This window comes from Magnolia sinica, chromosome 15 (assembly GCF_029962835.1).
Source record: "Magnolia sinica isolate HGM2019 chromosome 15, MsV1, whole genome shotgun sequence".
Lineage (NCBI taxonomy): Eukaryota > Viridiplantae > Streptophyta > Magnoliopsida > Magnoliales > Magnoliaceae > Magnolia > Magnolia sinica.
The window spans coordinates 38,967,841-39,039,929 of record NC_080587.1 but is presented as its reverse complement, the minus strand read 5'-3'; positions in this window follow the sequence as shown (position 1 = coordinate 39,039,929).

Genomic DNA, 72,089 nt, shown 5'->3' with positions numbered 1-72,089 from the left:
ATGTAGCTCATTTCTATTCTTGCCTTAGGTTCTCTAGTCGCTGTTGACGAAGACATATCGTCTGAATCAGTTCGGTGCGCTATTTCTGGTTTAAGGTGCGGACTTTATTCGTATAGGTTATGGTTTTCAAGGCTTTCAATGTCAGTTAATGGTTTATTCTTGTTGTGGGTACAATTTCACATGCCAAATGCTATGTTTATTTTGCGTTCCTGATATGTATGTGTATATTGAGATTTGTGTATTCTATGTATATGTAGGAAGTATCGTATACGTATAGAATATGAACATGTACTTGCCATGATTATTTGTTGTGTATTTGTGCTAGTTGTATGTGTGTCAACTCCTTAGCAAAAGGAATTGTCCAAATGCGTGTATTTCAATATGCATCATGTATGTTGAACTATGTATTCCAAGTGTTTGTAGAAATGTTGAATGGGCTAATGTGTAAATACATTATCCTATTTGCGGGCGTTGAGAAGCGATTCTCAATTCTCCTATTGGTGTGTATGATTTCTTACATTCAATTTACATTCTTTGTTCTTTAAGTTCAAGCACTACTTATGTTGAAATCCATGTTAAGTGATATTCTTCAAATGCTCACATACAACATGATTTGAATTGATGTTCCATTACTGTTCTAAATTCTATATGCATATCTGTTGTAATGGAATGCGTTTGGGACTATGAAATAGTCCAGGAAATCGGTAATCGGCCTTAAGTTCGTGGCTGAGGTTGCTTTCGCCACAAAGGACGTGATTTGACGAACCCGAGTCGTATTAGAGTTGTCGGCAGTGGTTTGGCCACACGAAGTGTTTGCGCACTCATATGTCGTTCAACCCAACGTGCACTCGTGCTAGTCGAGTTTGTCAAGTAACCCGATTGTCCGATGTATGTTCACCATGTATGGACGTTATTGTTTGAATCTAGGGTACCAAACTTACCGATGAAATCCAGTTAACCGTTGTACCTTGATCTGCTAAGACTCATGAGCCGGACATGGTGGTATGGGACACCGTGGTCGAGCTGTCGGCCTACGCTGGGGTGACGAGCCTCCCCGTAGTGACCAGTGAGCAACCAAACTCGTGAGCCGATTATGGTAGTATGGGACACTATATTCGTACTATCGGCCTACATTGATTGGTGATGAGCCCTTTGTAGTGACCTCGAGCATACCTGGATACTGCATTAGGGCGACGAGCCTTAGAGTAGTAACGAAGGTATGATAGGCGTGCATTGATTGGTGATGAGCTCTTTGCGGCAACCTAAAACCATATGATCGTATGAGATGCCTAGGATTGACGACCCTAGAATGGATCGCCGTTGGGAATTGATATGAGGAAGGTACCTTAGCTTCCCAATCTTGCTGTATGAAAAGGACTAATAACAACTCGTAATCATATTCATGCACTGCATTTGCATGTGCGTGGTAGTCGTTGGCACTGCAGGAGGATGTCATGCGTAATGTGAGATGAAGACACAGAGGGAGTAAGGCGAGGGCATGCATCATTCTACATACATCCTTGCACTAACAAGAGTAATTAGGACATGTTTGATTGTTCTGCTTTATCATACTGCTTGACTGAATTGATAACATGTTAACTTTTTCGGTATTGTTCCACTGAGTTGATCACTCACTCCCACGTTCTGGGACGGTGTTTAAACACCAACCAGACTCTGTCTTAGATGCAGATATTGATGCGATCCCTGAGGCAGAGCAGGAGTTCGAGGATGGTGAGGCCGCATTTTCTTTTATGCAGTTTTCAGGCAAGTTCATGTGAGCCATGTCCCGATGCGCGGGAATTCTGGGTTTTCTTTTGGAATAGATAATTTCATTTTGATGCTCGTATTTTGATAGCAACACTTGTAAGTATCACCTGTCATGTATATGTATTTCAGGGACTTGCACATGTACACATATGTTTCTTTAAGTCTTATGCTTGCGTCTTTCACTTATCCCTGAATTATGTTTGCAGTTTGGCTTAATCTATTCCATGTTTTATGTACTCATACAGACAACATACACCCATCATTAAATATGTTGCATAAGTGATGTTTTGAAACTCGGAAGCTGATTTATGTTCGACCCCCGAATTTCAGGGCGTTACATCCACGAATGATGTGGATAAAACACTTACATTAGGGTGGGGTCCACCCACGTGGCCCACAAGAGAATTGATTCTGCTTCATTTTGTCTCAAGCCTAAAGAAGAGCCCGCCAACGGGTGAACGACTTGGGTCAAAACACATCAAAGGTGGGTCCACCACACGAATTGTCTAGATGGACGACTAAACACATAAATCAAGGTGGGGCCCCACGTTCGTGTACATGGACAGACAACATAGATAGAATGCATACATCATGGAGTCCCACGTGGGACTCATGATCTGGATGGTCTGATGACCCATTGAACTTGCTGGCATAAATACAGCAGCTATATCGCTGTTGTACGGTACTCCAACCAATCCACTTCATTAAGGTGGGTCCCACATCAGGCCCACTATAACATTTATTCTCCATCCAATCTATTCATAGGGTCACAAAGACCTGAATTAAGAGGAAAATTTTCATAATAATCCACAACCTCTGAGAAAAACCCAAATGGGTTTCAAAGACAGACGTTCAATATCACATTGTTTCCTGTGACGTGGGCCACCTGAGCTTCGATATGGTTGATTTTTGGGGTGGCCCACTAGTCAGAGGGGACCCAACAAATGCATGGTGTTGATGATCAACACACATCATGGTGGGGCCCACGGCTGGGACCCTGGTCCCTGCCCGTTCGTCCACAGCGTAGGACGCTGCTGCTCGTCCTCAGCAGTGCCTGCTGCTGTGGCTTGTATTTTTTTTGAAAATCTTAATTTTCATGATTTTTCACAGGTGGGGCCCACATCAGAAGAATTCACTCCAGCCATTGCATTCCATGGCTCAGGACAGACCAAACAAGCCTAATATGCAGTATGTTTTGGCACAAGGTGTGTCCTAACCAATTTTTAATGGTAAAAATCAATATTTTCTATGTAATGGCCCACCAGAAAATCAGATTGGGTCCATTTTTCAGCTCAACGTCTAAAATGAGCTAGAGAATGGAATAGATGGCGTGGATTGGGTTCATACATTAAGGTGGGGCCTACATAAGTGGCCCACTCTAAGGCTTAAATCAAACTGATATTTATTTATTTTATTTAGCACATCCAGCGTCTGTTTATACTTCATAGACCACATCTAGTGTCCCTGGATGCTAGATGGTTTGAATACCACACATTTCCAAGGTGGGCCTCACCTACAGACGTGCTACAGATGGGCCACCAAATGGCTGGATGGTGTAGATAAGACACACATTGAGGTAGGGTCCATCTGATGGGCCACACAACTACATCATCACATAAAAAGATAAAGAGAGAGAGAGAAAGAGAGAGGGACACGTGTGATGGAGGGACCCCAGAACTATGGGCCCTCCCTTCCATGCATTCAATTGTACATCAAGTGAGTCCTAATACATGTGGGCCCACTAAATCAAAAATCAACGGTGGAGATTACTACTCCACCAAAATGGAAGGTCTAGATGACCCTTATCAAACTAGAAATTAAACATCATGATGGGGTCCATGGAGAATGGCCCCCTCATGGAATGATCATGTGAATCATAGTGGGCCATCGGCTACATCTAGGGTCCAAAGTGAGATCCATACTATTAATCGGTAGGCCTCATTTGGCCCATTATCAAAACATGAAAATCTAGCCTATAAAGCACCCACCGTTCGATCTTCTTGGTTCGTTGGAACGTCGATCCCCTTGTGCTTCTCTTTAATGGAAGATGATGAGAAAGGAATGGATAGGATAAAGGATTTTGAGGTGGGAAGTGGGCCACACAAAACACACTTTTCTCTCACTTGGGATGCTTGGACGTCCACCACTTTTCTTCTCCTTTGTTGCTTGGAAAATGTGAAGAGAAAGAGAGAGAGGGGGGGTGGTTGTAAGAGAGGTGATGGGTGATGGGTGATGGAGTGATGGATATGAGGTGATGGTGTACTTGACATGTATGGGTGTGTAAGAGAGAGGGTGAGAAAGAGTTGACTTTGGGGTTACTCTTGTACTTGACATTAGGTGATTAATTGATTGATTGAGTGATTGATTGATGGACATGTTGTAGAGATTCTCTTAGGATTGCAAACGCGCGGTGTTTTCCTCGAACTGAATGTGGGTCCACATCTCCCTACCAGGGTATCGGATTGGTATGCAAGACGCGGCGTTAGAACCACGGCAACGATGCGGTCGCAATAGTACAAGTTTTAGGTCGAGCGAACTCTGGAATATGGGACACGACTCAGGGTTGTGTGCAAATGCAGTCTACGTATCGTGAGTCACCGAAATTCGACGGGAAGGATCACGAGAGTCAGCGGAGTAGTACGGACTAGGATACAGGCCTTACAAGCACAGGTGCAGATGTCAACTTGTCTTTCAATTCCTGAAATGCTACTTCTACCTTCTCATTCCAGGCAAACTTAAGATCCTTTCGCGTAAGCTGAGACATCGGTCTGGCTATCTTGGAGAAATCTTTAATAAATCGGTGATAGTAGCCAGCAAGTCCTAGAAAACTCCTCACTTATGTAACCAAACCGAGCTACTCCTAGTCCTGAACTGTGGCCACCTTGGCAAGGTCCACAGCGATACCTTTCTTGGACATAACAGGTCCCAAGAGCTTGACTTCTTTCTTTTAGAAGTATTTCTTGTACTGGGCCAATAACTAGTTCTTCCTGAGAATATCGAAGACTGCTCGCAGGTGCGCTTCGTGATCCTTTCAGCTCTTGGAGTATATCAAGATGTCATCTATAAATACAATGACGAACCGGTATAGGTACGGCCAAAACACCCAGTTCATGAGGTCCATGAATACTGTTGGTGCATTTGTGAGTCCAAATGACATCATAAGGAATTCATAGTGCCCAAAACTAGTTGTGAATGCCGTCTTCTGCACGTCTTCATCCCTGACGTGCAACTGATGGTACCTGGACTGTAAGTCGATCTTCGAGAAATACTGAGCCCCTTTCAACTTGTCAAACAGATCATCTTTTCTGGGCAAAGGATACTTGTTCTTGACTGTCACTTGGTTCAACCTGTGATAATCAATACACAATCGCAGTGATCCATCCTTCTTCTTCACAAACAACATAGGTGCTCCCCAAGGAGATACACTCGGTCGTATGAAACCCGAATCCAGCAAATCATCAATTTGTCTCCTCAATTGCTCCATTTTATATGGAGGCATGCGATACGTGGGTAAGGAAATGGGTGTTGTAAAAGAACAAGGTCGATAGTAAAGTCGATCTCGCACTGAGGAGGTAATCCACGGATTGTCTTAAACACTTCCCAAAAGTCCTGGACCACAGGCGTGTTTCGAAGTGTTGGACCATTATGATTTTTCAATAGGAAAGCATAACAAAGAACTCGGAAGGGGCAACTGACCAGAACGGGGAAAGTGAAGGTCGTGTTTTCGGGCCCGTGAGCCGTCACCAGTCAGGTCTCGCAGTCAATCTCGACCTTTATTTCAGTAAGCCAATCCATGCCGAGGATGACGTCATAATGGTATATAGTGGTGACGATCAGGTCAACAGACACCACCCTACTTCCTAAATCTATCAAGTAACCCTTACAAAGCTTAGTGGCATCTATGAAGGTTCTTACTGCCGCAATGAATCTCACCCCAACCATAGGGGTAGTATTCAACCCAAAATGCTTGACCGTAGAGTAATCGAAATAGTGGACCCGATGTCCACCAACAAAAAAACTGGTATACCTTGGATGTGGGCAGTGACTTCGAAGGTTAAAGACACTGTAGCTGCTGTCTCAGATGCTTTAGTTATAAGCACATGCACATGTGCTTGTTGAGGACAATTTGGTTGCGCTGGCATAGGTCGTTAAGGCGGCCTATTGCGAGGTACATTTGGCCTGTAAGAAGGCTGTGCTGGCGGTGCTGATCGTAGAGGTGGAGCTGAAATGACTTGTGGCAACTGACGGTTGATCTTCTGACACGGCGTAAAGCTATTATCCCTCATCTTGGTAAAGCAATAAGTATCTGTATGGCCCAACCTCTTATAGTAGGTGTAATGCCCAGAAAATCGGGGGTCGAGTAAAGCTCAATTCCCGAGTTCCAACGCATCACTTATGCAACATAAATAATGATGATTAAATGTTGTCTGTATTAGTGCATTAAACATGAATAGGATTACACTAAAACAATATATCATACTCCAGAGATGATTAAATTTAACAAGTAGAAGACTGTGATAGATATGTAAGATATATGAGTGGTTACAAATCCCCAGAGTATGATCATGTCACCAGGCTGAATATATACATGTTTGTTCCAAAATATACAAAATGACAAAGTATAATGTCCCACTAATTCATATCCTTGCAATCTGATCGATCAGTATATGGTCTACATAGATCCGCAAGATAGCTGCATATAGGAGAACTCCTCATCGTTGTAGAAGTTAGGCTCCGCTTCGTAAGCCTCGCCATCATCTGCAGCTAAAATAAAGTCTTGTTGGTGTTTTAAAACACCGTCCTAGAGTGGGAGTGAGTGATCAACTCAGTGGTACTATAAGGCAAAGGTTAACATGTTATTAATTCAGTCAAGCAGTAATGATAAAGCAATACAACAATCATGTCCTAAGTACTCTTGTTAAGGCAAGAATGATATGTTATAATGATGCATGCCCTCGGCTGCACTCCCTTAGCAATATCATCTCACGATCGTGCATGACAAACTCCCTAAACGTACGCTTCCTTGCCAAAGCACATGCAATGCGGTGCATGATCATGTTAGCTAAGTAATTTATTTAGGCTTATTCATACAGCTGATTTGGGAAGCTAAGTTACCTCTCTTTATATCATTTACCCAAATGATGATCCATCTAAGGTCGTCAATCCTAGTTAATCAAATATGATAGGCAAGTTATAAGGCAACATTACCCCTGATTTAAAAGCAGTGAATAGACAAGTTCAGGTCACTAAGGGAGACTCGTCACCTTGGCGTAGGCCTAATTTATACTCGAGGTAACTAAGAAAAGGCTCGTCACCTTAGCGTAGGCCGACAGCTTGAATACAGTGTCCCATACCACCGTATTCGGCTCACTAGTTTAGGTTGCTCACTTGTCACTACGAGGAGGCTCGTCACCCCAGCGTAGGCCAACAGCTCGACCACGGTGTCCCATACCACCATGGCCGACTCATGAGTCTTAGCGGATCGTGGTACCAAGGTTAAAACGGGCTTTACATTGGTAAGTGGTACCTTAGATTCAAGTAGTAGCGTCCATACATGATAAACACACGATAGGCCAATCAGGTTATTTGTGAAGTTCAGTTTGCATGAGTGCACGTTAAATTGATTGACATGAAGTGCCTAAGCACTTCGCATAGCCTAACCACTATCGACAATCACCGTACGACTCGGATTCCTCGAACATGTCTAACGTGGCAAAACTAGTTTGGCCACTCGATTAGGAGCCATTACCAATTGCCTAGACTAAGTGGTAGTCCCAATCATACTTAAATGCAGTAGGGAATCACATATGTTACTCATATTCACATTTAATAAATAATACAAACATGAATCTCATCTGAGCATTTTATCAAACACATTTGACAAGTTAACATACACATGCATTTCATCCACAAATCATATAGTGACAATTTACAACACATGAAGAAAAACGAATTATATGACTAAGAAAACTAAGAATCCTGTCTCAATACATTTAATAAGTACAATCCTTTAACAAAATGTCATTCAGACATTTTAACAAACACTTAGACTATATAATACTACATACATGAACTAATCTAGTTATAGCATATATTATGACAAATCCTTTCATAAAGGAGTTGTCACACATACAACGAACATGTATTATAGGTTAATAGGCATGGCCAGCATAAATCATAATTTCACTTTCATTTAAACATTTCAACAAACACATAGAATGCATTTTAAACTCACATATTTCACACATGTATAGTTTATCAAACAAAACGTCATAGCTAATATCATATGACAGCAATTAAGTCAAGCATAAATCATTGCTGACATTGAAAGCCTTGAAAACCATAACCTAAATGTTTATAGTCCGAAACTTTCATCGGTGCACTCATTACGAACTCTGTTCGTACACCACGTCTTTGTCTATGGCACAACGGCTACCTAAACATTGAAATAGGTTAGCTGTTTCACTGGTTTCTCTATTTAGATTTCTAAAACAAGATTAAGGTTAGAATTTCTTACCTGAATTGAAGATAGAATTGACGGTGTAGCGACAGTGGGGCGGTGATTCAATACGAGGAGCAGTGGGAATGAATCCTAGTAACGATCTCTTGAACTCTCTCTCTTCTCCTCACTCCTTTCTCCTCTTTTCTCTCTTCTCTCTCATAGGGTTAGGAAAATTCATATGGAATGAGAGAGGGGTGGGTTAAGGTCCTTATATAGGGCCAGAACTGATGTCAATGGCCCCAGGGCCATGGTTTACTTAGGGTATAACCAAAGGATGGATGTTTCAGGCCAACGGAGCTTATTTGGAGGTCCATTGCTTGCATACGGTATGGAGAAAGTTCCATAACAATGGATCTATGCCAGGTTAAGATTTTGGTCCGATCGGATTAGTAGATCGATCGTGGAGAACCTATTTCAGTTTAATAGTCATCGTCTCTCAATCAGGGCCACAAGTATACCAATGGGTGTAGGGAAATTTCTCTGATCTAAGGGTGCAGTTGGGTCAGAATTTGACGGTCTGAAACCTTAAATTTGTCCTGTAAGTAAATAGCCCAATTCACTTAAGTTTGAGTTAATTTTCTGAAGATATTCGCATTTCTCGCACACTTTGCTCCAGGCTCAAGTTGTGCGTTTCTGGATACTATTTGGACTCAATTCCCGTGATGGTTGTCAAGCCCAGTAAGTTGGTCATAACCTTATAGTTTCGTAATCATCAGACTTTTAATGCACAGTCCAGGCCCGATATGGAGTTTCAATGTGCTTCCGAGAGCAACTGGGTTTTGAGACTGATCCTTGGGTTCTGGGTAATGTTGGGTTAGCGATTCTAATAGTTTTGGGTCTTGCAGTTCGTATAGAAAGTGGTTCGAGTTAATTCTTTGACTTATTTAGTTTAGTACTTAATAAATTTTCATCTAATTTCTAAAGGATTCGGCCCTTAGTGATTTCTGCCTGAGGTGGTACTCGGGTCATTGTACAGATTTTTTGAAGACGTTAAAATCTACCCCCTTTAAAGAAAATTTTCATCCTCGAAATTAGTACCTTTTCATACTCTATGAGAATCGAGGGTAGTTCTTACGGACATCGGCTTCTGTTTCCTAAGTAGCCTCTTCCTCAGTGTGATGCGTCCACAATACTTTCACAAGCGGGATAACTTTACTGCGCAACACATATTCCTTCCTGTCTAGGATATGTGTTGGTCCCAGTACATAAGTAGCATCTTCACTCAACTGTACCTGCTCCCATTTGATAATGTGGGAAGGGTCAGAAACGTATTTCTTCTGCATCGATACATGAAATACGTTGTGCACGCATGTGAGTGGAGTGGGCAAAGAGAGGCGGTATGCTACCATACCCACTCGGTCTAGAATCTGGAATGGACTAATAAATCGTGGCGTGAGTTTCCCCTTCTTGCCAAATCGAAGGACTCCCTTCATTGGAGAAACCGTAAGAAACACATGGTCCCTAACTTCAAACTTTAGCTGTTTCTGTCTAGTATCGACGTAGCTCTTCTGTCTGCTCTAGGTTGTAAGAAGTCGACGTCTGATAATATCAATCTTCTCTGAGGTCACCTGTACTAAATCTGGACTAATCAAACTCTTCTCGCCAACTTCTGCCCAACAATGTGGTGCTCGATATAGACGTCCATACAGTGCTTTGTAGGGAGCTATGCTAATACTCCCTTGAATGCTATCATTACAAGTGAACTCAACATAGGGAAGACAGTCATGCCAACTGTCTTTGAAGTCAAGCACACATGCCTGTAATATGTCTTCTAATACCTAATTTATCCATTCTGTCTGCCCGTCAATCTATGGGTGGAACACGGTACGGAACTTCAGTTTCACACCCATTGCTTCTTGGATACGAGTCCAGAAGATAGATGTGAATCACGTGTCTTGATCCAATAGGAACTCCATGAAGATGTACTATATCCTTGATGTATAGCCTAGCCAAACCGTCCAGTGAATTTGAGACTCTAATCGGGAGGAAATGAGCCGATTTCGTCAATCAGTCCATAATCACCCAAATGGAGTCATGTCCCTTCCTCATCTTCAGTAACCCCGAAATGAAATCCATAAAGATGAAATCCTATTTCCATTTAGCTATAGGCATGAGCTGAAGTAAACCAAGATATCGGCGATGCTCGGCCTTGACCTACTGGGACGTGAGGCAACGGGACACAAAGTCTGCTATGTGGGCCTTCATGTTGTCCCACCAACACAAACGGTTCATGTCTCGGTACATCTTCGTACTGCCAGGATGCATTGCCATTCTCGAATTATGAGTGGCTTCTAGAACTTCCTTTCTCAAGTCATGAAGATTCGGGACGCATAGGCAGCCACGATAACGTAATCCTCCATCCGAACCAACTCTCCATTCGGACTCTTCGTTGTTGGTTGCTTGCTCTCTCACCTTCATCAACCATTCATCTTCTCTCTGGGCCACAATAATTCAGTCATCAATAGGTGGCTGCAAGTGGATGTGTGCGACGCTCTCAAACTGCTCCTCTACCGTAAGTTTCTGCTCAAAGTCTCACACGAATTCTACTATATTCCATTCTTCCATCATCAGCGGAGCTGCAAATGCTATCGTCCTCTTACGGCTCAATGTCTCTGCCACAAGGTTAGCCTTGCCAGGATGGAAGGAGACCTTAAACTTGAAGTCTTTCAAGGTTTCCATCCATCGTCGTTGCCTCATATTCAGGTCTCTTTGTGTGAATATGTACCTGAGGCTCTTGTGGTCGCAAAAGAGCTCGAACTCTTCTTCGTAGAGATAATGTCTCCAGACCTTTAATGCAACGATGACGACCGCCAATTCCAGGTCATGCGTAGGGTAGTTCTCTTCATGTTTCCTCAACTGTCGCGATGCATAGGCAATCACTCTATCTTTCTACATAAGAACACAACCCAAACCAACATGAGAGGCATCGGTGTAAAGGTATATCTGACACCCTGCTTTGGCAATACTAGCATGGGTGTGGACATTAACTTGTCCTTCAGTTCCTGAAAGGCTGCTTCTGCCTTCTCATTCCAGGCAAACTTGAGATCGTTCCGAGTGAGCTACGACAACAGTCTGGCTATCTTGGAAAATTCCATAATGAATCGACAATTGTAACCTGCCAGGTTGAAGAAACTCCTCACTTCAGTAACCGAACTAGGCTGCTCCTAGTCCTGAACTGTGGTCACCTTAGCAAGGTCTACAGCTATTCCTTTCTTGGACACCGCATGTCTTAGGAACTTGACTTTTTCTTTTCAGAAGTCACATTTCTTGTACTGAGCAAACAACTAGTTCTCCCTGAGAGTATCAAAGACTGCTCGCAGGTACTCCTCATGATCTTTCTGACTCTTGGAGTATATCAAGATGTCATCTATAAATACAATGACGAATCGGTATAGATACAGCCGAAACACCCAGTCTATAAGGTCCATGAACACGGCAGGCACGTTTGTGAGTCCAAATGACATCACAAGGAACTCGTAGTGCCTAAAGTTAGTTTTGAGCACTGTTTTTTGCACGTCCTCATCCCTGACACGCAACTGGTGATACCTTGACTGTAAGTCTATCATTAAAAAATACTGTGCCCCTTTCAACTGGTCGAACAGATCATCTATCCTGGGCAAAGAATACTTATTCTTCACTGTCACTTGGTTCAACCTGTGATAATTAATACACAATCGTAGTAATTCATCTTTCTTCTTCACAAACAACACAGGTGCTCCCCAAGGGGATACACTCGGTCGTATGAAGCTCGATTCGAACAGACCATCAATCTGTTCCTCAATTCCTCCATTTCACATGGAGGCATGCGATACATCGGTAGTGAAATGGGTGTCGCCCCAGGCACAAGGTCGATAGAAAAGTCGATCTCACGCCGAGGAGGTAGTCCAGGTATCGTCCTGAACACATCTGTAAAATCTCAGACTACAGGCTTGTTCCCAAGTGTTGGACCATCAACATTCTCTAACAAGGTTGTATAACAACACTCAATTTCTCAAGCATTCTACACATTTTATAACAAAAGGAGCTTCATGCATTTCATTTAACCAAAATTGTCACAATACATGAGATGTAGATTTACATGGATCATGACAGAAGATGCATGTGAGCCAATCTAACAAAGCTTTAAACACTAAAACACACCAACAACTCTACCCTACTACTAAGCCTAACTAGGTTGTAACATGGAAAGCAAGAAAATAAGGAAAACCCAAAGGCGACTACAACATAGGACTAGTCATCCGAATCTGGTGATTGTGGAAGAGCACCCTTGTCCTGCATACAGCACAAGAGAGCCTTCAAGGTGTGAGACACCTTCTTAAACCTTTGTTTCATGTAAGCCTGACTCTCGTCAAGCTTTTGCTTTACTTCGGCCCGGGTCTCTCTGACCTCCTGTCACAGGGCGACTTGGTTCTCCTCAAGCTGAGCCAAGCGGGCTTCTAAAGTAACCCGATCATGGTGGTGCTCTTGCGTAGTAGGAGGAGAGCCCACATCAGAGTCTTGGGCCTCCTCCTTTTCTTCTTCTTCTTCTTCCTGCTCTTCCTCATCACTTCCTTCCTCACCTTCTTCATCTTCACTCCCCTCATCCTCTTCACTTTCTTCCTCTTCCTCTATCTCGTCACCATACTCATTAAGTTGGGCTTGATGCTGTTGCGGCCCAATGCCCATGTTGTTGAGTGTGGTCTCATTGATGAAATGGATCGGCGCAAGCTCATCCGCATTAAGTCTGTAGCCGAACTCATGAGCAATCTTACATATAAGTCGGCTAAATGGGAGTGAAATATCCGTCCTAATGGAGTGTGCGGTCTGGACTATCTGTAATAATATATACGTAGGCAGACACAACTTATCTCCCTACCCAGCTCTGTATAGAAAGTCCACCATCAAACGCGTGCATTTACTGCGATTGCTCAACCTAGGATACACATTATTTGTGAATATATAGTGGAGTGGGCGGAAGTCAGAAGTCATCTCGGACACTAGGAGGCAATTGCCTCGCTTCCAATAGACCAGTCAGCCACAAAGAAACCACGTGCGGTGATCTCTTTCTCGTATACTCTTGAGATTGTTCTCTCTAGCCTGTACTTCTCCACGTAGAATCCCCACGATTCGGGATATCACACCAACATTGATAATGGCTTCCCGCCTTCCCATGGGGATAGTGAACTATAGAGGCTCCAGCAGTGGATCTCGTATGTGGGTGTAGAAGCCTCGAACAGTGCTCACACACCCACGTGACTTGCCCTCAAATATGGGACCCTACCGGGCATCCAACTGGAGGTCCATCACCGGATAAAGCCCAAACAGTCTTTCGTCCACATGTGCTTCAAAGATAACTCTACGGCCTTAAAACCTACCATGTGTGATGCCCGCTGATAGAGCTCTTTCAACAGGAATTTAAGAATCGAGATCCCGCTTCATCCTTCACTCCCGCTTAATGCTAGTGCTAGCCTCAGTGTCTCTCTGCTTCCTTGGATGAGTAGGGTGGCTAGGCCCGGCTTCATCCGCAGACGTCCTTTTCTTTCCCATGGGGGAAAGAAGCGTGGAGAGGGAGAAAATCATGATAACTAGCTTGAAAAGAGCCATGGAGTTAAGAGAGCTTACAAGATAAGATGGGTTGGAGAATTTTGAGATTTTTGAGACACAAAGGTGGGTTTGTGTACTCAAATGAGAAGAAATAAAGGGGATAGTATAAGTGCTATAGTTAATAACCCCTTTTTTAATCAAATTTGTGGTGCCAAAGACACTGTTATGAAGCTTGCATATGTGAAGAACAAAGCTCTACTCAAGATCAGCTTTGATTGACAAGCACTGTTCACAAGTCAAGACTCGAGAAAGTAAGATTGTTCGGTTTAATTCAAGACAAGGATAATGTAAGATCTCAAGAAGCTTTTAAGTTTGAGCTACATTAAGACTTCAAGCTTCATTACTTTCAAAGGTCACTCGTTTCTAAGTTTCAATGTCCTTACTTCACTATTGAGGTATGACTGACCTTAGGTTGACCTTTAAAGTAGGCCATTTAGGATACATAATTCATATGTTTTATATAAGTGAGTTTAGTCTGTTCTAAGATGAGTCCTGGTGTAACGCACTGGAATTCGGGGGTCGAGCATAACTCGGCTCCCGAGTTCCAAAACATCACTTATGCAACATATTTAATGATGGATGTATGTTGTCTATATTAGTGCATAAAACATGGAATAGATTAAGCCAAATAGTAAATATAATTCAGGGATAAGTGAAGAAAGCAAGCGGAAGACTTATAGAAATATATGTGTACTAGTGCAAATCCCTGAAGTACATATACATACCAGGTCGTTCTGACAAGTGTTACTATCAAAATTACAAGTATCAAATTACATCATTTAATTCCCAAAAGAAAACCCAGCATCCAGCGCATCAAAACAAGGCTCTCTAAAACCCGTCTGAAAACTGCATAAAAGAGAAAGCAGCTACATCATCATCCATCTCCCGCTCTACCTCAGAAGTCGCATAAACATCTGCAACATCAGCAGCTAAGACAGTCTGGTGGGTGTTTAACACCGCCCCAGAACGTGGGAGTGAGTGATCAACTCAGTGGAACAATAAAGCACAGGTTAACATGTTATCAGTTCAATCAAGTAGTAATGATAAAGCAGAACAATTAAACATGTCCTAAGTACTCTTGTTAATGCAAGGATGCATGCAGAATGATGCGTGCCCTCACGCGTATACCCTCAGCGTCTTCATCTTACGTTACGCATGACATCGCCTCAAAGTGTGCCACATCTACAAAGCACATGCAAATGCAGTGCATGAACATGATTACCAAGTAGTTATTAGTCCTTTTCATACAGCAGGATTGGGAAGCTAAGGTACCTTCCTCATATCACCATCCAAACGGTGATCCATTCTAGGGTCGTCAGTCCTAGGCAATCTCATACGATCATATGTTTTCAGGTTGTTGCAAAGGGCTCGTCACCAATCAATGCACGCCTATCATACCATCATTACTACACTAAGGCTCGTCACCTTAATGCGGTATCCAGGTATGCTCAAGGTCACTACAAAGGGCTCGTCACCAATCAATGTAGGCCAACAGCACGAATATAGTGTCCCATACCACCATAATCGGCTCACAAGTTTAGTTGCTCACTAGTCACTATGGGGAGGCTCGTCACCCCAGCGTAGGCCGACAGCTCGATCACGGTGTCCCATACCACCATGTCCGGCTCATGAGTCTTAAAAGATCAAGGTACCATGGTTAATAGGATTTTAATGGTAAGTTTGGTACCCTAGATTCAAGCAGTAGCGTCCATACATGGTGAACATACATCGGACAATCGGGTTACTTGACGAACTCGACTAGCATGAGCGCACATTGGGTTGAATGACATAGAGTGCACAAACACTCCGCGTGGCCAAACCACTGCCGACAACTCTAATACGACTCGAGTTCGTATAATCACGTCCTACGTGGCGAAAGCAACCTCAGCCACGAACTTAAGGCCGATTACCGATTTTCTGGATTATTCACAGTCCCAAACACATTCCACTATAACAGATATTGATATCAACAATTTAGAATAGTAATGGAACAACAACTCAAATCATATGGTACATGAGCATTTAAAGAATATCAACTTAACATGAAATTTCACATAAGTAATACTTGAAATTAAACAACAAGGAATGTAACTTGCAAGAAGGAAATCATACACACTAGTGGGAGAGTTGAGAATCGCTTCTCAGTGCCCATACTAGGTTGATATATCATACTTTAGATCATTCAGACATTTCTACAAACACTTAGAATACATAATACAACATACATGATGTATGTTGAAATACACACATTTGGACAATTCCTTTTACCAAGGAGTTGTCACACATACATCTAGCATACATACATGACAAATAATCATGGCAAACACATGTGCATATTTAATACGTATACGGTACTTTATACATACACATAGAATACACAAATCTCGATGTAACACATGCATATCAGGAACGCAAAATAAACATAACATTTGGCATGTGAAATCTAATCCAAAATAAGAATAAAACATTCACTGGCATTGAAAGCCTTGAAAACCATAACCTATATAATTAAAGTCCGCACCTTAATCCAGAAAAGAACACCGAACTGATTTCAGACAATATGTCTTCGTCAACGGCGACAGAATAACCTAAGACAAGAATAGGAATGAGATACAACATCACAAAGACTATTCTAAGCTCTAACACGGATTAGGGTTAGGTTGACTTACCCAAAGATGAACTCAAAATCGCCGGAATAACGATTTTAAAGTGAAGGTTAAAGGATAAAGAAGAACAGGAAAGAATCTAAGACGTTTCACCAACTTCTCTCTCACTTTCTCTCTCTTTTCCCTTCTCTTTCTTAGCTAGGGTTAAGAAATTCGTATGGAAAAGAGAGCTAGGGTTTTAAGGTCTATAAATAGGCCTAACATTGATGAAAATAACCCCAAGGCCAAGGTATACTTAGGGTATAACCAAAACCACCCTCTCACGATCCAACGAAGCACTTCCGGTGGGCCTATTACCACGAAAGGTCGAACTTAAGCTCACTAACTATGGATCTAGGTCAAGCTGAGTTTTCGTACTGACCGGATCTTCAGATCAGTCGTGGCGGACCACACTCAATTCAATGGTCACCGAATCTCGATCAGGTCCACAAGCACAAGGACATGCCTGGGCCACCTTCCCTGATCAGAGGGTGAAATTGGGTCAGAATCCAATAGTCAGATTGCTTAAAATCATCGCGCAAGCGACATGACTCTGATTTCATAAAATCTAATTAAATTTCCAACCGTTCTCACACTCTTCACTCCGAACTCAATCAAATCAACCCAGAACATCATCTGTACTTGATTTTTGAGGTGATGATCAAGCCCAACATGGTGACCGCAACAACCTATGATCATCGCTATCGGACTTTCGACGCGCGGTCCAGGTCCGATCCAGAACTTCTAAAAAATCCCAAGAGCAACTGGCTTTAGCGATGAATTCCAGATTTCAGAGTAACATAGCGCTAATTAATCTACAGGTTTTGAGTCATGCAGATACAATTTAAAGTGATTAATGCAGATTTCATAAGCAATCGAGTATAGCGCTAATTACCCCAAAAGCTACTAAGGAAAGAATAGCACAAAACTTTCAGGGTCATTACACCTGGACTTTTTTCAACTAGTCCTAGCACTGCTTTGACCTATCTAAGAATTTTCTAGATTAGTCGTAAGTTTGTTACAAAATTCAAAAAATTTCTGTTAGGCTTCGACTAGTCTTAGGGACTGTTCGACTAGTCGTATGAATAGTATTGACTGTTGCTTCGACCTGTCGTAGACCTACGACTCAAAGTAGAGTGTTAAAATTTAGCTAGTTTCGACTAATCGTGAGCAACTTATGACCAGTCAAAGGAGACCTACGACCAGTCATGAAACTGCCAGATCTTATCGCGCTTAAATTTTTAAATATCTGTTGGTTCTACGACTAGTCGTAGAGATCTTTAGACCAATCAAAGACGTGATTTGATCACCTATAAATAAAGCGCGAATCTAAGAATAAAATAGAAAATTCAAGCTAATTTAATTCGGCCTTTTGAGAGATAAGTCTGTGCTCCATTTAAGCTAGGTGTGCGTATTTAATATTCTCTTTCTTTAGCTTTTCAAATTAATTTTGTTTCTTGTATTCCAATCTGATATGAAAAAGAGGAAGTTTCATTTTTCCTTTTTCTGAAATCAAAATGAATTAGAGCCAGCCCCATTTGGTTTAATTTAAAATCTATTAGAACCTAGAACCATTATAAAGTGAGTATTGGACATTGAACTTTGACATTCAAATCTCTACCCTGACTTGGTTCTTCTAGGCTGCTGTAACGAAGGAGAAATTCAGGTATTTTACGTTTATGTAACTTACTTTCATTTGGTTTTCTTTTGAGATTTGCCCAAAAAATCTCATTGTATTGGTTAACTGAGGAGAGCCAGGAAAACTCAGAAGAGGAGTTTTTTTAATTGTGTAAGCCCACAGAGAAAGACACAATTGTGAAGGTTTTGGGTGAACTTGGAAAACCTATCTTTAATAGTGAATATTGATATCCCCTATGCGAGGATATTAGGAGTGGAGTAGCTGTGTGGCTGTTTATTAACAGTTGGTGTACACACAGGCGAACCACTATAATCCCTTGTGTTTTGTGGTTGTGTGATTTATATTTCATATCTTTAATTATTCATTTGTGGAATGTATATGTGGATGTGAATGTTGTAATCATTTTATTTCAAGCTCAGTGGGGAATGTCATAATAGTTTAGATTTATATTTCTGCAATTTATTCATTGCTATCTCTTTATCAGTTTGAGCTTTAGTTTCTCTATTTTGTTCTAGTAAGGTTGCCCTGCCATTTTTATGGTGCATGGTTGTCCTTAGAACAATCAATATTTTGAGGTTGCATTCCACGTTGTGTATTGATTTATTTATTTGGCTATCTCTCTTTCTTTATTTTCGTAGTATTTATTTTAAATTCGGCATAGTCCTATTCACCCCCCCTCTAGGACATAAAGCTTGGCCATTTCAAGTGGTATTAAAGCCTTATAGCTCGCTCTTATTGCTTTTTATTTGGATTTAATTCCTGAGCTAATGATCTAAGCTTTATATAAGATGTCAAATTTTGATAGCCTTTTCAATCACTAGGCCTCCACCCTTTGATGGCTCCAACTATGCCTATTGGAAAGCCAGGAAGAGGATCTTCCTTAAATCAATGGATGAGAGTGTGTGGCAAGCTACAGTGACTAAATAGAACCCTCTTACCACTGAAGTGACTGGCATCGATAGTTCAAAATCAATGAGAGTAACTCCTTATTTCTCTTGAACCACCCTTTAGAAAAATGAGAGTAGTGCCAATGTAAAAGCACTAAATGTAATCACTTATACACTATCACCGGATGAGGTAAAAAGAATCATATCTTGTGATACTGTAAAGCAAGCTTGGGATATATTAGAAATGACACATGAGGGTACTACAATTGTTAAAAAATCTAAAGTCCAACTCCTCACAACCAAATTTGAAGAAATTCATATGGAGAAAAATGAAATGTTTATGGACTTTTACACATGATTAAATGACATTGTAAACTCAATGTGGGGTCTTGGCGATAAAATCCCAGAAAGTAAAGTGTGTGCAAAGATACTACGCTCACTTCCTGAACGGTTCAACTCTAAGGTAACCGCGATCCAGGAACTTCGTGATATGGACAATATGAGGGTAGAAGAACTATTTGGTTCTTTACAAACCTATGAGTTAAAGTTTAAAGCTCTTAAAAGTAAATCTATTACTCTTAAATCTTCTAAATGTATTTCTCAAGAAAACATTGATTCTGAAGATGATATGGCTCTTTTAGCGAAAAAGTTTTACAAGATTTTCAAGAGTAAAATGAGGGTTGATTTTGAAAAATCAAATGATAAGAAAATATCAAAACCTAAATCTAAAACTTGGAAGTCTTTGAAAAATAGTCAATGTTACAACTTCCAAGAATATGGGCATTTAGCAAATAAATGTCCTAAAAAGGATAAACCAAAAAGGAAGGGTATGTTGGCTACTTAGGATGAATCGTCTGATTCTGAAGCTTCTTCTGAATCAGAAGATTCTGAAACTGAGTCGGACAGTGAAGTTAAAGCTCTTATGACTCTAGCCAAATTCTCTTTTTCAGATCATGATGATTCAACTAGCGAAGAAAATCAGAATAGTGATTATGAAAATGAAGATGATCTTCAAGACGCTTACAATGCCTTATACTGGGAAAGTTGTAAAATTGCTGTCAAACTTAAACTTAAAAAAGAAAAGCTTTTTAAACTTAAAGAAATTTATGAATCTCTTATTTTAGAAAAATCCCAAATTTCAGATTGTTTTGAAAAATCAAAATGCGATTTAGAATTCAAAACCTCCCTGATTGAAAATCTGAAATCTAAAAATAAGAAACTTAAAAATGAAGTATCTTCTCTTCTGAGTTTAAAGGATACATGGAGGTATGCCCAAGGAGATCCAAAGTTAGAAAAACTTTTATTCAGATCTAAAAAATGTGGCGACAGATCTGGGTTGGGCTACGATAAAAATGTTCCTCCTAAACAAAAGTATACTCCTCCTAAGTTTGTGAAAGGAGAGTCCTCTAACTCAAAAGGGAAAAATACTAGTCAAGGTTTTTCTAAAAATAAAAAGCTTTTCAAAAACCTAAAAGCAGCTATGTCAACTTCAAAATTCAGAACAGAAACCCACTAGCTGAAAAGATAATTGATTTACTCAAGGAACTCTTAAAATCTAACTTAGTAGGTCATTCTTATAACAACAGACAGAAGAAGACCAACTATATTCCCAAACCTATAACAGTTCTGAAATGGGTTCCTAAGGTTGCTTACTTGGTTGCCCACACCGCTTTCAAAGCTACAAGCCATTCAAAGTGGTACCTAGATAGTGGATGCTCTAGGCATATGACAGGCGACAAGGATTTATTCACCGATCTTAAAGATATGACTGATGGGTTAGTTACTTTGGTGATGGAAGCAATTGCATGATAATTGGCCAAGGTACGGTTCAACTCTATAACCTTCCTTTGTTTAAAAATATTTTGTATGTTGAAGGACTGAAACATAATCTTCTAAGCATATCTCAAATGTGTGATAATAACCATAGTGTATGGTTTTCTAATCAAAGTTGTGAGATTCTAAACAACAAGGGTTCAGTAATATTAACTAGACGTAAAACGTCTAAAAACTGCTATATTGTTAGCAAATCCAGCTCATCTAATCAATCGTGTTACATGGTCCATACAGACGAGACTGATTTGTGGCACAAACATCTTGGACATGTACACTACCGAAATCTATATAGATTGAGCAAACGGGAACTTATAAGAGGTCTACCCAAACTATAAAAATTAGATAAAATATGTGTTGAATGCCAGATTGGAAAACAAACGAGGAACTCACACAAAAAGGTGAATTCTAATACCACACAAGACCACTCGAGCTTCTTCATATGGATCTTGTAGGACCTACTAGGACGACCTACTAGGACGGAAAGTCGAGGTGGCAAAAGATATATCTTGGTAATAGTAGATGACTTTACCAGATATATATGGGTTGTCTTCTTAAGAGACAAATCAGAAACCCTTGAAGAAGTGAAAAAAGTTCTCAAAAGGATTCAAACTGAAAATGGTTCTCAAGTCAGTAAGATTCGTAGTTATTATGGATCTGAATTTGAGAATAGTGGTTTTGAGAAGTTCTGTAGCGATCAGGGAATATTACATGAATTCTCAGCGCCCAAAACTCTACAACAAAAATTGTATAGTTGAAAGAAAAAATAGAGTGCTTCAAGAAATGGCTAATGTCATGTTGAATAGTATGAAGCTCTCTAAGAGTCTCTAGGCTGAAGTAGTCAATACAGCTTGCTATATCATTAACCGGGTTTACACTAGTAAAGGTAATAATAAAATGGCTTACGAAATGTGGTTCGATAAAAAGCCTACTGTCAAATACTTTCGAGTTTTTGGCAGCAAGTGCTATATTTTACGAGATTGTGAAAATCTTGAAAAGTTTGATACAAAGAGTGAGGAAGGGATCTTTTTAGGATACTCTTTAAATAGTCGAGCTTATAGGGTTCTGAACAAAAGGACCAGTGTGATTCAAGAGTCTATCAATGTAGTCATTGATGATCACTTAAACACACCAGTCTCAAGTTCAAATAATGATGAAGTTCTAGTAATTGATAAATCTGATACCTTATCTAATCAGACTGATTCTGAACTGAGGACTGTTAACGATCATCCAACTACGCAGATTCTTGGAAACCCTCTCACTGGTGTTCGTACTCGTAGACAACTTGAAGATATATGTAATTAAGTATGTTTTACATCCCAGAAAGAACCATCTAATGTAAAAGAAGCTCTTGCTAATGAAAACTGGATTATTGCGATGCAAGAAGAACTTAACCAGTTTGTGAGAAATGATGTTTGGTATCTCGTACCTAGACCTAAAGATAAACACATCATTGGAACCAAATGGATTTTCAAAAATAAGTCTGACGAGCTTGGCAATATAATTAGAAACAAGGTTAGGTTAGTGGTACAAGGTTACACTCAAATTGAAGTTATTGATTATGATGAAACCTTCGCACCAGTAGCACGTCTTGAATCAATTAGACTTTTTATATCCATTGCGTGTTTTAGAAAGTTTAAGATTTACCAAATGGATGTGAAAAGTGCATTTTTAAATGGCGATCTGCATGAGGAAGTCTTTGTTGAACAACCGATGGGTTTTGAAGACCCCAAAAATGTTGATCATGTGTATCGCCTTAAAAAGGCACTTTACGGTTTAAAACAAGCTCCTAAGGCATGGTACGAGAAACTAAGACTGTTTATTAAGCCATAATTTTCAAATGGGATATGTTGATAAGACTCTGTTTATTAAAAAACATAATGATCACATTTTGATAGTACAAATTTATGTTGATGATATCATTTATGGATCTACCTGTACTGACATGTCTATTGAGTTTGTAGATTTGATGAAATCTCAGTTTAAAATGAGCTTGGTTGGGGAATTGAATTATTTCATTGGGTTGCAAGTAAAACAAAAACCTGATGGAATGTTCATTTCTCAATTTAAATATGCTATGAATCTGATTAAGAGATTTGGATTTAAGAATGGTAAGAATTTTGATACTCCTATGAGTACAACCTTGAAACTCTCAAAAGATTCTACTGGTAAAAATGTGGATCCAAAATTATATCAGAGTATGATTGGTAGTTTATTGTATTTAACTATTAATAGACCCGATATCACTCTAAGTGTTGGTATTTGCACTAGATATCAGTCTGTTCCTAAAGAATCGCATTTGACTGATGTCAAGCGGATTATGCGATATGTCGCAAGTACTGTTAAATTAGCTAGGTACTCAGATGCTGACTGGGCTGGTAATCTTGATGATAGAAAATCAACCAGTGGTGGTTGCTTTTATATTGAAAACTATTTAGTTTCTTGGTTTAGCAAGAAACAAAGTTCTATATCACTTTCAACAGTTGAAGCTGAATATATCGCAGCTGGTAATGCGTGTACACAATTTGTTTGGATGAAACGTATGCTAAGTGATTATGAATTAAACAAGATTCTATGTTATTATATTGTGATAATTCCAGTGCCATAAATATTTCAAAAAATCCAATTCAGCATTCTCGTACTAAGCACATTGACATTAGATTTCATTATATTCGAGAATTAGTAGAAGAAAAGGTTATATCTTTGGAATATATCCCTACTGAGAATTAACGTGCTGACATTTTTACTAAATCACTTGACAAAAGCAGGTTTAACAAAATGAAATTTGATCTTGGCATGTGCATTTTTAAATGAGTATTTATGCCTATTTGTATCATATTGTATATAATTACTTGATTAGATTTTAATTTTTATATATAATGCTGAAAATCAGATTTTTTGGCCGGTACTCGACCAGTCGTGTTACGACCGATCGTGTACATCCACGACCAGTCGTGAATCGCGTGAATTACTTAAATTTGGAGAAAATGCTTCATCTTCTTCATTTCCTCTTCACTCTCCAATGAGCCGACGCCCGACTAGTCAAACCCTTCCTTCAAAATCTTCAAGGTTAGTGCTCTATTTGCTTTTTTCTTGTAGATTTGTGTCTAGATTACTTCTATTTTACTCTTGAAGTTATCTATTTCAAATTTCGTTAAGATTTGGGGTATTTCTTTTGTAAAATCTAATTTGAGAAAATCCTCTTCTCAATCCTTTGCAACTCTTTATTTTCTTGAGATCCTTGTTGCAAATGGCATCTAGAGGGAGAAAGACAACATCTCGTGGTCCATCTTCTTCCTTCAGATCAACCCCTATCACTAAGTGTCATCTTCGGGCTCCCGAGGACGATCCATCTTATGTTCGGGATATCAGATTGCGTGACGTTATTGTTGAACATCCTGTTGATACTAATCATGTTGCTCCTTTTGATATCCTTCCTATGCTCCAAGCTGTAGATTGGGATAACTTATTACATTGGGGTGGGCCAGCATACCAGTCCATTGCCCAATCCATGTTCACATGCATATGTGATTTTTCATTAGAAAATTTATCTTTTAAGATTGCCACAAGAGAAGAACCATTTGACGTTGATCGTCATTTGATTTCAGCTCTTATGGAAATTCCTGTGAATGATGAGGGCATTCCTATCCATACCTTATCTGAAAAACCCTCAGTATTTGAAAAACGTATGCTCACTAAAGATTTATGCAATTTGGATGTTTAATGGACACATAAAGGGAATGCGCTTCCCTCAAAGTATCTGTTACCCAAATACATAAAGAATATGAATTTTAAGATGGAAAACATGTCTGTTGTCCATGATTTACAATTCAAATATATGCGCAAATATCTTAAGCGCTTGAACAAGGGCATGTATCAACTCGATCCTTCCATCCCTGCTCCTTCATCTAGTTCAGATTAGTTCTTTTAAGTTTGCTAGTATATTATAACTTTATTACTCTTGCACTAGCTTAACTAGTTTTGAGATTGTAGCTATCTTTGACTTAGCTCAGTTTATGAATTATGTGGTTTGTTTATGCTGGTTACTCATATCTTGTCTTGTTACCTCTCATATATCTCTTTACTTATTTCTCTTCAGCCATCTGTTTTGTGCTTCCTTTCTCCTATTATGACAAAAAGGAGAAGAATGGATATAGATGTGTCTAACGATTATGTTATGAGGAGGGAGTATCATTGCGTTTTTTATGTATGTTACTCAGGGGGAGTATGTGCAGAAGTGGATTGTATATTATGTTGAATATTGATTTACAGGTTTACAGGATCATGTTAGTATGCCGGTTGATAACAACTAGTGCATGATTCTTTAATCAGATATTTTGCGTTATGTAACATATCTTGAAAGTGTGTTTTATCACTAATTTGACAAAGGGGGAGAATGTAAGTGCTATAGTTAATAGCCTCTTTTTGTTATCAAATTTGTGGTGCCAAAGACACTGTTATGAAGCATGCATATGTGAAGAATAAAGCTCTACTCAAGATCAGCTTTGATTGACAAGCACTGTTCACAAGTCAAGACTCGAGAAAGTGAGATTGTTCGGGTTAATTCAAGACAAGGATAATGCAAGATCTCAAGAAGCTTTCAAGTTTGAGCTACATTAAGACTTCAAGCTTCATTACTTTCAAAGGTCACTCGTTTCTAAGTTTCAATGTCCTTACTTCACTATTGAGGTATGACTGACCTTAGGTTGACCTTTAAAGTAGGCCATTTAGGATACATAATTCATATATTTTATATAAGTGAGTTTAGTCTATTCTAAGACTAGTCCTGGACTTTGTTCGACTAGTCCTAACACTGGTTCGACCTATCTAAGAATTTCCTAAATCAGTCGTAAGTTTGTTACAAAATTTAAAAATTTTCTGTTAGGCTTCGACTAGTCTTAGGGACTGTTCGACTAGTTGTATGAACAGTAGCGACTGTTGCTTCGACCAGTCGTAGACCTATGACTCAAAGTACAATGTTAAAATTTGGCTAGCTTCAACTAGTCGTGAGCAACCTACGATCAGTCGAAGGAGACCTACGACCAGTCATGAAACTGCCAGATCGTATCGCGCCTGAATTTTCAAATATCTGTTGGTTCTATGATCAGTTGTAGATATCTTTAGACCAGTCGAAGACGTGATTTGATCACCAATAAATAGAGCATGAATCTCAGAATAAAATAGGAAATTCAAGCTAATTTAATTCGGCCTTCTGAGAGATAAGTCTGTGCTCCATTTAAGCTAAGTGTGCGTATTTAATATTCTCTTTCTTTAGCTTTTCAAATTGATTTTGTTTCTTGTATTCCAATCTAATCTGAAAAAGAGGAAGTTTCATTTTTCCTTTTTCTGGAATCAAAATCAATTAGAGCTAGCCCCATTTGGTTTAATTTAAAATCTATTAGAACCTAGAACCATTATAAAGTGAGTATTGGACATTGAACTTTGGCATTCAAATCTCTACTCTGACTTGGTTCTTCTGGCCTGCTACAACGAAGGAGAAATTCAGGTATTTTACATTTATGTAATTTACTTTCATTTGGTTTTCTTTTGGGATTTATCAGAAAAATCTCATTGTATTAGTTATCTGAGGAGAGCCAGGAAAACTCAGAAGAGGGGTTTTTTTAATTGTGTAAGCCCACAGAGAAAGACACAATTGTGAAGGTTTTGGGTGACCCTGGAAAACCTATCTTTGATAGTGAACGCTGATATCCCCTGTATGAGGATATTAGGAGTGGAGTAGCTGTGTGGTTGTTTATTAACAGTTAGTGTACACACAGGCGAACCACTATAATCCCTTATGTTTTGTGGTTGTGTGATTTATATTTCATATCTTTAATTATTCATTTGTAGAATGTATATGTGGATGTGAATGTTGTAATCATTTTATTTCAAGCTCAGTGGGGAATGTTGTAATAGTTTATATTTTTATTTCTACAATTTATTCCTTACTATCTCTTTATCAGTTTGAGCTTTAGTTTCATTATTTTGTTCTAGTAAGGTTGCCCTGCCATTTTTATGGTGCATGGTTGTCCTTAGAACAATTAATATTTTGAGGTTGCATTCCGCGTTATGTATTGATTTATTTATTTGGCTATCTCTCTTTCTTTATTTTCGCTGTATTTATTTTAAATTTGGCATAGTCCTATTCACCCTCACCCCCCCCCCCCCCTCCCCTCTACGACATAAAGCTTGGCCATTTCAGATAGGAGATGGGTTTTGATGAAGATGGTGGAGATAGAGGGTCTCACACGATTTTCGTGGGCCCACACATGTGCAAAGGGTCAGCGCGCCACCAGACCCACGAGCCCGACTCAACCCGCTGGACCGGACCGTTAGGCCTCACAGTAGGCGCAATGGCATCGAGGTCCCCTGGACTTAGGGCTATGGCTTCCCCTCTCAGGGTGGCAAAAATGTACGGGGGACCCCCTGTGTCCCACCGTTTTGTGCCGTTTGGGCCCCCAAGTCCGTTTGAGGTGGTTTCGGGTTCCATCTCGTGCATAACACACTTTCCGGGTTATTTAAGTGTGGAATGCTCCGAATTACTATCTAAACCCGTCGATTGACGGTCTCGAAAAGAACTGAGATCATCTCACATGATCACCGTTGCATACAGGTCATATTTCAACGGTCAGTTTCGCCCGTCGGTGAAACTTGGAATCCTATGATTATTTGTACGTTTTATCGCCCCCACCTAAGTCAAAGTACGTCAGTGTGCATCGTGTTACCATAACTCAGGTCCAATTTAATCCAAATCATGCTCTAATACCAACTTGTAACGCCCTAAAAATTAGGGGTGGAGCAAAGCTCAACTCCCGAGTTCCAACACATCACTTATGCAACATAAATAATGATGATTAAATGTTGTCCGTATTAGTGCATTAAACATGAATGGGATTACACTAAAACATCATATCATACTCCAGAGATAATTAAATTTAGTAAGCGGAAGACTGTGATAGATATGTAAGATATATGAGTGGTTACTAATTCCCAGAGTATGATTATGTCACCATGCTGAATATAAACATGTTTGTTCCAAAATATATAAAATGACAAAGTGTAATATCTCACTAATTCGTATCCTTGCAATCCCGTCAATCAGTACATGCTCTACATAGACCCGCCTAATAGCTACATATAGGAGAACTCCTTCTCATCGTCGTAGAAGTCAGGCTTCGCTTTGTAAGCCTGGCCATCATCTACAGCTAAAATAGAGTCTGGTTTGTGTTTTAAAACACCATCCCATAGTGGGAGTGAGTGATTAACTCAGTGATACAATAAGGCAAGGGTTAACATGTTATCATTCAGTCAAGCAGTAATGATAAAGCAGTACAACAATCATGTCCTAAGTACTCTTGTTAATGCGGGAATGATATGCTATAATGATGCATGCCCTCACTTGCACTCCCTCAGTGACATCATCTCACGATCGCGCTTGGCAAACTCGCTAAACGTATCCTTCGTCGCCAAAGCACATGCAATGCAGTGCATGGTCGTGTTAGCGAAGTAATTTATTTAGGCTTATTCATACAGCAGATTCAGGAAGCTAAGGTACCTCCCTTCGATGATCCATCTAGGGTCGTCAATCCTACTTAATCACATACAATAGGCAAGTTATAGGGCAACATGACCCCTAATTTAAAAGCAGTTGATAGGCAATTTCAGGTCACTACGGGAGGCTCGTCACCTCGATGTAGGCCTAGTCTATATTCGAGGTCACTACGGAAAGGCTCGTCACCTTAGCGTAGGTTGACAACTCGAATATAGTGTCCCATACCACCATATTCGGCTCACGGGTTTGGGTTGCTCACTGGTCCCTATGAAGAGGCTTGCCACCCCAGCGTAGGCCGACAGCTCGACCACGGTGTCCCATACCCCAATGCCCGGCTGATGAGTCTTAGCGGATTGTGGTACCAAGGTTAAAACAGTCTTTACATTGGTAAGTGGTACCTTAGATTCAAGTAGTAGCGTCCATACATGGTAAACACACGATAGGCCAATTGGGTTATTTTTTAAGTTCGGTTTGTACGAGTGCACGTTAAATTGATCGACATGAAGTGCGTAAGCACTCCGCGTGGCCTAACCATTGTCGACAATCACCGTACGAATCAGATTCCTCGAACGTGTTTAACGAGGTGAAACTAGTTCGGCCACTCGATTAGGAGCCATTACCGATTGCCTGGACTAAGTGGTAGTCCCAAACATACTTAAATGCAGTAGGGAATCACATTTGTTACTAATATCCACATTTAACAAATAATACAAACATGAATCTCATTTGAGCATTTTATCAAACACATTTGACAAGTTAACATACACATGCATTTCATCCACAAATCATATAGTCACAATTTGCAACACATGAAAAATGAATCATATGACTAAGGAAACTAAGAATCCTGTCTCAATACATTTAATAAGTACAAACCTTCAACAAAATGTCATTCAGACATTTTAACAAACACTTAGACTACATAATACTTCATACATGAACTAATCTACTTATAGCATATATTATGACAAATCCTTTCATAAAGAAGTTGTCACACATACAACGAACATGTATTCTAGGTTAATAGGCATGGCCAGCATAAATCATAATTTCACTTTCATTCAAACATTTCAACAGACACATAGAATGCATTTTAAACTCACATATTTCATACATGTATAGTTTATCAAACAAAACGTCGTAGCTAATATCATTTGGCAACAATCAAGTCAAGCATAAATCATTGCTGACATTGAAAGCCTTGAAAACCATAACCTAAACATTTATAGTCCGTACCTTTCGTCGGTACGCTCATTACGAACTCAGTTCGTACACCACATCTTTATCTACGGCACAACAACTACCTAAACATTAAAATAGGTTAGCTATTTCACTGGTTTCTCTATTTGGATTTCTAAAATAATATTAGGGTTATAATTTCTTACCCAAATTGAAGCTAGAATCGACAGTGTAGCGACGGTGGGATGGTGATTCAATACGAGGAGTAGTAGGAATGAATCCCAGTAACGATCTCCTGAACTGTCTCTCTTCTCCTCACTCATTTCTCCTCTTTTCTCTCTTCTCTCTCCTAGGGTTAGGAAATTTCATATGGAATGAGAGGTGGGTTAAGGTCCTTATATAGACCCAGAACTGATGTCAATGGCCCCAGGGCCATGGTATACTTAGGGTATAGCTAAATGATGGTTGTTTTGGGCCAACGGAGCTCATATGGAGGTCCATTGCTCACATACGGTCTGAAAAACGTTCCCTGACAATGGATCTACGCCAGGTTAAGATTTCGGTCCGATCGGATTAGTGGTTCAATCATGGCGGATCTGTTTCAGTTTAACGATCATCGTCTCTCGATCAGGGCCACAAGTATACCAATGGGTGTAGGGAAATGTCCCTGATCCAAGGGTATAGTTAGGTCAGAATCTGATGGTCTGAAACCTTAAATTTGGCCTGCAAGCGAACGACCTAATTCACTTAAGTTTGAGTTAATTTTCTAAAGATATTCGCATTTCTCGCACACTTAGCTCCAGGCTCAAGTTGTGCATTTCTGGATACTATTTAGACTCGATTCCCGCAATGGTTGCAAGCCCAGTAGGTGGTCGTAACCTTATAGTTTCGTAGTCATTGACTTTCAACGCGCGGTCTAGGCCCGATATGGAGTTTCAATGTGCTCCCGAGAGCAACTAGGTTTTGAGACTGATCCTTGGGTTATAGGTAATGTTGGGTTAGCGATTCTAATAGTTTTGGGTCTTGCAGTTCGTATAGAGAGTGGTTCGAGTTAATTTTCTGATTTATTTAGTTTAGTACTTAATAAATTTTCGTTTAATTTCTAAAGGATTCGACCCTTAGTGATTTCTGTCTGAGGTGGTACTTAGGTCTTTGTACGAATTTTTTCGAGACGTTACAATAGGTGCACCACAAATCAGATCGCCTCTGCTGAGTCAACGGAGCCATAAGCCTGGGAGGCAAATCTATCTGTGGTCTCTTGCTGAGGAATGGTCGGTTCGACAAGTCAAGTTGGGGCCTCGGGCCCATGGGAACACGTGTAAAGGATAGTCTGTCTCCATCCTGCTCAGCTCGCAGGGACATGCTCACTAGCTCAGCATAGTTAGGAATGCTAGCACAACACATTTTCATGTGGACTTCAGGCCGCAGAGCCTCAGAAAATTACTGCATCTTCATCGGCTCGTCTGCTAGTATCAAAAGAGCACATCTGGCTAATTCCGTAAGGCAGTTCTCATACTCTGCCATGGTCATCCCTCCCAGTCAGAGGTGAAGAAACTCACCCTCCTTTTCATTACGATAAGTAAGGGGGAAATACTTCCCATGGAAGCGAGTCTCAAACGCATCCCATGTCCACACGTATCCTGGGGTAACTGTTCGCAGGACACTTTCCCAACAGAGACTAATCTCCTTCTCGAATGTATATATAACCAACTCTACCTACTCTGCCTCAGTGCAGTGCAGCGGCTTCAGCATCTTAGAGATGCAGTCGAGCCAGTATTTGGCCTCCTCGGACCTATGAGTGCCTGCAAAGGTGGGAGGTCGAAAACGCTGAAAGCGTTCGAATAAACCACAGGCATTCATATTCCCAATAGGTTGCACAGGTGGTGCAGGCAGGACCATATTCATGTTCTGAGTAAGGGCCCCCGCGATCGTGGTCCAAACTTGCTGCTGCTACAGTATTAGGAGCATCATCTGCTCCAACCTATCAGGAGAAGGAGCCGCTTAAGGCATTCGTGGCCTCGAAGTAGACGTGCGGTTCTGTTATAAAACCGGTGGTGCACTAGGTGTTGGCTTATTGGTGGGGCCCACGGGTGGCTGTGAATCCAGCATGGTGTCACTATCAGGGCCCAAATTAGGGTCCGTGTGGCTATCTCTTAGGGGAAGTGCCCCGTCAAACGATTCGCCAAGTACGAGTTGTGCAGTGCTCTGAGTGCTCTTAGGTGGCATTCCCTATATACAACATCGGGTGCAGCCCGTGTAAGATTTAGCATAATAATGCACACTTATCCAAACATCATTCACATTCCAAATCAAAAGAAGCTTCATGCATTTCATTTAACCAAAATCGTTGCAATACATGAGATGTAGTCTTACATGGATCATGACAGAAGATGCATGTGAGCTATTCTAACACAAGTTTTAAACATTAAAGACACTAACAAACAACCAAAAATATCACTAAGCCTATCAAGGCTATTACAAAACAAACAAGAAACAAGGAAAACCCAAAGACAACTAAAACACATGACTAGTCTTCCGACTCTGGTGATGGTGGAGGAGCACTCTTATCCTACATACTGCATAGGAGGGCCTTTAGGGTGCGAGACATCTTCTTGTATTTCTTCTTCAAATAGGCCTGACTCTCCCTGACCTCCTGTCTCAAGGCGGCCTGATTCTCCTCAATTCTGGCCATGCGGGCTTCTAAGGCAGCCCGATCATGGCGGTCTTCATGTGTGACAGGAGGGCCTCCATTAGAGTCTTGGGCCTCCTCTTCTTCTTCCTGATCTCCCTCTTCATTACTGCCCTTATCCCCACTACCTTCCTCTCCACTTCCTTTTTCTCCGTCACCACTTTCTTCCTCACCTTCACTTTCCTCGACATCTTCACTCTCTTCTTCTATATCATCGCTCTGCTCCTCAAGCCGGGCTTGGCGTTGCCTAAGGCCAATGCCCATGTTGTCGAGCGTGTTATCGCTGATAATGTGGATTGGGGCGACGTTATCCATATGGAGTCTGAAATTGTAGTGGTAGGCAATTTTGTAAACAAGTCGACCAAAAAGTAGCAAGGAGCTTTGCCTAGTAGACCGCGTAGTGTTGATTATCTGAGATAGGTTAAGAGTAGGCAGGCACACTTTCTCTCCTTACCCAACTCTATACAAGAAGTCCACCATGAACCTTGTGCATTTGGTGTGGTTATTCCACCTAAGATACACGTATACGTGCATATGTGGTGGAGCAGGCAGAAGTCATTCATCATCTTGGATGAAGCAAGGCTATTTCCCCGCCTCTAACGCTTAAGCTGGCCACATAGGAAATGTGTGCGGCATCTTTTCTCTCATTCACTAGCGAGGTTCTTCTCACTACCACACCTCTTTCAACTCCCATAATGTGGGCAATCTCGTCCACATCAACTATAGTCTCCTGCCTTCCCAAAGGGATAGTAAACTGGAGAGGCTTCAACAATGGTTTCCGAATGTGGGCATAGAAGGTGCGCACAGTACCTTCGCTCGCATGAGTGTTTCCCTCAAATATGGGACCCCACCCATTTTCTAGGAGAAATTTGATGAATGTATCTATCCCAAACAACTTCTCATTGACATGTTCTTCAAACACGACCTTGCGGTTGCAAAACTTACCGAGATTGACGTCCGGTGGTAGCAATCTTTCCAACGAAATTTGAGGATCGAGGTCCCACTTGGACCTTCGTTCATACTTGACACTTACACTAGCTTCAACGCCCGCCCTCTTCGTAGTACGGCATGGTCGGCTCGGCTCAGCCTCATCCGAGTCCGCTCGCTTCCTTCCCATGAGAGAAAGGAGCGTAGTGATTGAGAAGATGGTGACAACAAACTCAAAAAGAGCCATTGGAAGTGGAAATGCTTGAAGGATGAGTTGGGTTGGTGGGTTTTAGTTTTGAGGTTTTGAGACACAAAAGGAGGGCCTTTGTGCTCAATAGATGGAAATAGGGAAGTTAGAAAGATAAAAATGATAGTTTCAAGGCAATGGAGGTGGGTAGATGTAATGGGTAGAAGATTTGGAAGTTGATAATATGTATAGAAGGGAATTTGAGAGAGAAATGAGGGTTTGAGGGGTTTAGGGGGATTATAAAACATGAAATGGAGGTAAATAGGGGGTTAGGGCAGTAAAATAGAGGCCCCACATGAGGGACCAGGCCCACCTGACCGATCGGACGGCGGTGCGCCGCCGACCAGGCAGTGCTGCCACCCGGCCACTGTGAAGGCAGGCGGTACCGCCACCCCACCCCTGGACTTCCGGTGGTGGCCACCCCCTCTCGGGATGCTGAAAATGTGTGGGACCCCTTGGGTCCCACTGTATTTTACGATATGGCCCCCCACATCTGTTCGAGGTACTTTCAGATTCCAACTCGCACGTATTCACGCTTTTTGGCGTGTTTTGAGAGTGGGATTCACCAAATTATCATCCCAACCCGTCGATTGATGGTCTAAAAAGAGGTGGGGATCATTTCACATGATCTTATACACATATGAGGTGCATTTCAGCTATCAGTTTTGCCCGCCGATGAAACTGGGGATCCTATGTTCATTTCTACATTTTTTTTGCCCCCACCTAAGTCAAAATATGTCAGTGTGCGTTGTATTACCATAACCCAGGTTTAGTTTAACCCAAATCATGCTCTAATACCAACTTGTAACGTCCCAAAAATTGGAGGTCGAGCAAAGCTCAACTCCCTAGTTTCAACTCATCACTTATGCAACATAGATAATGATGATTAAATGTTGTTCATATTAGTGCATTAAACATGAGTGGGATTACACTAACATAGCATATCATACTCCAGGGTTACTTAAATTGGGCAAGCGAAAGACTGAGATGAACATATAAAGTATGTAAGTGTCTATTAATCCCCAGCGTATAAGTATGTTACCAGGCTAAATAAATACAAATGTTTGTTCCAAAATTTACAAAATATCAAAATTTAACTATCTAACTAATCCATGTAACCCTGTAATCCCGACGAATCAAAATAAGGTCTACAGAGACCCGCTTGATAGCTGAACATAGGAAAATTCCTCCTCCTCATCCATGAAGTCTAGCTCCGTCACATAAGCCGCATCCAACCTACATCTAAATCAGAGTCTGGTTGGTATTTTAAAACACCGTCCCAAAGTGGGAGTGAGTGATCAACTTAGTGGTACTATAAGGCAAATGTTAACATGTTATCAATTCAGTCAAGAAGTAATGATAAAGCAATACAACAATCATATCTTATGTACTCTTGTTAATGCAGGAATGATATGCGCAATGATGCATGCCCTCGCCTACACTCCCTCAGTGACTTTATCTCACGGTCGCGCATAGTAAACTCCCTAAACGTGCGCTTCCTCACCAAAACACATGCATTGTGGTGCATGATCATGTTAGCCAAGTAATTTATTAGGCTTATTCATACAACATATTTGGGAAGCTAAGGTACCTCCCTTTATATCATCCATCCAAACAAGGATCCATCTAAGGTCGTCAATCCTAGTTAGTCACATACGATAGACAAGTTATAGGGCATCACCCCTGATGAAAACAGTGGATACGTAAGTTCACGAGTTTATACTCGAATCACTACGGAGAGGCTCGTCACTGTCAATGTAGGCCTATTTTATAGTCGAGCTCACTACGGGAGGCTCGTCACCTGAACGTAGGCTGACAGCTCGAATACAATGTCCCATACACCAACATATTCGGCTCACGAGTTTGGGTTACTCACTGGTCACTACGGGGAGGCTCGTCACCCCAGTATAGGCCGATAGCTTGACCACGGTGTCCCATACACCACCATATCCAGCTCATGAGTCTTAACGGATCTTGGTACCATGGTTAAACGAGCTTTACATTGGTAAGTGGTACCTTAGATTCAAGCAGTAGTGTCGATACATGGTAAACACACAATAGGCCAATCGGGTTATTTAATAAGTGCAATTGGTATAAATGCACGTTGAATTGATCGACATGAAACACATGAGCACTCCACGTGGCCTAACCACTATCGACAATCAGCGTACGGCTCGGATTCATCGAACGTGCCTAATGTGGCGAAATGAAATCAACCACTCAATCGGGAATCTTTACTAATTGCCTGGACTATATAGTAGTCTCAAACATACTCAAACACAGCATGTGGATACATGTGATATTCATAACAGCATTTAACAGACAATTTCAATATAAATCTCCTTTGAGCATTTTATCAAACACATTAGACAAGTTAACATATATATGCATTTCATCCATAAGTCATATAGTGACAATTTACAATACATGAAGAAAAACTATTCATATGACTAAGGAAACTAAGAATCATGTCTCAATACACTTAATAAGTACAATCCATCAACAAAATCTCATTCAGATATTTTATCAAACACTTAGACTACATAATAGTATATACATAAACTAAATTAGTTATAACATATATTAAGGCAGATCCTTTCATAAAGGGGTTGTCATACGTACAACAAACATATATTCCAGGTTAATAGTCATGACAAGCATAAATCATAATAACAATTTCATTCAATCATTTCAACAAACACATAAAATGCATTTTATATTCACACAGTACACACACATGTATAGTTTATCAAATACATCGTAACTAAGATCATATGGCAGCAATCAAGCCAGACATAAATCATTGCTGACATTGAAAGCCTTAAAAACCATAACCTAAACATTTATAGTCCGCACCTTTCGTCGATTTGCTCGTTATAAACTCGGTTCGTACACTACGCTTCCATCTACAGCACAACGGCTACCTAAATCACGAAATAGCTTAGCTATTTCATCTTCTCCTCTATTTGAATCCCTAAAATAGGATTAGGGTTAGGATTTCTTACCCAAATCATATTTGAAATCGACAGCATTGCGAAACGGGAGACATGATTCAGCTCGTGGGGTGGTGGGAGTGAATCCCAGCAACGATCCACTGATCTCTCTCTCTTCACCTCACTCTTTTCTCCTCTTTTCTCTCTTCTCTCTCCTAGGGTTAGAGAATTCGTATGAAATGAGAGAGGGGTGGTGTAAGGGCATTATATAGGCCCAGACTGATGTCAATGTCCCCAGGGCCATGGTATACATAGGTTATAGCCAAAGGATGTCTTTTCGAACAAATGGGACTCATCTGGAGGCCCATTTCTCACCTAAGTCAGAGTAAATTTCCTGACCATGAATCTAAGCCAAGTTATGTTTTCGGTCTGATCGGATTTGTGGATCGACCGTGGAGGACATGTTTTAGTTCAATGGTCATCGTCACTCGATCAGGGCCATAAGTATACTGACTTGTGTAGAGAAATTTTCCTGATCCAAGGGTATAGTTTGGTCAAAATTTGACGGTCAGAAGTCTTCAATTTCCTCTGCAAGTGAATGATCCAATTCACTTAAGTTTGAATTCATTTCCTAAAGATATTCACATTTCTCACACACTTTACTCCGGGCTCAAGTTGTACGTGTCTGGATACTATTTGGGTTTGATTCCCCCGATGCTTGTTAAGCCCAGTATGGCGATCATAACCTTATAGTTTCGCGAAAATCGGACTTTCGATACGTGGTCCAAGTCCAATACTAAGTTTTAATGTGCTCCGGAGAGCAACTGGGTTTTGAGGTTGCTCTTACATTTTTAGGTAATGTTGAGTTAGTGATTTTAATGGTTTTGAGTCTTGCAGTTCGTACAGATAGTGGTTCAAGATAATTCATTGATTAATTTAGCTTAGTACTTAACTAATTTTCATATAATTTCTAAAGGATTCGGTCAATAAGGATTTCTGCCTGAGGTGGTACTCAGGTCTTTTTCCAAGATGTTACAGTTTACCTTGTGAGAGACACTACGTGAAAAAGGGAAAAATAAGATGAATTTTGAGACGGTTGTGGACTGTCTGCAAAATCCCTTAGTTTAAAGACGACTATTAACCATCTCTAAAATTTGAGATGGCTTTTAACCGTCCTTAATATGAATCAAAATCGTCTTATAAATGTTGAACATCCAAAAATCATTTAGGACGGTCAGAATCCATCAGTAACTTCGGAGAAAAGACAGCTATCGACCGTCTAGAATTAAAGACGGTCCTTAGTTGTCTTATATGCAGTTATCTGAGACAGTTAAAGACCGTTTGCATTAGAGACGGTTATTAGCAGTCTTAATTTGGTCATATGAGACAGTCAAGGACCGTCTACATTAGAGACGGTCATTAGTGGTCTTATAGTGATCATTTGAGATAGTCAATAGTCGTCTGCATTAGAGATGGTCATTAGCGGTCTTACAATGGTCATCTAAGACAGTCAAAGACCATCTGCATTAGAGATGGTCATTAACAGTCTTATGGTTTATAGGCATTCATTTGAGATAGTCCAAGACCGTCTACATTGGAGACTGTCCTTGGCCACCTTCCACACACAAGGTGGAGCATCTCAAGGACGCGGATTGCGTACCGACATTGTCAGTGGTGAGGTAGCTATTGACAATTATATGTGGGATCCATCGTTATGTATTTATAACATCTAAGCCTTCCATCCATTTTGTCAAACTATTTTATAGCATAGGCCTAAAAATGAGGCATAACCAAATCTTATATGGACCACACCACAGGAAAGAGTGGTGATTGAACACTCACCACTAAAAACTTCTTAAGTGACAAAAGTTTTGGATTAAGTTGATATTTATTTATTCTCTCCATACATGTGTCTATGACCTAATCAACTGGTTAGATGATAAATAAACATTATAGTGAATCCTATGAAGTTTTCAATGGTTGGCATTTAATCGCCACTATTTTATTGTGGTGTGGTCGACTCAAGATTTGGATCTTCATCATTTTTTGGGCCCTTGCTCTATAATGATTATTATTATTTTTTAAAAAAATAAAAATAGACAGCTTGGTAAAACACATATTCATGATGATGGGGACCACAGATTGCTGTCAATAGCCACCTCACTACCGATGTTGTTAGTAAGCAGTCCAGCCATAAGTGGGCTTAGTGTAGGGGCCGGCTTGATGTATGTATTAAGTATTTAGGCCATCTATTAGTTCTTTCAAATCAATATTGAGCATCATCCATGCCATCTATCTATTTTTGGGGGTCAATCTCAAGTGGACCATGTTACAAGAATTTGTGTTGATTAAACGTCGACCATTAAAATTTTTTTAAGTTCCATAAGTTTTGGATCAAGCTGATCTTAGTTTTTTCCCTTCATCTAGGTCTATATGACCTAATCAACAGATTGGATGTCAAATAAACAGTACAGTGGGCATTAGGAGGATTTTAATGGTGGATATCCAATCATCATTGTTTTCCTATTGTGTGGTCCACCTGAGATTTATATCGGTCTTACTTTCGGTATCAATCCCTAAAATGATATGTAAAAATGGATGAATGACATAGATAAAAGATATACTTCATAGTGGGGCCCACATGGCTGGTGGTAGGGGAGTAGCCAATCCATTTACTTGGGAAGCGGATTGTGTGCGGGTTGTAACTAAGCTTACTGAGTAAACTCCATGGTGTTCACCATGATTTATGTATTTAATCCACTCTGTCCATCCATTTTATCAGATAATTTTATGGCTTGAACCAAAAAATTAAGCATATCCAAAGATAAAATGGACCACACTACGTTAAAAAATTCTTAGGGGCCACAAAAGTTTTAGATCAAGCTTATATTCGTGTTTTCCCTTCATCCATGCCTGTATGATCTTATGAACAGGTTGGATGACAAATAAACATCACTGTGGGGCCTAGAAAGGTTTCAACGGTGGAAGTCATTATTTCCACTTTTTCTTGTAGTATGATCCACGTGAGCTTTGTATATGCTTCAATTTTGGGCTAAATCCCTTAAATGAGCTGGAAAAACGGATAGACGGTGTGGATAAACCACTTCCATTCACAATGGGCCCGACTGAGTTTACTCAGCATGATATCCGATTATGTAGGGCTGTAATCCGGACGCGGTTTGACTAGTTAAGAGTGGCTAGTTGTCGGTGCTATACGGACCCACCATGATATATGTGTTTTATCCATGCCATTAATCAGTTTTCCCAGCCCATTTAAGGGGTTGAGACCAAAATTAAACCATCTCAAAGCTGAAGTAGACCATACCACAGGAAACAGTGAGAATAATGATTTCCACCGTTGAAACCTTGCTGGCCCCACAGTGATGTTTATTTATCATCCAACCTGTTCATAATTTTTTATTTTTTTTTAAATAACATGGATGAAAGGGAAAACACATAATATTAATCCAAAACTTTCGTGGCCCTCAAGAGTGATTTTTAATTCATATTATTTCCTTTGGTGTGGTCCATTTAGGCTTTAGATATGCTTTATATTTGGGCTCGGGCCCTAAAGTTATCTGGTAAAATGGAAGGAAGGAGTGGATAAAATATACAAATCATGTGGACCCCACAGAGTTTACTCAGTATGGCCGTACTGAGATTCTAAACAATTACACATTCCGCTTCCAGGGTATCCTGTTTCCGGATTTCTTGCCAAAGCCTTTTGCATGATGATCCTTAGTTAGAACCTATGTGGGGTCCACCGTAATTTTTTGAGAAATCCACCCCATTCATCCATTTTTTGAGATCATGTTAGGACATGGGGCAAAAATTGAGCTACATCCACTACTCAAGTGTACCAAAAACGTGAGGACTGAATGTCCATAGTTTAAATATTCGTAGGGCCAAAAAAGTTTTGAATCAAGATAATGTTTATGTTTTTAGTTCATCTCAGCAGGAATGATGTTATATAAGGTGTGGATGGCATGTAAACATTAATGTTGACCCAGGGAGGTTTCAACGGTAGGAATTTCCCTACCTACCTTTTCCTTTAGTGTGGCCCACTTGAGTCTTGGATCCTTTTTATTTTTGGTAGAAAGTCTCAAAAGTATCTCACAAAATGGATGGAAGGGGAAGATTTCTCCCAAACATCACGATAGGCCCCACTTAGGTTTCCAGCACAGAAACTTCGTGCGGAACTTCGTGGCAAAGGCTTTCACAGGAAATCTGCTTCTAGTTAAACCACTCCCTTTTAAGGCAGTGAAATTCGAAAGGATGTGGATTGTATCCTACCCACGCGGTATCCCATTAGATATAACACCATATGTTAGAGTTGACACCATGATGTATGGGTCTTATCCACACCGTCTATCCATTTTTTTCGTATAATTTTAGGGTACAAGACCAAAAATGAGGTAGCTTTAAGGCTCAAGTGGAACACACCATAGGAAGCAGCAGCGACAATGGTTCTCACTGTTGAAACTTTTGTAGGGCCCACCGTCATGTTTATTTTCTATCCAACATATTCATCAAGTTACATAGACCAGTAAGAAAATAAAAGGCAAATATAAGCTCCATCCAAAGCTTCTGTGGGCCCCAAGAGGTTCTCAACAGTAAGAATTTAATCCCCATTGTGTGGTCCACTTGAACCTTAATCCCGATTGTGTAGTCAACTTTAGCCTTGGATCCTCGTCATTTTTAGGCTAATACCCTAAAACGATATGAAAAAATGGATTGACGATGTAGATATGATCCATACATCAGGTGGCCACTCAAAACTCATGCACGTTCGTAGCCCCACACTGGCGTGGGTGCTAAAGTCTTTCCTTGCTTAAAAATGAAAAGGCATGCACGATCCCTCTCAATTTCCTTTTTCCCTCTCCAAAGCTCTGGTTAAAATTGGTTTATGTGCGAGAGGGAGATCAATTTCCTTTTTTCCTTCTCTAGATCTAATCAAAACCAGTTTGTGTGTGTGTGTGTGAGAGAGAGAGAGAGAGAGAGAGAGAGAAATCGGTGGACCCTTCATCACAAGATTCAAGCCATCAAGAGGTAGATCCAACTGAACCAAACCCTCTCTAGGTGAGTACCTTTTCCTTATCTCTTTTGAAATTTAATTTTATCCTTTAAACATGATCATGATGATGTAAAGGAATCCACTAATGGATGGCCCAGATGATGGATGAGGTCCTTGATGATCCAACCATTCATCCATAGGGTAAATCCACCTTGATGCTTGTATTGTATATTCATGGTAGGGCCCACACAGCTAGACCAAATGGGTAGTTCCCATGAGGTTGAGCTTATAGTACAATTTCCCACACAGCCAATGATTGATCCTAAGGGTTTCTTTGATTTTCCAAGATAATACTTTGGGAATTAGAGACACGACTCAAGTGGGCCACACTTAGATTTTGATCTACAGTAAGTAAGGGGGGTCTGTTTAGAAGTATGCCCTACAATTCTAAACTAAGATAATAATAATAATAATAATAGTAATTTACAACAAATTAATAATAAAATTACTATTAAAACTATTATTTGGTTACTAACATATTGTGAAGGTCTTGAACGTACACATGACCCATTAGGACCTTTTAACAGTTGATGATCGAATTAGAATTAATCCGATTATCGGATCATCATAATGGATACTTGATGTTGAGGCATAAAAAGTGAGGAAGACAGAAGAAGAAGCGTTGTGCACAAATAATATGATAAAAAAGAGTTGTGTGCGGAAAAAAGGAGCTTTTGTGCGGAAAAAATGGTCATTGTGCGGAAATAGACATTGTGCGCAGATGCTTGGGTGCGCACAGTAGAGTCCGAACAAAGGAGGGGCACATAACAAAGTCCGTACAAAGGAGGGGCACACATCGAGGTCCGCACAAAGGGGAAGCGCGTACCAAGGTCCGCACAAAGGAGGAGTGCACAACGCTTATGTGGCGTATTCACACATGTGAGAGGGCTATAAATACCCCTTGACCCCTTTAAAAGGGTCATTAGCAACCAATCACGGAGAGAGAAGAAACCGTAGAAGAAGAAAGGTAGAGCTCACAACCATTGTGCAGAACAGGCGTTGTGCGGTGCACAACACTGCTACCACACAACAAAAGCTAGTGCACAACAGAAGCTAGCACACAACAGAAACCAGCCAACAATAAGGGTCAGCGCACAATGGTTTCTCCCAGCGCACAATGGTCTCTGTCGGCGCACAACGACCTTTGACAGCGCACAATGGCTTTTGACAGTGCACGATGACTTCTAGTGCAGTGTTCAACATTATGTTTTAATGTTTTATACATTTATGCATAATTTGGGTGCTAAATACTGATTATGCACTATAATTCATAAGTATTCTATTTGAAATCAAAGGAGAAAGGGATGTAAAGAACTTAGAATATATAAATAAAGTGATTGTCTTTCTTGTTTTCTTCTGGTAATCAATTCAATGAATGAAATTTTCCAAACAAAATGCATTTGTTTCCTGTTCGAAACAAAATAGCGACTCTGCTGGGGAATTTCATATTCACTTGAATATTAACCTAAGAATTACAAGGGATAATCACAACTGTTTGGCGTCTTCAAGGCGCCAAAATGACGACTCGCAATAGGAACATCCTACCTTTCATCTCCAAAATAAAATACAATTCAATATAAGTCCTAATTTTCCTTTATTTCGTGAATATAAACGACAAGAAGAGAAGAACATTGTAACCAACCAATCAATGGCAGCCATTCAGAGGAATACAATTTTCTACTTCACCACGACAGGATTTGTTGTGGAGTATGCTGATAAACGAACTAGATTTAGTGAAAGTAAAGCGATAACAGACAAGCAAATAGAACCATAGGTAGCTGTTACAGTCATGACTGCTTCGCCAGTAACGCAAGGAGAAAAAGATGAATGGATTGTTGTCACTCACAGAAGGACAAAGACTCAGAATGTAACTGCAATAAGAACAAACTCGCCGCTAAGAAGAGTTGGGGGGCCGATAACACGAAATGCCGCCAGTAAAAATCCTGAACTCGCCCCTCCTGCGATATACCTTGTGCAACCAATTCTGCAGCTAATGCGCGTGATTTCCCAGCTTTGACGACCCCAAGAGCCAGATGGACAAATGAACAAAAGGGCAAAGCACTGCTAGTGAGTTCACCGGTGTTTGTTTCACCCCGATCGATCAATGGTAATGGGGTTACAGAGAAGTCGAATGAAACCCCATCCTCTCCTCTTTTCGTGAGCCCTATCAGGTCGACGTATTCTTATCCCACTCCAACTACAACTTCAACGAAGAGTGGAGAAGCCGCGGTGCACATGGCCAGAACAAATCAGGAAAATACACCATGGGGGATCATGTAAATGAAATGGCGGAAGCACAAAGAGCACTAATGAAAGAATGCAATGTTGCTCGAATGGCAGCACCCCCAGTGGCTAATAATGTGAATGAAAGAGAGCAACACCCTGAAGGGTCACAACTGTCGAGGACCAAGTCGCATGGATCTGTCCCCACGACAAGAATAGTGACACAGGAAGAAGTACGACAGGTCGTTGAGGAAGCGGTTAGGTCAGAGAGAGAACGTGAGGGTACAGGAAGATTCAGATATCATACACCATATCCGAGAGAAGTGGAGGATATCCTTTTCCCAAACAATTTAAAACAACCAGACTTTCAGAAGTTCAATGGGGATGGATCACCAAAAGAACACCTGATGCACTTCATCACTAGTATAGAGAATTTCTCCACAATACCCCAATACTGTCTCCAATTATTTGGGTCTTCTCTAACGAATAAAACGTTCAGGTGGTATGCTAGCTTAATGCCTGGGTCGATAAGAACATGGGAGAAGATGCAAGATGTGTTCATGTCAAATTTCTTCTCATCAGAACGTGATGTCAATATCACAGAACTAGCTTTAGTGCGACAGAGAGAAGGAGAGCCAGTGGAAAAATTTATAGACAGATGGAAGACCTTGGGAGCTTTTGTATGCAGTTACCAGATGAGAAAGAACAGGTGAAAATGTGCTTGAACTCTATGGAAACCAGAATAGCATTTGGTCTCACCAGCTTAGACATCAGAACCTTTCGCAACTTAGATACAAAGACCCGGAAGATGCTGGCGTTCAATTATGAAATGGTTAGAAAAGGACCTCAGAAGTTGATCACAAATGTGGTTGATCACGAAAAAAGGAACCAGTAAACAAGCAAAGTGAAAGGCAAAAGGACAGAAAGGAGAGAAGAGCCAAGTCACCCCAGAGGGAGGTTTTATGACAAGAGACCCCGATCATTGAATTCTCATGAGGGTTTCGCGTTTGAAAAAGAGGACGTACTCCCCATGATGAATCAGTTGCTAAAAGCTGAAACAATTGAACTGCCACCATCAAAACGTCCCGAGGAGGCATTTAAAACAAAGGAGAGAGACTTCTGTCATTATTACGGACTAGTAGGGAACCCAACAGAAAATTATTATATACTAAAGTGTATTATACAAAGGATGATAAACAAGGGCGAAATAATAGTCAGGAAAGAGAAAGAAAGGGACAAAAGAGCAACAACAAATGTACTCACCTTATGAGAAGATTATCAGGAGAAGACAAGGGTGAAGGATCAGAAAACAATAGGAAAAATTGTCGTAACTACCTTGTGATCAGGAAAGAAGATGGCTAGCCCACCGAGTTTGAAAAATGAAAAAGCAAAGGTGAAAGTAGCCAAGAGTCACGCTAGCAACAATAACAATGGTGAAAAGGAAAACAGAAAAGAGACAAGGAAAGTGACTTACGATATTATAAGTCATTTGAAAGGCATTTCGGCCTGATTGAGTGTTTATGATGCTTTGCAATTATTAGAAGATTTCCGACAAAGCCTAATTAAAGCCTTATCTGATGACAATATAAGGGAGGTGTCGTTGACTGAATTAGAAAGTGAGAAACAAGAAGATTGTTTGCCAGTTATCTCCTTCTCTAATGAAGACCTGACCTGTGATGGGGAACATAATAGGTCGTTGATGTAATGGGTCATATCCACAGTAAACAAGTAAAATGGATAATGCTCGATAACGGGTCTGCTGTAAACTTGTTGCCATTAACAATGTTGAATAAATTAGGTTAATGACGCTCAAGCCTACGCCCTAGTGGAATGATGATACAGGGCTTTAATCAAGACGGACATCGCGGGAAGATCATAATAACGCTGGAGGTAGGAGAGCAAACTACGAACGTCATCTGCCACATTATAAATGTAGTGACTACATATAATCTCCTCTCGAGAAGACAATGGATGCATCAGTATGGCATCATACCTTCTACCCTACACCAGTGTTTCAAGTATTGCAAAGGCGAGGTACAGCATAAAGTGTTAGCCGATGAGAGACTGTATATAGAAGCTGAAGCTTTCTTTGCAAATGCAAGTTATTATGACACATTTGCCAATAAGGAAGAGAAAGAGAATGATGAGAACAATAACCAAGAAAATGCTTCCATGGAAATAGTGAAAGAAAAAGGAACAAAGTCGCCTGTAATAGAGAAAGCGAGGAAGAAGTTCTATTTTGTCCTGAAACATCTACGACAGCCAGGCAACCACCATCAACGTTGCTATCGCTTGAGCAATTGGAGATTCTGCAGTCGAATTATACAGTACCGCTCACGTATGCTGAGAGGAATAGGTCGTTTCCCCTCATTCCGAAGAGGTTTTGTGTTAAACCTAGTGCAAGGTATCCAGAGTCGATTGAATTCTATGCTCCTTCAGAAATAAAATAGGACAAAGCAGTTAGCAATGGGGTGGAAAATCATGAAGAAAATGGAAGCTTGATGCCCGAAGAGCTGGAAGATATAGTTTGGCAAGTCGAAAAATCATGAAGAAAATGGGCTTTGACCACGAAGAACTATTGGTTTAAATTATGGGAAAGGAATACAGATTCCAATCGGGGTCAATCAAAGGAAACGAGAAAATTTTCAAGGTCTAGGGGCAGAATCTTCGGTCAATATGGTGACAGCTGACCCGATAGAAGAGACGGACCTTGATGTGATCAGTAAGCCCGAGATAGCCCCAAAGCAAATAGAGGATGGGGGGCAGCTGACGATTGACAACTTGAAAGAGATAAATTTGGAAACAGAGGAAGAATTGCGGAATACTTTCATGAGTATCAGTCTATCAGAAAAAGAAGCTGATCAATATGTTAGTCTCTTGAAGGAAAAATATGTCTTTGCTTGGTTGTATGCATAAATGCCATGTCTAGAGCCGCGGTAGCAATACATCAGTTGAATATCTCTAAAGACAAAAGACCCATTAAGCAAATACAGAGGCGGTTTCACTCAGACTTCGTTCCCAAAATAGAAGAAGAAATAAGTAAGCTGATAAAGGTTGGATTCATTAGAGAAGTTAAATATCCCAGGTGGATATCAAATATAGTCCCGGTAAAGAAGAAGAATGGGCAGATCAGGGTTTGTGTTGACTTCAGAGATTTGAATGAAGCATGTCCGTAAGACAATTTTCCATTGCCGATAACAGAAATGTTAATTGACAGTACTACACAATATGTTATCATGTCCTTTATGGACGGCTATGCCAGTTACAATCAAATACGAATGACACCTGAAGATGAAGAGGAAACATCTTTCATAACCCCATTGGGAATATATTGTTATAAGGTCAAGTCGTTTGGGCTTAAGAATGCAGGAGCAACGTATCAAATTAAGGGCGATGCAGAACATATTTCAAGACATGATGCATAAGCATGTTGAGTGTTACGTGGATGACTTGGTGGTCTGGTCAAGTCATCATGAAGAGCATCGTGAACATTTGGCATCAGTCTTTCGCTGAATCAGAAAGAAATAGTTGAAGATGAACCTGGCTAAATTGTGTTTGGAGTGTCATCGGGAAAATTCCTTGGTTTTGTGGTGAGACAGAGGGGTATTGAGATAGATCAAGAAAAAGTTAGAGCTATTCAGGGTATGCCTCCTCTTAGAACGTTGAAAGAGCTAAAATGCTTATAGGGCAAGTTAGCATATATCCACTGCTTTATCTTAAACCTAGTAGGAAGATACCAGCCATTTTCTCATCTGATGAAGAAAGGAATATAATTCATATGGGGTAAATCTTGCCAAAATGCCTTCGATTCGATAAAAGAATTGTTGAAACAGCCTCCAGTATTAACAGCCCCCATGAAAGGAAGGCCCCTCATTTTGTATATATCAGCAGCTGAGAATTCACTAGGAGCCCTACTAGAGCAAGTGAATGAAAATAGAAAAGAAGTGGCACTTTATTATTTAAGTCAAACATTGATCGGTGCAGAATGCAACTATACGCCTATCAAAAAAATATGTCTGGCGCTGGTGTTTAAAGTTCAGAAATTAAGGCATTATTGCTTGTCCCATGACATAACTCTGATATCTCACGCAGATCCCATTAAGTTTTTTGATGACAAGGTCGATGTTGTCAGGAAGGTTAGCAAAGTGGATGTTATTATTGTCAGAGTATGCGATTACGTACGAACTAGCGAAAGCAGTGAAAGGACAAGCAGTGGTAGATTTTCTAGTGGCTCATCCTGTGACAGATTGCGAAGCTATTCTAGATAACTTTTCAGATGAACAAGTCATGATGACAGAATTAGCTAAAGTATGGTAAATGTTCTTTGATGGGGCGGCTCAGGCAACGGGTCCAGGTGCCGGAGTAATATTCATTACCCCACAAGGCGATTTCTTACCTTATTCTTTCACATTAGGTATGGCATGTACGAATAACAAAGATGAATATAATGTCCTTATCATCGGTATGGAGATAGCTGGTGAACTGGGAATAAAACACCTACAGATTTATGGGGATTCTAAGCTAGTCATAAATCAGGTGGCGACAGAATTTAAGACAAGGAAACCGGAACTTCTGCCATACTGTTGAAAAGTGCAACACTTATTGGAGAAATTTTTAAATGTTGAAGTTAAGCATATACCATGATATGAGAATGCAAAGGCTAATGCTCTGGCCAGTCTAGCAACAGCACTATCTTGCCCAGATTGAAGCCCCCTGCAAGTAACAATCGAAGAAAGAAGATTCCTACCTTCAGCAGAGATAGTGAAATAATGGAAACCCTACCCGTATCATCCTTAGAAGTGGCAATAGATGATTGGCGTTAGCCTTTCATCGACTATCTCAAGTACGATATCTTGCTAGACGATCTAGAAGTGAAATCACAGATTAAGCAGAAAGTAAAAAAAATTATTTTTTGAAATAAAGAATTATATAAAAGATCTTATAATGAAATGTTATTGTGATGTCTAAACAAAGAAGAGGCGTGTCAAGTGCTACAAGAGGCACATTCTGGGGAATGCGGGGCGCATCAAGCCGGGAGGAATTTATTCCACCAAGTGGATCGAAGGGGATATTACTGGCCGGTAATGTTTAAAGACGCAATAGATTATGTGAAGCGGTGTCATGAGTGTCAAATTCATGGAGACACCATACATGTCCCTCCTGAAGATCATCATTAATCAGTTACTTCTTGGCCTTTTACTGCATGGGGACTTGATGTCATTGGCCCCATAAATCCACCATCGTTTAGAGGAAAACAATATATATTGGCAGAAATGGACTACTTTTCCAAATCGATAGAAGCGATTGCACTACGAAGTGTTAAAGAGAAAGATGTTGTTAGTTTTATTCGGCATGCGATAATATATCGCCATGGTATCCCAAAGAGAATCATTACAGATAATGGCACTCCTTTCAAAAACAAGGGGATGGAGAAGTTATGTCAGAAATTCAAGATTCACTAGTCATTCTCAACACCCTATTATCCACTAGCCAATGGGCTGACTAAAGTATTCAATAAGACGATTGTAAAAATATTGAAGAAAACTGTGAGCGAGAATAAGCGTGACTGGGATGAAAAACTGCAGGAGGCTCTATGGGCTTATAGAACAATGCATCGTACAGCGACACAGGCTACTCTGTATTCGTTAGTTTATGGTGTGGAAGCTATCATGCCGATCGAGATACAAGTCGCTTCACTAAGGGTGGCGGTGCATCAATCAATTACAGATGACAAAAATGCAAAGATATGGCTGAAAGAATTGGATTTTCTTGATGAAAAAAGACTGGAAGCCCAACATTGCTTACAATTATATCAAGCCCGAGTTTCTACTGCTTTCCATAAAAAGGTTAAACACCGATCTTTCAGAAAAGGGGATTTGGTTTTGATGTTGAAAAGGTCGATAGTAGTCACTCGGCGAACAGGGGGCAAGTTTGACCCTAAGTTGGATGGACCGTATGTGATAACTGAAGTTTACTTTAATGAAGCGTACAGAGTAACAGATCAAGACGGACGAGGTATCAGTATACCGATCAATGCTCGCGTCCTTAAGAAATATTACTCCTGACAGTGGGAGAAAATTTTGATTTAGAAGATTATCAAGATAATTCTTTTATATCGAAAGGGGCCAATCACAGATGAAAGGATGAAATGATGAAATAGCCTTTAAAGGCACAGCTTTATATTTTATCTTCATGTGCAAAAGAGCTGCGAAAGACAAAGTCATGTACTCCCTCTCATATGAATGAATAAAAGGCTCAAGTTCTCAAGTAAAAGCTACTCAAATGTATCAGAAGCATTGATGATCACCAAGCATTGATGATTATTGCCGAACATTGATAATTATCGCCAAATTCACCAAATGTCAATGATTATCGCCAAAATTAGCAAACTATCACTACCATCATCAATCGTTCATATTAGTTTATTTTATCAAAATTGTTATCATCGCCAAGCTAATATACTATATTAAACATAACACGAATGTTCGCAGGACATCATCAACGACGGCGAAATATCAGTTATTAATTTACCAATTTTGGCAGCAAAATATCAAAGTTGATGACAGCGATGGCAGCTTCTTAAGGCCGCCTAGCCAAGCCTTACATCGTCAACTACGCATAAGACCTATCGCTTTCACCATTCGGGCAGCAGTGAGAAGCCAGTGGCCCTAAAAAACCTGTGAAGGTCATCATCTGCATACCCATGCGGGCAGCGGACAGAGCCAGCGACTAAAAGCCCTAAAAGGCTAAAAAGTTATAAAACAGCTAGTCACGCGTGAGACCAATGCCATTTGTGAGCTCTCCAATAGCATCATGGACGAGAATAAAAATACCCTCCCAGGAATGGGTCCAAACTCATAGACGAAGAAAACCTAGATCCCCGGTTTGATTTTGGTATTAACTCTTGAGTAAGGGCATAAACCTACTCATTGATGGACTGACGACCTTGGGTTTGGTACCTAAGGTAGCCTGGTAAAGCCCCGCGAACTCTATAGAGTTACTGTGGCCATCCCTGTGCATAAATCCCATTCACGGTCGTGATTGCTCCAACTACTCAAGAACTTAAACTATGTGTAGCTATCTAACTAAACTGAAATCTAGTACTGCCTATCAAAACATAAATCACATAGGGGAATCCCATATTGACAATCATAATATGTAGTGATTTTGTTAATATTACTTAGATGAGATGTCATGTTGAGACTATTGCATAAGTGAACATGTTAGGTGAACATGCCCAAAATGATTCATGATGTAGAAATTGATGAAAGAGCAAAATAGCTTGAGATATCTCTAAGAAATTTTGTGAACTGTTTATATATCATGATACAAAAGGAATATTTACATGAAACATCGATAGATCTCTAGTAATGTTTAATATCTCTAAGTAATGTTGTAACTCTTCTTTCAACTGGGACTGTACCGCAACAATTATGCACTCGGCTGCAAGGATCATGCCAGCCTGGTCAGGAGCACCGATCAGTTCAGATTCTAAAGAAGCGGCAACTTTCCCATTCCTCATCTGTTCAGTTTGTATGGTACCAATTAATTAAATATTTGTTTCAAGCTCCTCTTTGATCTGGCAAATAGTTGCGTCTTCTGCTTCCCACTCACTCTTGAGTAATAAAATCTCCTTCTCAAGAAAGGAAATCTAATCACTAATGTTTGCCTTATTTCTATCGGAAACCTTCAATTTCTCATGGAGAGACTAATTAACAGTTTTATAGTTAGTAAGAATATCATCCACCTAAGAGAGTTTCTCCAAAAGAAGCTCCAATTCCTTCTGACGATGTAGAATTTCAGGGGCAATGACCATATTCTTCACTGCTTCTAAGTTCTTCGTGGAGTCATAAAATTGTGATAAGTGTAAAGAGGCTGAACATCCACATGTGCCAGGCGAGCTGAATGAGCAAGAACTACTAGAGCACTATCCAAAAAGGGTCACTGAGTTGGATTGTTAAAAGCACGGATGATGACAGAAATCACATTTTTGAAAAGCCCCAACATAAGAGGCGACACCTTTTCTAGAGAGAACTTGTCAAAAGCTGCAGTTACTGAGTTAGATCCTTTAGATCCATTGGGAGTTGGCACAACTGAAACTAAATGATAAGAAGGGAATATAAGTTCAAAAGAAAACATATGTATATTCAATGTTGGTATGTGTAATGACCCGAAAAATTTTGTGCCAAGACCCGAGTACTACCTCTATTTTCTTAGAAGTTATTTGTGGGTTAATTAGCGCTAATCTCGATTGCTTGTGAAATTAGCATCAATCACTTTAAATTTGATTTACAGGACCTAAAACCTGTAGTATCGTTAGCGCTATGTTACTCTAAAATCTGGGATTCATCGCTAAATCCAGTTGCTCTTGGGAATTTTTAGAAACTTTAGATCGGACTTGGACCGGGCGTCGAAAGTCCGATAGCGATGATCTTAGACTGTTATGGTCACTATGTTGGATTTGGCCATCACCTCAAAAATCAAGTCCAGATGATGTCCTGGGTCAATTTGATTGAGTCCGGAGTGAAGAGTGTGAGAACAGTGAGAAATTAAATATGATTTTATGAAATCTGAGTCGTGTCGCTTGCGCAACGATTTTAAGCAATCTGACCGTTGGATTCTGACCCAATTTCACTCTCGGATCAGGGAAGATGGTCCAGGCATGACATTATGCTTGTGGACCTGATCAAGTTTCGGTGACCGTTGAATTGAGTGTGGTCCACCACAGCTGATCTATGAATCCGATCAGTACGAAAACTCAGCCTGACCTAGATCCATGGTCAGTGAGCTTAAGTCCGACCGCACGCGGAAAAAGGACCACCGGAAGTGCTCCGTTGGATCGAGAGAAGCCTGATTTGGTTATAACCTAAGTATACCTTGGCCCTGGGGTTATTTTCATCAATGTTAGGCCTACATAATGACCTTAAAACCCTCACTCTCTTTTCCATACGAATTTCCTAACCCTAGCTAAGAAAGAGAGAGGAAAAGAGAGAGAAAGTGAGAGAGAAGTTGGTGAATCATCTTAGATTCTTTCCTATTACTCTTCATCTTTAAACCATCACTTTAGAATCATTGTTCCGGCGATTCTAAGTTCATCCTTGGGTAAGTTAATCTAACCCTAATCTGTTTTAGAGCTTAGAATAGTTTATGTGTTGTTGTAGCTCATTTCTATTCTTGTCATAGGTTATCTAGTCGCCGTTGACGAAGACATATCGTCTGAATCAGTTCGGTGCGCTATTTCTGGTTTAAGGTGCAGACTATATTCGTATAGGTTATGGTTTTCAAGGCTTTCAATCTCAAATAATGGTTTATTCTTGTTATGGATGCAACTTCACATGCCAAATGCTATGTTTATTTTGCGTTTCTAATATGTATGTGTTAGATTGAGATTTGTGTATTCTATGTATATGTAAAATGTACCGTATACGTATAAAATATGAATATGTGTTTGCCATGATTATTTGTCATTTATTTGTGCTAATTGTATGTGTGACAACTCCTTGGCAAAAGGAATTGTCCAAATGCGTGTATTCCAACATACGTCATGTATGTTGCACTATGTAGTCTAAGTGTTTGTAGAAATGTCTGAATAGTCTAAAGTGTAATTTATTATCCTGATTGCGAGCGTTGAGAAGCGATTCTCAACTCTCTTCTTGGTGTGTATAATTTCCTACATGCAAGTCATATTCTTTGTTGTTTAACTTCCAGTATTACTTGTGTAAATCCATGTTGAGTTGATATTCTGCAAATGCTCACATACTACATGATTTGAATTATTGTTCCATTACTGTTCTAAATTCTATATGAATATCTGTTGTAGTGGAATGTGTTTGGGACTATGAAATAGTCCAGGAAATCGGTAATCGGCCTTGAGTTCGTGGCTGAGGTTGCTTTCGCCACAAAGGACGTGATTTGACGAACCCGAGTCGTATTAGAGTTGTCGGCAGTGGTTTGGCCACGCGGAGTGTTTGCGCACTCTATGTCGTTCAACCCATCGTGCGCTCGTGCTAGTCGACTTCGTCAAGTAACCCGATTGTCCGATGTATGTTCACCATGTATGGATGCTATTGCTTGAATCTAAGGTACCAAACTTACCAGTGTAAATCCTGTTAACCATTGTACCTGGATCCGCTAAGACTCATGAGCTGGACATGGTGGTATGGGATACCGTGGTCGAGCTGTCAACCTATGCTGGGGTGACGAGCCTCCCCATAGTGACCAGTGAGTAACCAAACTCGTGAACCAATTATGGTGGTATGGGACACTATATTCGTGCTGTCGGCCTACATTGATTGGTGATGAGCCCTTTGTAGTGACCTCGAGCATACCTGGATACTGCATTAGGGCGACGAGCCTTAGAGTAGTAACGAAGGTATGATAGGCGTGCATTGATTGGTGACGAGCCCTTTGCAGCGACCTAAAACCATATGATCGTATGAGATTGTCTAGGACTGATAACCCTAGAATGGATCACTGTTTAGAAATTGATATGAGGAAGGTACCTCAGCTTCCCAATCCTGCTGTATGAAAAGGACTAATAACAACTTGGTAATCATGTTCATGCACCGCATTGCATGTGCCTAAAAGAGGTGGAGCACTTGAGGTGATGTCATGCGTAACGTAAGATGAAGACGCTGAGGGTGTACAAGTGAGGGCATACATTATTCTACATACATCCTTGCACTAACAAGAGTAATTAGGACATGTTTGATTGTTCTGCTTTATCATTACTGCTTGATTGAATTGATAACATGTTAACCTTTACTTTATTGTTCTACTGAGTTGATCACTCACTCCCACGTTCTGGGACGGTGTTTAAACACCCACCAAACTCTGTCTTAGATGCAGATGTTGATGCGACCCCTGAGGCAGAGCAGGAGTTCGAGGTTGATGAGGCCGCATTTTCTTTTATGCAGTTCTCAGGCAGGTTCATGTGACACATGTCCTGATGCGCGGGAATTATGGGTTTTCTTTTGGAATAGATCATGTCTTTTGATATTTATGTTTTTTTATAGTAACACTTGTAAGTATGACCCAGCATGTATACGTATTTCAGGGACTTGCACATGTACACTTATGTTTCCTTAAGTCTTTCGCTTGCGTTCTTCACTTATCCCTGAATTATGTTTGCAGTTTGGATTAATCTATTCCATGTTTTATGTACTCATACAGACAACATACATCAATCATTAAATATGTTGCATAAGTGATGTTTTGAAACTCGGGAGCTGAGTTATGCTCGACCCCCGAATTTCAGGGCGTTACAGTATGAAATGATATATATATATATATATATATATATATATATATATATATATATATATATATATATATATATATATATACCTGGAGTGGGAGCAGTAATAGGGGCAATTGGAACAGAACTAGTTGTAGGAGCTGTAGAGCTGGGGACTTTCATATTCATAATAGCATTGAAAGAAAGCTCCTGAGCTCCTACAGTGCTTGAGTCAAGGGTGCTTGGAGTAGGGATATCAATTGGATCTGAAATAAACTTCAAACTCCAAACTTAGGGACTTGCTGGTCTGAGTGGGGGCATCAAATGTTTAAGGAACCGATGGCAAAGTTCCTTCTGGATCGAGAAGAAGAAGTACATTCCCCATCATTGCCTAAATATCGGAGGGTTGAGCCTCTGCATCCCCTGAAGTTGATGTTCTACGAGCGGACACCTTAGTAACATCCACGATAAAAGGAGAATACGAAGCATCGAAAGAAAGGAAGATGTTTCTACTAGGAGTACCATCATATTCTCCATAGTCAAGTTGCTCTTCATTATCCAGAGAAGTCTCCGGAATGGGATGGAAAGTATTCGGTTGAGTGGTCTGAGCATCAGGAAGAGAAGACCTAACTTCAACATCGCTCTCTTCTCCAACGTTTATCTCAGCATCAGCATCTGCATTTAGCAAAGCATCTCCTTCATCAGTGAGACTTGTGGAAGAAGACGTGTCTTCGCTTGCAGTGTTTATAGAATATTCTGACAAGTTGTCTTCCTCCGATACAACTTCTTTTCCTTTATAAATAGTCTTCACAGGACGAAGACGTGCGCCTCGCGAGGGAGAAGGAATTGGTTGTGCCAAAACCACAGGAGACAGTGACTTAGCACGAAAGTAGGTCATTGGGAAGTAGCAATGACAACTCGACGTGTAGCCGGAGAAGTTGTAGCAGTGGCACGATTGGCTTCGGTTTCTGTAAGATCCATGATAGGAACAATCGTGGCAGCTGCATATTCAACAGGTTGGGAAGTTGCAGGAGGGACAGGTTCTATAACCAGAGGAATAACAGGAGCAGGACTTGTAGGTTGATTTTCGCCTATAGGAGTAGGGGAGGGCAGAAACCCCCTGCAGTTTCAAATTCATTGTAAGGACTGGTCGATTTTTCTCTCCGATTTATTAGGTCTAAGGGGGAACCAAAAGTAATCCAGCCTTCAAGAGTGTTCGAGGGCTTTATCTCTCTGATAGGCTCTTCTCTAGAAAATTTTCGACGAAGTTGTCCTGGGACGGCGACTTGATCTTTCTTGTAAAAGTATCCGATCCCTTGTTCCGATTTGTAATTCCTCAAACGCGGGGGAGGAACCCAGATAGGGCAATCCACTGAGAAGCAATTACGTACTAAATAGTAATGATGACTCCACCATCGCATCCAGGAATATGAAGCTGTTGAGCCAAAATTTCTAGTCAGAAGCTGCTTCCATATCAGAGCCCAGTTGTAAGGAACGACTCCGTAGCTCCTCATTGTTTTGGTGACTTCTTCGCTTACTTGGGGCATGGCTTGATCATACCCAAACTGTCTAGCGAATCGATTTGGGTAATATGATTCTCGCCAGAACTTTAATCCTTCCCGTAATGGAAGGCTGCCAGAACGAATGCAGAGAAAGAAAGTCCTTTTAATAGGGTCCAGGTCCTGGTTGTCTTCAACATCTCTGTCCTCGGCCTAATAATCTAAATAAAAAAGAAAGAAGTCGATGGATTCTGTGTTGTCAATTTTATTTACTATCCATTCATATCCTTTCCTTATCATTTTCCGCTTTAGAAAGTGCCACAAGGGCAGATGGTCAGGATGGACATAAGCCTTCTCCAGATCATTGTATGTCCAAGGGAAATAAATGCCGACCCTTCTGAAGAAGTAATGCCATGGAGCGAAAGCAGATGAAATTCCTAGCGCCGGGCTTGAGCAATGCGCCGCGGCGTGACTAAAAGCTCTGTATAATGAACATAAAACTGGAGGGGCCAAGGAATATCTTTTTCTTCCTTCTGCCATTACACCCGCCGCTACAAATAGAGTTGGCTGAATAGAGTCTAAACTCTTTGAACTAGAAAGCACAACTAAATTAACCAGTAAGTCAAGAAAGTGGCTAGTTCAGTTTCGGTAGTGAAGTTGGCCGGACCTCTTATTTTCTTACGAGTGGCTTCTAATTTAGCACAATGGCTGCCAGGGAACCTAAAAAGAAAAAAGGGAGAAGACAAGTGAGTAATTCATGCTTATGGTAAGTGTTATTTGAAAGGGAAGGAAAAGGTTAAAGTACTTACACCAAGTATTGGGAAAAGTGCGCCAACCATTGAAGGGGAGCAATCTTGTGGACATCAGCAAAATAAGATGTCTCACAGAAAAGTTCAATGGTTGATGCTATAATTTTAGGCACCCTGTTAGGCACGAGAAAGGCAAACTCTTTGTTTGAAGGAACGTATTCGTCAAGAAAAGACCCGGAGATAGGTAGACCTGCCATCATATAAAGATCCCACAGGGTGATACTTACTTCTCCTACTGGAAGATGGAAAGAATTCGTGGTAGAAGACCAGTATTTCACAAAACCTTTATATATGATCGTGTCTTTTTGGAAAAATTCTGAAGTAGCTTCTATGGCATGATAAGTTCTTTCCACAGTAAGGACGTCTTTATGTTTCTCAAAAATCACTTTGGTCCAAGCACTGTAGTATGGACGAGCGGTCCAAAGACCTCGTGTTCTGAATTCATCTTTACCCCACAATGATTCATGATGATGGAAACGTTGTTGAATCGTCTTGAAGAAATGAGTATAATATAGGGAGTAAGGGTCGTGACATGGCGTGAGAAAGCGCATGTAACTTATTTGTCCAGTCTTTTGAGTTAAGCCTTTATCTATGACATAACCCTTGAGAATTTGCGGCTCTTTTATTACCCAATTAGACACAAATAAGATCTCGTTCTATGCCATGTAGTCGGTTGGTTCGCTCTGGAGGATGGAGAGGTGGTGCTGAAGTTGTAGGGGTAGAGCGATGGTCTCATCCTTATACGGGTTGTAGAATTTAATTGCCTCGGTAGTCAGCTTAACTGAGTCCCAAGCATTCTGGAAACGTCTTCTATTATGTTCTCGAATCTTCTCCTGGAAAATTTCATCTTGGCTCTTTTCTCTTGCTTTTTTTTTTTTTGGGACTGACAGGGGAGGGGAAGCCTCTGCAACAGAAGGGCGATTATCATCAGTGCGAAAGTTGGTTGTGCATTTCAACCAATCTTCCCAATCAGATTCTTGTCCTGAAAAGGGGGGACCCTCTATCTCCTTCATTATTATGCCCATGCGGATATGCTTAGACAACTGTTGAATACGATCAACAAAGTTCACAATGATGGGAGCTAGCTCCTTGAAGAAAGAGTTGTAGTTCTCACTAGAGCGGGGCCTTTTTGGGTTGTGGGTCTCAGCAAATTGTGGGTTAGATGGCCCGGTGACATTTGGGGAAGCAAGCAGTCTCTTGGAGCTGGCCATTGGAGATTTGAACAGGAGTTGATAAAAAATCAAAGTCAGAAGGAAAGATTTATAAAGTTAGAAGTGCAAGGAAAATGCTCAAGTCTGAGCTATTGCGCGCAAAGCACTGTGCGGAAGCTGTTGCATGCAAAGTATTGTGCAGAAGTTGTTGTGCACAAAGTACTGTGCAGAAACTGTTATGCGCGAACGCAAGGGCATTGTGTGCCACTTGTAATAAGCAGAAATTTGACCAAGTATAAAAGGCTGTTGTGTGCGGAAGGCTTTGTGCGGAGCAGTCGTTGTGCGGCGCACAATGAGGTTAGCGCACAAAGGGTAGAAACTTGACGCGAGAACAGTATGAAGCAGAAGAGAAAGGTGGCGAAAAAGAAGACAAGTCCTATATTTATAGGCGGGGGCTGGGCTATTGTGCGCTAATGGTTGTGCGCAAATCGTTGTGCGAAATTCATTGTGCGCAGTTCAGTCAGCGCACAATAAAGAAAATCAGCGCACAATGAGGGAGATCAAAAAATAAAATAGTATTTGGAAAGGATTGATCCTACATATTTATTTTAGTAGGTATCAAAATAAAATGTAGGATCAATGGGGGCATCTGTTGAGGCATAAAAAGTGAGGAAGACAGAAGAAGAAGCATTGTGCGCAAATAATATGCTCAAAAAGAGCTTTGTGCCGAAAAAAGGAGCTTTTGTGCGGAAAAAAATGGTCATTGTGTGAAAATAGACATTGTGTGCAGATGCTTGGTGCACACAGTAGAGTCCGCACAAAGGAGGGGCGCACAACAAAGTCCGCACAAAGGAGGGGTGCACATCGAGGTCTACACAAAGGGGAAGCGCGCACCAAGTTTCGCACAAAGGAGGAACGCACAGTGCTTATGTGATGTATTTACACGTGTGAGAGGGCTATAAATACCCCTTGACCCCTCTAAAGGGGTCATTAGCAACCAATCACAGAGAGAGAATAAACTGCAGAAGAAGAAAGGTAGAGCCCGCAACCGTTGTACGGAATAGGCATTGTGTGGCACACAACAGAAGCCAGTGCACAACAGAAACCAGCGCACAACAGGGGTCAATGCACAATGGTTTCTCCTAGTGCAGAATGGTCTCTGTCAATGCACAACGATCTTTGACAGCGCACAATGACTTTTGATAGTGCATGATGACTTTTAGCGCAGAGTTCAACATTATGTTTTAATGTTTTATACGTTTATGCATAATTTGGGTGCTAAATACTGATTATGCATTATAATTCATAAATATTCGATTTGGAATCCAAAGAGAAAGGGATGTAAAGAACTTAGAATATATAAATAAAGTGATTGTTTTTTTGTTTTCTTTTGGTAATCAATTCAAAGAATAGAATTTTCCAAACGGAATGTATTTGTTTCTTGTTCGAAACACTTAAAAATCGTAATTCAAATGGTATGGCCCACCTAAGTATTGGATCTATCTCAACTCCTGATGGATGTCCTTTTTAGGTGAGTAGGAATGAATAGACAGGGCGGATTTCCTTAATGATCATTGTGGACCCCACCTTAAGGATTATGAAAACAATAGCATTGTTTACCCATGAAGCACCGAACTGGAGGGTCAGCCTTACGGTGTTTGACCCGAGCCGCGAGGAAAAATCCTCGGACGCAGATTAGATACTAACAGGTAGAGTACGAGAATCGCTGCTGAGGTGACGTCACTAAGTTCTCTGGACCGCATTATGATGTATGTTTTATATCCACGCCATCCATTCATTTGGAGATATTATTTCAAGGCATGAACTAGAGAATGAGGCAGATCCAAAGCTTTAGTGGACCCCACCACAGAAAACAGTGGGAAGATTGATGCCCACCGTTGAAACATTCCTAAGGCCCACCATGGTGTTTTGTTTTTGAAATCCAACCTCTTCAAAAGTTAACAAAGACTTTTTAGAAGGTAAAACACAAAATCAGCTTGATCGAAAACATTTGTGGCCTTTAGAAGTTTTTAATGGTGGTTTCACTCTCCTCACTGTTTTCTGTGGTGGGGTCCACTGGAGCTTTGGATGTGATTGATTCTTTGGAAGGTACCCTAAAATTATCTCTCCAGATGGATGGACGGTGTGGATACAAAACATATATCATGGTGGGGCCCACAGAACTTGGTGACGTCACTTCAGTAGCAGTCTCGCTATTCAACCTGTCAGTAGCCAATGCGCGCCCGAAATTCAACTCCTCCCTTTCACGTTTGCCCAGCGACGGAAGGACAGCGGTCCGCTATTCTAATTGGTGGGCTAACATCATTGTCATCTTGGACGATCCAAACTGTCCATCTGATGGAGCACCCTCATTCGACCAAAACCAAGTCGTCCGTACGCATTCATACAACAGTATGTTCACACAATCAAGGGTCCAAACCGGCTACGTGTGATGGATTTGTTTCGAAAACGGAAATTTTCCGTTTCTTCCTCCTTGGAAACCAACAACCAAATGGAGTCAAAGCTCCATTCCTCCCATCCTCCGAGATTCCATGCCTATCCGCACCATCCACAACAATTAGATTAGAAGAAGATGTAATGATGGTGAATCCGCCATTGAAGCATAAGCTTCTTCCATTTTCAAGCTGCACCGGGTCATTGAATTTACTTGACTCAGCTGGATAATGAGATAAGTTAGAGTTTTTGAATTTTCAAACTATGACTTAGCCGACTACAATGGAAGGAATTAACTTTTCAAATTCAAACCGACGGTTTAGAAGTTTTTTATTTAAAAAAAGGTCAATACAGATCACAGTGATGTTTATTTGTAATCCAACCTGTTCATAAGATCACACATACATGGATGAAGAAGATCTAAACTTTCTAGGGAATAATGACTTCCACCGTTGAAACCCCACAGAGTTTACTCAGTACGCTAATCGTACTGAGTTACTCGGTATCTAATCCGCTACCCTCTGCTTCGGCCCTGACAGTGGGGTGCAACATGATATATGTGCCTTACATCCATGCCGTCCATCTGTTTTGAAAGATCATTTAAGTATACGAATAAAAAAGGAAGAAGATCCAAATCTCAGGTGGACCACACCACAGGAAACAGTGGTGATTGAATAACTACCATTAAAAGATTCTTGTTAGCCACTGTAATGTTTATTTGCCATCCAACCTGGGAATCGGATTAGATACCGACGGGTTGAGTAGCGAGTCGGCTACTGAAGTGACGTCACCAAGTTCTGTGGGCCCCACTATAATGTATGTGTTGAATCCACACCGTCCATCCATTTTGAGATATCATTCTAGGGCACGAGACAAAGAATGAGGCAGACAAAAAGCTGTAGTGGACCCCACTACAGAAAACAGTTGGGAGAGTGATTCCCATCGTTGAAACTATCCTAAGGCCCACTATAATGTTTATTTGAAATCCAACTTGCTCAAAAGTTGAAAAAAGACATGAAATAAAGAAAAACACAAATATTAATTTGATCTAAAACTTTTATGGCCTTTAGAAGCTTTTAATGGTGGGCGTCATTGTCGCCACTGTTTTCTGTGCTGGGGTCCACTGAAGCTTTGGATTTAACTCATTCTCTAAATATCACCCTAAAATGATCTCTCCAAATGGATGGAAAGTGTGGATACAAAACATACATCATGGTAGGGCTCACGGGACTTGGTGACGTCACTTCAGTAGCCAATCTGGCTACTCAACCTGTCAGTAGCTAATCCACTCCCTCCAACCTGTTGATAAGTTTACGAAGGCCCCTATTTGTATGGATCGCTCCTATTTCCTGTGTTATGGTCCACCCGAGATTTGGAGGTGTAAACACATATATTATGGTGGGCCCCACAATGAGGGATCAACTGAAGACGTGTCCTACCTAGATGGTATAGAAGGCAATTTTAAAAAGGTGACCATTCATGATAGGGCCCACTATATGGACGGTCCTGATTGTTGTATGGATGGTCTTCTGTACTTTTGATGAGATGGCTCTACTACCATGTTGCGATTCAACCGGCTCTACGGGGTGGGCTCACGTGAGGAAGGAAGAAGCTGGAGTTACGTAGATTGGCCTACTTAGCCAAAACGTATGGACATCGTCACAAGTATCAAAGTAGCGTGGAAAGCGATTAATAAAGAATTTGTCTATAAAAGTTAAAAGCTGGCGTAAAAGATCCGCTCGTGGGTAATTCGCGTTAGGTACTCACTGGGTTTACTTTCAAGAACCAAAACCATATATCTGGCGTAGATCTGGTCATGAGATGCACACGTGTTTTCCTTATCAAATAGATCATACATATTTTCCTTATCATTATTGATTCATATGGAATGTCATACATGTTTTCCTTATCATCATTGAATCACATGAAAATGATGATAAATGTTAGCTCTAATTGAGTAATTCTTTATAAATAATTGATGACTGGATTAAATTTAATGATTCAATGATTTGCACTTTTCTTAGGAAATAGTAATTAATTAATTCATGTGGTATGATGATCATGTGCATATATTTGTGGATAGACATAGATATTTATTTTTCGTGATTGGTGACCACATGTGTGGCATGTTTTGACTGTTCATGAAAAGCCTCTTTTTATTGTATCTCACTTTTTATTTACTGCATACACGTGGTATCAAAAATGGATTTGACGCCCCCAAGCAAGAATTAGACGACGAAAGATATATTGAGTGATGAATACATTAAAGGTATTTAATCGTTTATTATTTTTGGCAAAAGGAATTCGGGAGGTGTTGATTGGTATAGTTGTCCTTGTACTAGATGTCGTAATGTGCATGGGAAGAAAATACTAAGTACGGTTTTTGAGCATTTGATTATGAATGGTATAGATCAGATATACACAACTTGGTTTTTTCATGAAGAAACTTCCCAAAATAGGTGTCAATGCCAAGGCTCCTAGTACATCTGTCACTAATTGTAATGAAGAGTTGTTGCCCATAATAGTTGATTTGGTTAATGATACTTTTGTTTGTGTTCAACCCAATGACTTGGATGCATGTATGAATGAGGTCATTGAAGAACATGGTAGTTAACCTCAAGATGACATAGACAATGATACTCAGTACAATAAATTAAGAGAGAACACAATTCAACCCCTATATCCATCATGTAAACGTGAGTATATAAAGTTTTCAGTGACAGTTGAGTTGATGAGCATGAAGGCTAGATATCAATGGTCAGATAATAGCTTTACGAGTTTGTTGTAACTGCTCAAGAAGATTTTGCCAAGCGAGAACTCTTTGCTAGATAATACGTATAATGTAAAGAGATTGATCAGTTCATTGGGTATGAACCATGAGGTGATACGTGCATGCCGTAATGATTGTATTTTGTACTGGAAGGAGCATGCTATTAAGGAAAGTTGTCGTACATGTAAAGCAAGTAGATGGAAAGTGAATCGTGTTGTAAGATCAAGAGTCTCACATGTACCAGGGAAGGTGCTAAGATACTTCCCATTAACACCAAGGTTATAATGACTTTATAGTATATCATGGATTGTAGAGAATATGTTGTGGCATTCAAAGGGGGCTAAAAATGATTCGTACATGCGTCATCCCGTGGATTCTTTTATGTGGGAATCTGTAGATAGAAAGTTAATGATTTTGCTTTAGATCCACGTAACGTTCGGTTGGGACTGCAACAGACAGATTCAACCCTTTTGGGCATATGAGCATCTCATATAGTTGCTGGCCTGTTATTATTGTTCCATACAATCTTCCACCTCATTTATGCATGTGAAAGGAATTTATTATGTTAACACTTTTGATTGTTGGAAAAAATGGTACAGGGCACGACATCGACGTGCATTTACAACTATTAATTGAAGAATTAAATGAATTGTGAAAAGGGTCCATAACATATGACTTGTTCGAGAAGAGCAAGTTTACAATGAAGGCAATTTTATTATAGGCAATATATGATTTTCCAGCATATGGACATCTTTCTGGGTGTAGGTTAGGAGGAAAGTACGGATGTCCTGTTTATAGTGAGGAGACTGACTCCGTTTGGATAAAACATATAAAGAAGTTTGCTTATATGGGGCACAGAAGATTCCCCCATGTAATGACCCGAAAAATTTTGTGTCAAGACCCGAGTACTACCTCTATTTTTCCTTAGAAGTTATTTCTGGGTTATTAGCACTAAACTCGATTGCTTATGAAATTTGCATCAATCACTTTAAATTTGATCTGTATGACTCAAAACTTATAGAATCATTAGCGCTAGGTTACTTTGAAATCTGGGATTCATCGCTAAATCCAGTTGCTCTTGAAAATTTTTGGAAGTTCTGAATCGGACATGGACCGCGCGTCGGAAGTCCAATAGCGATGATCTTAGGGTGTATTGGTCACCATGTTGGACTAGGCCATCACCTCAAAAATTAAGTCCAGATAATGTTCTGGGTCGATTTGATTGAGTCCGGAGTGAAGAGTGTGAGAACGGTGGGAAATTAATATGATTTTATGAAATCTGAGTCGTGTTGCTTGCGGGACAATTTTAAGCAATTTGACCATTGGATTCTGACCCAATTTCACCCTCTGACCAGGGAAGATGGCCCAGGCATGTCCTTGTGCTTGTGGACCTGATCGAGATTCGGTGACCGTTGAATTGAGTGTGGTCCGCCACGGATATCTGTAGATCCGATCGGTACGAAAACTCACCCTGACCTAGATCCATGGTCAGTGAGCTTAAGTCCGACCTCTCATGGAAAAAGGCCCACCGAAAGTGTTCCGTTGGATCGAGAGAAGCCTGTTTTGGTTATAAACTAAGTATACCTTGGCCCTAGGGTTATTTTCATCAATGTTAGGCCTATGTATAGACCTTAAAAACTCTAACTCTCTTTTCCATACGAATTTCCTAACCCTAGCTAAGAAAGAGAGAGGAAAAGAGAGAAAGTGAGAGAGAAGTTGGTGAATCATCTTAGATTCTTTCCTGTTCTTCTTCATCCTTAAACCTCCACTTTTGAATCGTTATTCCGGCGATTCTAAGTTCATCCTTGGGTAAGTTAACCTAACCCTAATCTGTTTTAGAGCTTAGAAAAGTTTATATGTTGCTGTAGCTCATTTCTATTCTTGCTTTAGGTTATCTTGTCGCCGTTGACGAAGACATATCATCTGAATCAGTTCGGTGTTCTATTTCTGGTTTAAGGTGCGGACTTTAATCGTATAGGTTATGGTTTTCAAGGCTTTCAATGCCAGTTAATGGTTTATTCTTGTTATGGATGAGATTTCACATGCTAAATGTTATGTTTATATTGTATTCCTAATATATATGCCTTGTGTAGAGATTTGTGTATTCTATGTGTATGTAGGAAGTACCGTATACGTATAAAATATGCACATGTGTTTGCCATGATTATTTGTCGTGTATTTATGCTTGATGTATGTGTGTCAACTCCTTGGTAAAAGGAATTGTCTAAATGCGTGTATTTCAACATACGTCATGTATGTTACACTATGTATTCTAAGTGTTTGTAGAAATGTCTGAATGATCTAAAGTGTAATATATTGACCTAATTACGGGCATTGAGAAGCGATTCTCAACACTCCTATTGATGTGTATGATTTACCACATGCAAGTCATATTCCTTGTTGTTTAATTTCAAGTATTACTTATGTGAAAATCCCTGTTGAGTTGATATTCTTCAAATGCTTACATACCACATCATTTGAGTTGTTGTTCCATTACAATTCTAGATTGTTAATATGAATATCTGTTGTGGTGGAATATGTTTGGGACTATGAATAGTCTAGGAAATCGGTAATCGGCCTTGAGTTCATGGCTGAGGTTGTTTTCGCCACGTAGGACGCGATTTGACGAACCCGAGTATTAGAGTTGTCGGCAGTGGTTTGGCCACACGGAGTGTTTGCGCACTCTATGTCGTTCAACCCAACGTGCGCTCGTGCTAGTCAAGTTCGTCAAGTAACCCGATTGTCCGATGTTTGTTCACCATGTATGGACGCTATTGTTTGAATCTAAGGTACCAAACTTACCGATGAAAATCCTGTTAACCATTGTACCTTGATCCGCTAAGACTCATGAGCTGGACATGGTGGTATGGGACACCGTGGTCGAGCTGTCGGCCTACGCTGGGGTGACGAGCCTCCCCGTAGTGACCAGTGAGCAACCAAACTCGTGAGCCGATTATGGTAGTATGAGACACTATATTCATGCTGTCGGCCTACATTGATTGGTGACGAGCCCTTTGTAGTGACCTCGAGCATACCTGGATACCGCATTGAGGTGACGAGCCTTATTGTAGTAACGAAGGTATGATAGGCGTGCATTGATTGGTGACGAGCCCTTTGCAACGACCTAAAACCATATGATCGTATGAGATTGTCTAGGACTGACGACCCTAGAATGGATCACTGTTTGGAAAATTGATATGAGGAAGGTACCTTAGCTTCTCAATCCTACTGTATGAAAAGGACTAATAACAACTTGGTAATCATGTTCATGCACCGCATTTGCATGTGCCTGGAAGAGGTGGCGCACTTTGAGGCGATGTCATGCGTAACGTAAGATGAAGACGCTGAGGGTGTACGCACCAGGGCACGCATCATTCTACATACATCCTTGCATTAACAAGAGTACTTAGGACATGTTTGATTGTTCTACTTTATCATTACTGCTTGATTGAATTGATAACATGTTAACCTTTGCTTTATTGTTCCACTGAGTTGATCACTCATCTCCTCGTTCTGGGTCGGTGTTTAAACACCCACCAGACTCTGTCTTAGTTGCAGATGTTGATGCGACCTCTGAGGCAGAGCAGGAGATCAATGATGATGAGGCTGCATTCTCTTTTATGCAGTTTTCTGGCGGGTTCTAGTAAGCCTTGTTCTGATGCGTGGGATTATGAGATTTCTTTTGGAAATATATAATGTAATTTGATACTTGTAATTTTGATAGTAACACTTGTAAGTATGACCTGGTATGTATATGTATTTCAGGGATTTGCACATGTACACATATATTGTTTTAAGTCTTCCGCTTGCTTTTCTTCACTTATCCCTGAATTATATTTGCAGTTGGCTTAATCTATTCCATGTTTTATGCACTCATACAGACAACATACATCCATCATTAAATATGTTGCATAAGTGATGTTTTGGAACTCGGGAGCTGAGTTATGCTCGACCCCTGAATTTCAGGGCATTACAAGTTGGTATCAAAGCTTGAATTGGATTAAACCGGACCTGGGTTATGGTCACACACCGCACGCTGTCGCCACTTTAGTGTATTTGAGTGCGAGTTTATCGTAGATTTTGTGTTTGTCTCGTTTCTTCTATCGGCGAAGGTTTACTGAAAACGATCGCCGAGATCGAGTCTATCCGCACTCCTAATCATACACAGCGACCCAAAATCTTTAATAAGTCTAGATGGTTTATCTTCCCATCTTAACCCTTCAAATATCAGTAAACCTCAGTTTATATCAGATTTCTTCCCGAGTGGCCCGTTAGGCGTCAAATCAAGCAAAGGGGCCGATCGGGGCATTTCCAGGGGGACCCAGGGGCGACCCACCTCATTTTGGAGTTAAGGGGCCATGAGGACCTCTCCCAAATGGTGAACCATCACCGGACGGTCCAGAGACCGGCGATGTCCTCGCCGGTTTGGCGAGCCCTTGCCGCCCAGTGGGTCAGCTCGGGCCGACGCCTATGGGGCCCAGTGTGGCCCACTCCTCCATGGTTGCTCGATTATATTACTTTTTAAACCCTACTTCCTTCATAAATCACCCTCCCAAGCTCTCCTTTTCTTCAAGTTCCTCTCAAAACTCCATCAAATCTCTCCCCAAATCTTCTTCTTCTTCCATTTTCGTGCTCACCCATCCAACCCATCTCAAACCCTCACCCCCATTGCTGTTTACACTTTCTTTTCTTCTCATTTGGGCTCCCAAATCCTTCTTTGGGATCTCAAGTGTGTGGAAGCTTCACCATCCTTCCCATTTCTCCCATTTCTCTCATTTTTCATGGCCCTCTTTGAGTTCATCACGGCCATATTTTTCATCTCTACCCTTCTTTCTTTGATGGGGAAGAACAGAGCGCCCGTGGATGAAGTCGGGATTAGCCGCCCAACTCGTGCACGGAGGCCAAGAGGTGTCGCCGCGAGCACAATCGCCACCCGTGAATTCTGGACCAAGCGGGACCTTGATCCTCAAGCTCCCATTAGAAGAACCCTGTTGGCAGAATTATCTCATGGAGTCTATGAAGGCCGTAGGGTCCTTTTTGAGGCTCATGTTGATCCGCGGCTATTTGACAAGTTTCTGTTGTTGGAGCGCTTGGAAGGGGTCGGTTGGTGTCCCTTGTTTGAGGGCGAGTATCGCGCGAATACAAGCACTGTTCGAGCTTTTTATGCCAACATTCATGATCCTTCGCTGGAGCCTCTGCAGTTTAAGATTCCTTGTGGTAGCGGTCAGGAGGCCACGGTCAACGTCGCTTTGATATCCCGACTCCTGAAGGTGCCACTTGGTGAGGTGCATGCTAGTGAGAAGAATTTGAATAGTATGCGCGAGAGGGATCATCGCACTCGGCTCTTGTGTGATCGTCTGGTCGAATGGCAGCCTAATAGAAGTCTTCTAGCTACCAACATGACGAATGACTTCCGCTTGCTTCACCACATGTGTACGTTCAATGTATATCCCAGGTGGAGCAACCGCAGCGAGTGTACGCGCCTGATGGTAGATTTTCTGTATCAGGTGGGGCAAGGAGCGAAGTTATGTGTGCCGACGTACATCTTGTGTCAGATTATCCTTATCGCTCGTTCGACTAGGAGGACTGAATCACTTCCATTTGGCCACCTCATTTGTAAGCTTGCACATGAGTTTGGCTATCGGCTTAGGGCAGAGAAGCCGGTTCCTATTCGTCACATTAATTTGACGACCCTTAAGCAGATGGAAATTGGTCCTCGTCAACAGGCCTCAGAGAGTGAGGATGAGTCAGAGAGTGATGAGGATGAGAGTTATGCTGAAAGTGGAGCTGAGATTGAAGAAGAAATAGAGCAGGACGAGGAAGAGGTTGAGGCACAGGATACGAGTGAGAGTTCTCCTCCTGTAGCACCAGAGCAGAGCACAGATCAGACTGCCAGGGATGCCTGTATCGCTCGGCTTGAGGAAAGGCAGGCTGTTCTACGCCAGGATATCATGGATCTTCGAGGCCTTGTGAAGCATAAGTTCAAGAAGGTGACTCGAATTCTGAAGTCTATCCTGTGTTGCTTGTAAGATAAGGGTGCCCTGCCTCCATCTCCTGATTCTGATGAGTAGTTGTCGTTGCAGTCGTCCTTTACTTTGTTTGTCGTTTTCTTTTTGTGTGTAGCCACTGTTGGCTTAGTAGTTGGGAGTTGTTTGTTGTTGTTTGAAGTTTAGATGTAGTAGTTCACATGCTTTCCCTGTCGTAATTCATGTAATGCTGCACTACTTGTATTGCGACAAATTTTGTTAAATGGAATGCATGTTGTTTATCATTGAAGTTGTGCTGTGATTACTGTGTGGGTGGATTATGTGGTCATAGAATCTTACGGGTTGCATCCTCTGTTGAATGTAGGGTATGCCTCCTAAGGGTTCGAAGACTTCGGCCCGTCTCTGCTTGGTTGAGTCGGTTGCTGGGGTTCCTCCCCTGATTGATAGTCAGACGGATCCACAGTCGGGCTCGTCTCATGCTGGTGTTGGGCCGACACCTATGGCTCCTCCAGTCACGCCTTCGGTTCCTGAGCCGAACCGTGCATCTTCGTCTGCTCCGCCTTCTAATAGGTTTAAGCAGATGATGTTGTTGATGCAGCAGCAGCAGATTCAGCAGCAGCAGCAGCAGTTCCTATCTTCCATGGCTGGCATCTTTCCTCAGTCGGTGGGGGTGACTCCACCTGCTTCACCTATGCCCCCATCTGGGAGTGCTAGTGCGAGCGGCACTTTTGAGTGATTCCAGCGCTTACGACCTCCCACATTTACGGGTTCTCATAGACCTGAGGAGGCCGAGTACTGGATCGATCGCATCTCTAAGATGCTGAGACCGCTGCACTGTTCAGAGGTTGAGCAGGTCGAGCTTGCCTCCTTCATATTTGAGAAGGAGGCCAGTTTATGGTGGGATAGTGTTCTTCGCACTGTCGAGGAAGGATAGGAGTGGTCGTGGCAGGCGTTTGAGGCACGCTTCCACGAGAAGTATTTTTCGGTTACATATCGACATGAGAAGAAGAGTGAGTTCCTTCGCCTCTGCCAGGGAGGGATGTCGGTGACGGAATATGAGAACCAGTTCACTGAGTTAGGTCGCTATGCTCCCTTGATTCTGAGCGATCAGCCGATGAGGATGCGGCGTTTTTCTGAGGGATTGAGGCCTGAGATCCAATCGAAGATGTGCTGTGCTAGCATATCTTCCTATGCGGAGTTGGTGAGCATGTCCTTGCGAGTAGAGCAGGACGGGGACAGGTCGTCCCGTATGCGAGCACCTATGGTTCCTAGGCCGTGAACTGATTTTTAGAGTGCACCTTTTCTCGGCAAGAGGCCGCGAGCAGATTCTCCTCCTAGGCGATCAGTGCCACCCGCTCAGCAGATGCGAGATGATCTTCGCTGTTCATACTGTGGGAAGATGGGGCATTTGGAACGTTTTTGCTTTTCGCGTATGCGGGCCAGTGATTTTACTCCACCGCAGAGGATCAGCCGTCCGATGCCTCAGGTTATTTCACCACCATCTCTTCGTTCAGCGCCAGCTCATCCATCCTTCAGACCTACTGTACCTAGCTTTAGGCCATCTCAGCGGCCCATGGTTCCTCCGCCGAATCGTCAGCAGCAGGCTCGAGTTCATGCGCTCTCAGCTGAAGCGCCTATGTCTGACTTAGTGTCGAGATCCTTCGAGGTTACAACGCACATTGAAGGTAGTCCCGTTTCTATATTAGTGGATACAGGTTCCACTACCTCTCTTATATCATATGTAGCAGTTAGGTGTTTGAGTTTGAGTATTATTTCTATGAAAAGAGTGATGCTCACTACCACTACGGGGATCTCCTCTGCTATGAACAAGCGTTGTATGGATTGTTGGGTTGATCTAGGCAGTGGATCGATTCGTGTTGACTTTTTTGTCGCACCTCTTTTTCATTACGATGTTATTATGGGTATGGATTGGCTCACATGGATGCGAGCAGAGATTGATTATGAAGCAAGGTCGGTGATAATCCATGGACCTGAGGGCGAGATAGTTACTTTCCCAGTTAAGGTCAGTTACCCTTTTCGTCTTGATTATTATACTTCTCTGTTGGAGAGTATGGCTGAATCGGCGTTTGAAAGCACGCCTGTAGTTCAGAAGTTTGAAGATGTATTTGAGTCGATTCCTGGATTACCTCCTCAGCGTGAGATTGACTTTACCATCGATCTCATGCCTGGTGCAGCGCCTATTTCTTTACCCACCTATCATATGCCACCGAGTGAAATGGAGGAATTGGGGAAGCAGATAGATGGTTTGTTGAATTTGGGCTTTATTCGGCCTAGTGTGTCTCCTTGGGGAGCACCTGTCTTGTTTGTGAAGAAGAAAGATGGTTCCTTGCGATTATGTATTGATTATCGCAGGTTGAATCTGGTAACTGTGAAGAATAAGTACCCTTTGCCCAGGATTGATGATCTGTTTGATCAGTTGAAGGGGGCAAGGTACTTCTCGAAGGTTGATTTGCAGTCAGGGTATCATCAGTTGTGCGTCAAGAAT